Here is a 52,718-nt window from a genome sequence, read left to right as displayed (position 1 = left end):
ATGTTTGGTGAATGAGTGAATGAGGTGAATGAGTGAATGTTTGGTGAATGAGTGAATGAGGTGAATGAGTGAATGTTTGGTGAATGAGTGAAGTGAGTAAGATTCTCCCTTCTCCTTTCCCTCCTCCTGGCTCTCCTCCCTGACCTCCAGGCCTGCAGCAAGCCACGCTCCACTTGACTTCTTCAATAAGACCCGATTGCAGAGAGGTAAAGGCTGAGTTGCCTTCTAGGAAGCAGAAGCTTACTAAGAAGGCCCTGGCTGCCTCTAAGGGCAAGATTCAGAAAGAAGACAGCCCTTGCCCAGCCAGCACAGGGGAGCTATGGGAGTGGGGGATGTGGCTGGGGCAGGATTGAATTGTGACCCTCTAAATTCATAAGCCCTAACAACCAGTGTGTGATTGTATCTGGAGATAGTATTTTTAGGAATTAATTAAAGTCAACTGAGATCAGAAGGGTGGGGTCCTAATGCTAGAGGCTTGGGGCCTTGTTAAGAAGAAGAGGGATTTTCCTCTCTAGGAGCCCATACTGAAGAAAGGCCATGTGTGCAAACACGAGAAGGTGGGCATCTACAAGTCGAGAAGAGAGCTCTCACTAGAACCCAACCATGCTGTCACCTCAGGCTCTGGAACAGGGACAAAGTTTAGGTATCTGTTGTTTAAATGGCTTAGCATTGTGTTATGGTGCCTGAGGACACTAACACCAGGGGGGCTGGGAGGCCCCGGTCTTGCTTTTTCCCATGTTGCCCTTCAGGCCTGAAGAACCTAGGACCCAGGCCTAGATCAAGTAGGCTCCTGTCCCAGCCTATCTCCTTAGGCTTTTATTCTTTTCCTGGCCTGAAGTTCCAGGTTCTCACAGCTTTCTCTTCTGATCACACTTCTCCTCAACCCAGGCCTCAGGTCTTGTCTCCTGCCCCCATAGCCATATTTCTAAAGCACAAATCTGGTCACTTACTCCTTGACTGAAAAGCCTCTGATGTCTTCTCATTGCCTACAGAATGAAATCCAAGGAAGGTGCCATGTATGATTGTGCATTGCACAACCTGTGCAACGGTACATGAGGGGTCTTGAGTTCAACCTCATTCATTCATTCACTCACTCATCCATTCATTTAATAAGTGTTCATTCCCTAGACATTCTCAGCTTAGAACCCAAGGTTCTTGATAATCTGGCTCCAGACTCCCCTTTCCTTCCTCTGTTACTTATTTCCTTGGGTACCATATACTTTAGCCACACTGAACATGGTACTGTGTCATACCTGTGTGTTTCACACACAAATTCATCCATCAGCTTGTCTGAGACTGCTGAGGCAGCGCGGGCCCAGATCTGGAATCCCATTTCTCTGCCATTTCCCAGCTAGGAGGATATGGGCAAGTTAACCCTCCAAGCCGCAGTGAAATGGGATTAAACATATATAATGGGCCTCACATGGCACTTAGCACATAAGAGCCTCCCAATAAAAGCTGGTTTCCCCACTTCTTTGTGTGCTAAACTCCTTTTCATTCTTCTCTCTCTTTTTTTTTTAAAAGATTTTATTTATTTATTTGACAGAGAGATCACAAGTAGGCAGAGAGGCAGGCAGAAAGAGAGGAAGAAGCAGGCTCCCCGCTGAGCAGAGAGCCCGATGTGGGGCTCGATCCCAGGACCCTGGGATCATGACCTGAGCCGAAGGCAGCGGCTTTAACCCACTGAGCCACCCAGGCGCCCCACTCCTTTTCATTCTTGAAGACCCAGCTCGAATGTTACCTCCTTGGGAATATTGCCCTCTTTCCCTCCAAATGGATAAAGTTTACATTCCCTATTTCTACTTTTCCTGCCAGTCCCACATGGCACTCACATACCTCTGTTAGAAAGCTGTTGTACTGATCTGTTTTCCTGGCTCACATGAACAAAGCATCCAGCCAGAAAACCCTTGTTGCATGAAGCAAAGCACCAATCTCTAGGTTGGGGGCCCTTCACCTCCCAGGCCTGTCCTGGCTCTAAGCCCTGGGCCTGTTGGATAGCTTGAGAGTCCAGGACAGGAGGCAGAAGATGAAAGAGAAGAGATGGGCAGACAGAAGAGGGGGTGGGGTGAGGTTTGGTAGAGGGGTGAGGGTGTTTCAGCCTTCTGGGGAGGTCACTCTGTAGCCAGAAAGGAGGCAGGGCTCAGAGAGGGTGGCAATTGGAGGCTTGCAAAATGGTTGGCAGTGCAGGTAGCTGCCCCTGTTCCTTCCCATGGACTTGAGCTAGGCTTTGCTGTGGGTCCAGCCACCTGCGGAAATTACGGGGGACAAGAGGGAGAGGGAGGAAGGTTTTTCTGTAAAGAGGGAAAAGACAGGTTTGAGGCAGGAAGGTCAAGAAGGAATGAGTTGGAGAAAGATGAGGGAGAGGAGAAACTGGGCGGGGAGGACGAGGGAGGACTGGGCAGGTGGTGGATGTGTGTGTAGACAGCGGGTTGCGGAGAGCTAGAAAGTTGGGAGGGGTGACATTAGAAGGTACTGGGGAGGGAGGCTTTAGAACAAGGGCTCCAAGGCCTGGGACCTCCTGAACAGAAACATCTTGGGGTATGAAGACTCCTCTCCTCCTGGCTCCAGGCTTGGTGGCTGTCCTTCCTCCCCTCTGCTCACCGCCCCTCCCCCCCCCCCCCCCCCCATATCCTTGCTGGGCTGGCTGCTCTGTCCATCGGCAAAAGTCCAAGTCAAGTTCTTTGTTAAATCTTCCTGGAGGAAAGATGAACTGTTGTAAATGGAGCAGAGATATTACCTTCCATGGACTGGGTCCATGGCCAGGTCGAGGGGGCTGGGGTGGGAGGACGGAATTCAAGTTTGGTCGTGGGAGGGGAGGAAGTCTCCTCAACAGCCATTCAAGGCCATTGGGAGGGTCTCTTTGCAGGCCCTCCAGGGCAGCTCCTGCCACTGAGTCATAGAACCCGGCTTAAACAGAAGCAGCAGCTCTCCTTCCTAAGGCTCTTCGGAAAGTAGAAGCTGGTGGTAGAACCCCGAGGCCCAGGGCAGAATGAAGAAGCCATTGTCTATTTCTCTAGGGCTGAGCTGGTAGCTCAGGGCTCATTTGGGTTCCGAAACTCTTCCCAACTCCTGCCCGTATTTTACCTGCCTCTCCTTGGCCCTCAGGGAGCCCGAGTGAAAACTTGGAACCTGACAGGGGGGCCACACAGACTCACCTTCAGCTCTGGGACATGGGGGAGATCTCAACTTGTCTTCCTGGCAGAAAGGCGAGCAGGGAGTCATGAGGAAGAAAATCGCGTCTTTGGGCCATGCGGGGGCAACAGAATGGTTTGAAGAGATGGTTTATGAAGGGAAGCCAGTGCAGACTGTACAGCTGTGACCAGCGGTGTTGGAGGGAGTGTTCTCTATGACACAGCCTCCGCCTGCCATCTCGGGTCCCCTCTCTGTTCAGGTCTCCACCTCTGAGCAGGCCGCCCTGAATGTCTTAGAACCGATAGTTATGCCAAGACAGACTCTTTATTCTCCACGGGAACTACACAGGCACCCATGGGTAAAAGGGGGGCTCTCTGCCCACCTCCTGAATATGACTTTGAGAACCTGTCTAGTGCTTTCTACTCTCCAGGGATGGGACAGTTCCTGAGCACAGACTGAGTGGGCTTCTCTCAGCCAGTCGCGCCAGCCCAGGGCAGCCTCAGTCTGTTTTGGTTTCCTGGATTGAAATCACAATCCGTCAGACCCAACTTTGGCCAAAGATAATGATAACGATGGGTGGCAGGGCCTACAGCTGGGAGGGGGCGGGCACTTGCTCCTTGTAGAACAAAAGTGGGCTTCTTCTCTGAGCCTCCTCTTCCATCCTCATGGTATGGTTTACCTAGGACCCCAGACCTGTTGCACAAATGATTCCAGCTTCTTGGGAATCTTGATGGAAGTGGGGGTGGGGGAAAGACCGCCCAGCTTCTCCAACAAACTTCTTGAGTTGGCTGTCTGCACGCATTCATGACTCTCTGCTGCCCCCGTGTGGCTGTAAGGACAGTAGATGCCTTCCTGTTGGGCCTCTCTGTGTGTCTATGTGTGTGTTTTGGAGAGTAGGGGGCAATCAGCAGGTCTGGAACTGAGGCAGAACCAGAGAAAGCTTGTCTTTGTGTCTGCTCCGGAGAGTGTGTGTGGGGTCTCCCTGCCCCTACCTGCCTCCTGTGGGTTACATAGACAGCATGAGGGCCTTTGTGACGCGTGCGGGGGGACACTTGCCTACCAAAAAATTGAGAGAAAAGATGGGGCTGGTCCTCATTTGCAGTGGTGGGGGTTAGACCTCAAGAACTTGAGGGCAGCTGGGTGGTCTCTGATCTTGGGGACAAGTTCCCCCTTGCTAAACTGCCCTGACAACCATGGCCACATTGGCCTAAAGAGTCCAGGGCAGACAGATTCTGCTTTGTCCTGGGAAGAGCTGCCCAAGAAGCCATTATGGGAATGGGGAAAGGAACAGATCTGGAGGGGAATAGAGTCCATCTACCCATCCTTCGGTCGATCCTTGCATATCATTTCTCCCAGGTCAGCCTTGGGTGAGGGGCCCATGGGTCCTGACCCAGCAGCTGCTGTTCACCATGACAGAGAGTCGCAGGTCTCTAACTCTGTGCTGTGTTGGTAGTGTCCCAGCTGACGGAGGCAGGCGTCCTCAGAAGTTGTTTCCATGCGGGGTCCTCAGATGAGGGCATGCTTCCGAATCGCAGGGAGCTTGTTAAGGTCTCATCAAAGTCTGAGAAGCATAGCTGGTCCTGTCTATTGGCCTCTTTTTATGGTTGAGGAAACTGAGACAGCTGGGTCTGGATGAAGGTCACTGCTGATGGTCATAGGGTTTCCAGGATTTCACTTGGTACCGCTCTCCTCCAGTCCAATAGATTAGCTCCGGCTCAGGGGTTCCAGCCCCCTTGGGATGTCCGGGAAGGTGCGTGGGCAGCTCCCTTCATCTACATCCTTTCTGTGTCCTGCAGCAGGGTACGCACGAGGCTGATGACCTGGGAGGCTGGCTGGACCGGGTCGTACTCCGCAAACAGGTGGCACACATTCTCTTGTGACTCTGTCTGGCTCTTGGCCACAAACCCGAAGATCCTGATGGGAGAAAATAGCCTGAGTGAAGTGGTGGGTCTCAGAGAGGCTGGGAGGGGTGAGATCAGTATGGTGCTCTGCCCTGCCCCTTCCCCAGCCCTCTGAGAGTGGGATGGACCTCCTCGCCTCCTCTGTCAGACTGGGAGATCCCTGAGTTCAAGACCTGGGTTTCTCTCCTTTCAATGAGAGCTCCCTCAGGACAGGACCTATGTATTCCTCATCAGAGTAGAAGCTTCCTGAGGGCAAGGATGTGTTTTGACCATCAGACTGCAGCATCCCCATCAGTGAAGGCTCCTTGAGATTAGAGCCTGTGCCTCCTACCTAAGACCAAGGGCTCCCAGGCTCTTGTCTCCCCCTTCAGACTGGAGGATCTCTGAGGACCTGTGCCACCCCCATCAAAACCACAGACTCTCTTAAGGTCAGGATAGGGCCTCCCTCCTTCCCCGAGTTCCTCCTCTTGTTGGGTCCCTGTTTCTGGCCCAGGGAGACCTTTCAGGGTGACTGACAGGGCACAGGAAGGCCTTACCAGGAAGGCTTGCAGTACTTTTGCCACCTGTGGGAAAGGAAGATGGACAGGAATGAGTACTGAGGCTTCTCTGCATTCCACAGGACTCAGGCTGAGCAGCTGGAGATCATGGCCAGCTGTGGCCACGCCCCACGGGGTCCCCTCCCTTCATCCTGTTGTTCCTGGCCACTCCAGGTTCACAGGCTTTGTCTGTGACCCCAGTCCCAGAGTCAGCAAGAAACTTCAGTGGGCAGCTGGGCCCTGGATGGCTTTTTGAGTTTGGCCCAGCCTTGAACTTACTTCCGTTGCTCGGGGTCCATGCCACAGAAGCGGAGGGTAGTGAGGGGGTAATGGCGCCGGAAAAACACCCTGGAAGAGAAGGACAGCTGGTGAGAGTTTGTCCCAGTGCCATGTCCTACCTCCACCATCTCCAGCTCTCCCAAAGTTTAGATGCCCTGCTCTACAGCCTGGCATATACTTTCCCACTACTGGGCCCTGGGGCACATGTTTACACTTCTCTCTTTTCTTTCCTTTTTTCTTTAAAAAAAAAAAAAAAAAGATTTTATTTATTTATTTGACAGGCAGAGATCACAAGTAGGCAGAGAGGCAGGCAGAGAGGCAGAGAGAGAGAGGGGGAAGCAGGCTCGCCGCTGAGCAGAGAGCCTGATGTGGGGCTCGGTCCCAGGACCCGGAGATCACGACCTGAGCCAAAGACAGAGGCTTTAACCCACTGAGCCACCCAGGTGCCCTTCCTTTTTTTTTTTTTTAAATTTTTTTATTCATTTGAGAGAGAGAAAGAGAGAACTCAAGCGGAGGGGTAGAGGGAGAGGGAGAAGCAGACTCCCCGCTGAGCTGGATCCCAGGACCCCGAGATCATGATCCGAGCCCAAAGGCAGACTCTTAACGGACTGAGCCATCCAGGTGCCCTGAACTTCTGTCTTTTCATGGAATGACTCTGTCTTGTGTCTTAGGTATTTAGGTTTTTTGCCCTCTCTCTGCCCTCTCTCCGCCCTCTGCCCACGGTGTCATTTAACGGCTTGAGGATGGGAATGATGTCTTGCTCGTCTATTGTTCCTCCAGCCCAGGACCAGGCGCCTGCTAGACTGGGAAGCCCTGAGCCCTGGGAAGGAGGGATTCCACCCACTGTGTCCCAGTGGGCAGCCAGAGTCTGGCCTTCTGCGGTCGTTCCATCAGGGGATGCCGATTTAACCAGTGCCCAACGAATACTGGTAAATTCCATCTCCATCAGTTTCGGGGAAGGGGAAGCAGGTCATTGGCATGAGGCCCAGAGAGGGCAGAGAACTTTTCTGGAGTCACTCAGCAAGCCACCGACCATATGGAGTCCAGGATCCTGGATCGTACCTTCATTAGTGATCCACAGCCATCTCAGCTACCCCCTCCAGATCCCCCTGCCCCGCCCAGCAGCCCCAGGGCAAGGGAAGTCCCTTACTTCCTCTGGACATCGGTCAGGGTGATGCCTTGATCAGTGACTTTGAAGTGGACCACAGTGGGTGTGGGGAGGACATCCCTCTCAAAGGTGGTTGAGATGGCCTTCCGCACGGCCAGGGCTCCGCTCAGGGTCTCCACGCTCACAGAGGTCAGGTACAGGGCATGGCAGCCTGTAGGAGGTAAACGCTGTGCTCAGGCCTTGCCAGGATCCACCATGCAGGGGCAGGAAGTGTTCCCCCAGCCCTGGTCCTCCCTCTGCCCAGAGCCAGGTGTCTGGGCTCTTCCTTGTTCAGGAATTAGGGATTCCTCTGAGCCACCAGGCAGGCAGGCAGGAGTTGTGGAAGTGACTGAAATTCAAGGCCAAGTCCAGTGGACCTTGCTCTGCATTGCTCTGGCCTCTGGCCCTCTGGGGCCGAGTAAAGGAGGGGCTGTTGCCCTCTGTATAGGGATGTCCAGGCAAATCTTCCTTCTGTCCAGAAGCATGCTTGGCCCTGCCACCACCTCCTCTACCCACCCTGCGGCCCTGGTTCATTGTCAAGAGAAGGTGAAAGACAAGAATGGGGTGGAGGCACTCAGACAAGCGCTGATCTGTGCCTGGCGTCTGGCTGTGAAGAGGAGCAACCTTTTCCCTGTTGAAACCCCCAAGACTTGGACCCGACACTCCACAGAGGATCCCGGACCCAGAGATCTCCTCTAGGGCAGGTCCCTCAGAACCTGCCCTAGAGAGACCCCAGCACGTGACATATATGCCCATGTGTGTCCAGGATGGGGTTTAAACCCACCATCCCCCCCACGTGCCACCCCTGCATCCCTCACCCCCAGGCTTGCAGCCTCTCACCTCTAGGTTTATAGGGACGGGGAGGACCGCGGGGGCACCTCTTTAAGGACGAAGAAACAGAGCTGGCGTGGGAACATGTGTGGACCTGTGCGTGCACATGTGTGTGTGGGGAGCTGGGAGGCACCCTCCGGGGACACAGGCAAGCCTGGAGCCTCCCCCACACCGCTCACCTGCAGATTTCTTCAGGCAGGAGGCCCGGCTGTCTGTAGTGTCCGAGGAGACTCCACCTCCCAATTCTGAGCCAAAGCAAAGTAACAGGCCCGGGGTGGGGGTGGAGGGGGAGGTGGAGTGAATGAAGGAACATTAATCCCTTTGAACATCTCCCACCTCCGCCCCCAGGAAGCAAGCCGTTGAGAAACCTGGTGTGATTACCCTAATTAGACAAACAGGGCCACTTGAGGCTCCCCAGAGGCCTGACTTACAAGCCTTTTGATCCCTCCTTCCCCTCCATACTCCTCCAGCCCCAGGACTGGGCCGTCACCCGGTCCTCAGATGCCTCTGATCCTTCTTTCAGAACCCACCCCAAACCCACACCTTTCTTTGTGGAACATAGGGAGGCTTTCCCCATCCCCACACCGGGGGATCCCCCTGCTCTGTGTCCTCTCCCAGAACCCCTCAGCTGCTTCTCCTGGACACTCAGAGATCATCTACTCTGGCTGCTGGCATGGCGGGGCTGGGGACTCTGGATGGGACTTCCAGATCTTCGTTTGGGGTCTGATCTGTGTGTCTTTGGGCAAGTTACTCAGCTCCACGAGCTCTCCTTTTTTCATCCGTGAAATGGGGACAACACCTATTTGACACAGTTGTGGCGAATGACAAGGGACGTGTGAACGAGGGAGTGCCCAGTAAAGGCTGGACCTGGGAGGAAAAAACCTTGCCCTCTCCAAACTGGCTGCTTTATGCTTCTTTCATCCTCTCGAAGAAGGCTCCTGTTTATCAAATATATACTCTGTGATAAGAGCCTTGCCTGGACCAGCTCTTTTAACCCCCAGCCAATCCAGTCAGTAAGTATGATGACGGCTGTCTCCATTTCATAGAGGAGGAAACAGAGGTTCACAGAGGTCGACAGTCTCAAATTCTCAGGCCAGGAAGTGGAGATGCTAGCGGATGCTAGGCAATTCACTTTTAATTGTGACACTAATCTATAAATAAGGTGGGACGTGACCACTAGGAGTCTTTCTAGTGCCCCGGTGTTGCCTCTTTGGGGCCCAAACCCACCTTTCTGTGGGATGGTGAGTTTGCAGGGCAGGGCCAGGGCCATGATGGAATGCTGGCACACAAAGGCAGAGAGGCTCCCTGCAAGAAAACAGATAGCCCTGTGTGAGAAGGCTTTCCCCAGACCAGTCTTCACTGCAGAAGAGCGCCCCCCACCCCCAGAGGTCTGCAGGCTGGAGAGGCTCACCAAAGTAGGGTTCCTCGTCTGCTCCTTTGAGATGCACTCCTTTGGCAGAAGACTCGATGAGGAAGTGGCGGATGAGGTCGCTGTTGTCCTCACCTGGACGAGGAAAGAGTGCATGTGGATGGGAGTTCCAGAGCCCAGTGTTCGACGAACACTGACCCACTCATTCCCTGACCCGCCTCCTCCAGGTGTACCCAGAGGTTAACTGGTTCGTCACCTGCCTCGGGGTGGGGACTGCTAGCTGGGACCCTATCTTCAAGGCCTCCCACAAAGGAGGTCCCAATATGTTTGCTCCAAGGCTTCTGCATCCAGTAATTCTCCTTTTAGGAGAACTTTCTCTTGGTCTCAAGGGCTCCCAGGGATGGTCCCAACAACTACTGGGATGAAATCTTAATCCATCAGCCTGATCTCTCTCTCTGTCTACCTAGTCCTTCCCAGGGGCTGTTATTCTCCACCAGATGGTCCTTACTGGAGCTGGTTGGCCCTGGAGGGAAACCATACCCCTCTGCTCTTCTTCACCAGCCCATGGCTTCCTCCTCTCTGGGCTTGTTGGCAAGGCTTCCTTGAAAACCAGCCCTGCTCCAGATCTCACGTTCTGATTTAACCAGAGCGGCACAGTGTAGAGAGCACAAAGTTGGGGTTTTTGTCTTTGCTCTGGAGGGGGTGTGGCAGGCCGTCATTAACTAACTCTTGGAGCCCCGTTTACCTGACCCTTTTGTTACATGAGAGCTATACTCTGGGGGCTTGGGGAGGGGTTGTAACTTAGGTACCTTGTACTATAATGATCTTTCATTATAGTACATTTCATTATACCTCTTTCCCCAGCGAGGTATCCCAGGGCAGGAGGGACGCCCCAGAGATGTGTGTTGCATATGCGAGACCACGGGAAAACATGGGATAAGCTATCACAAGTGTGAAAAAACCAGCACATATGTGATAAGCTATCATGCACATGGAATAAGCCAGGGCATACCCTCGATAAGCTGTCACACGTGAGAAACCCTCGCATACATGTGACAAGCTGGGACACACACGTTATTACCACATCAGTTTCCCTCACAATAAGGCTGGTCTGGACAGTGGGGTGGGGTGCGGAGGAGAGCATCCTGAAGAGGGGCTGGGAACTCCCTCCTCTTGCCCCCATGAGAGCAGAGCAGGGAATCTGGGGACTCCGGGAGGCAGAGGAAGCTCAGGCTTGCCGTGGAAGGAGTTCCTTACGGAACCTTGGTGCAGGAAGGCAGCTGGAAGAGCACGGAGGTGAGCCCTCCTCCCAGGAGTCCTTGCGGGCCGGCTGCAAGGTAGCGGGGGAGCTAGGACTAGAACCTACCACTGCCCCTTGCCTCTGTGAGGCCTTGAATAAAGAGGCGGGTGCATACCTGACCGGTTCGCGGCAGGAGCAGCGGCCTCCTGGACCTTCAAGGCAAGGCCAAATGAGCCTCGGTAGGAAGAACTGTCCCTCACGACGAAAGCCCCGGGCTCCTCTTTCCTCAGCAGCTCGATTGCTAGAACAATCCTTGAGTCAGAGAGAGTTAGCCACCCTACCCCACCTGCAGGGGACACCCCCTGTCCCCCAGCCCCATAGAATCTTCATAGAACAGACATTACAGAATCACCTTGTGTTCCCAGGAAGTCCTTCCTGTTGTCTAATCTCCACCCTTCCTGCTGCGGCCCCTGTTTCCTCAGGACATGAGGTTTGCACGACATCCCCCTTCCCTGGATCTACCATTTGCCATTCCCTCCCCTACCATGACCCGGGGCCCCATCTACCTGATACAAGGTACAAGACCCAGACTTGACTCCTGGATCCCTCATCCCTTGAAACACAGCACTTCCTTTTACCTTGTTCCCGGGTGATGCTTGGCTTAAACCAGTATTTAGATGTGTCCATCACAAACTTCATGGTGGGCTGCATGTCCCTGGTGGGACCTGGAGACAGAGAGGGGGACAGAGGGGAGTTGAGACACCCTTCACCCACCTCTACCCAGTGGTCCCATTCAACCCATCCTACCCTATCCCAACCCCATTGTATCTCCATCTGCCTACAAGAGGCAAAATCCAACAGAAGAATTCAGGGCTTGGCACATCTAGGACCTAGGAGTCTCCCCTTGTATCCTTGGTAATGAATCACAAACAGATAAAATCTCAGTTTAATGAGAAACAGTTTCTCAAACCTTGTGTTGTCTGGTGCGGATGGAAAGAAGAGACAAGGGATTCTGAGAGGCATCGTGTTTGGTTTTACCCTCTCTTCCCCCTTAAGAATCCTACAAGGGTCTTTGGGGTGCATATTAAGTTTGGAGAAGAAAATGAAAGAAAAGTTTGAGGAAAGAAAGGCGGCAGATTTTGTTGAATGAGCCTGAGCGGAAGTCAGGAGACAGGATTCCTGACTCTGATTTGGGACAACAGTCTTGCTTCTAAAGCCCAGAGGGGACTGAGTGTACTAAGCAGTCTCTGAGGGTTTTTGACGTTCCAATAGCCTAGGCAATTAGGGTGGATTTTGTTTTGAGAACAGTTTGTGGAATTTGATAAGACCCCAGGGTATAATTAGTGATATCCCGGGGCATCACCAAACCAGGATGGGAATATCACCGGACTAAGTAAGTAAATGTGCTCTCTGCCATGACACAATGGTCATCTCCCCAGGTCCCTAAGGCAGAGATCAGTGTTTCTCAATTTTGGCACCTTGAAAAGATGTGTTGTGGCCAGCTGAGGGTAACTCATTATTAAAAAAAAAAAAAAAAAAAAAGTACTAAAATCTGCAAATGATTTGTCCTGGGAAAACGATCAGAGCAGATTCAAAGGCACACCTGTCTTGCCATTTTTGCTTACATTGACATGGATGGCTTCCTGCATGGCAGTGCGGGCCAGACTGAATCTCACACCCCTAGGAGTCACCCTGATGCTTGTGGCTGAGCGACGGAGGATGGGGGACAGTGTCCCTGGGGCTCTGCCAGTGGTGGGGGATGCTCTACTCTGGAGATGTGTACCCTGCGGGTGCTAAACCTGAGCCTCTGTGTTTACTGCTTTGGGTTCTGGCTGGTTTTGTTCTTTTTGGACGCCTGTAGTCACAGACTACGGGAAGGAGGGTGTTTTCTGCTTTGTGGTTTTTAGCTGTCTGAATTGGAATGCATTGTCTCCGTCGGCTCTCTGTGTACTCGTCATCCACGAACGTCAGAGGTAGAACTGACTCTCCTTCTCTTTCTCCCTCTCTTGGGTTAGTCATCAAGCCTGCTGTTTTCATATCCCGAGGGTCTCCTGGCTCTGTCTTCTCCCCTCCGCCCTGCCCTGCCCTGGTGCAGGCCCCCGTTACAGCTTGTCTGGACCACTTCATGATGAAAATCAAAACAAAGCTGCTCTCCCTGTCCAGGCCGGGCCCTGCAAGTCAACTGCCAGCTGCTGGGGTGATCTATTAAACGTATACCTCTGACCCCATCACTTTCCTGTTTGAGACTCCCTGCTAGACCCCTCCTCACCCCCCACCCCGCAGTCTAATAGGGAAAATCCATCCTTTAGCTTGGTGTTCAAGACCTTTCCCAATCTGGCTCCAGATTTCTCAACCAGTTCATCCCACACCCAACACTCCAGTCATTCCTTGAACATGCTTGTCCTTCTACACCTCCATGACCATGAACTTGTTCCCTCTGCTCGGAAGGCCCCTCCTATCTTGCTCTGGCTCTAGACATTTGATCTGCTTTTCCAGATCCAACACAGATGTCGCTTCCTCCAAGGAGTAAAAAACTCCAAGGAGTTGTTTAGACTAAAAAGATCACCCCTTCCTTTGTGGCCCCATAAGACTTAGGATACCTCTACTTCTGTGTTTATTCTACTCTATAGTGATCCTTGGTATTTGTCTCTCTTGAAGCTGTTTCCATCTCTGTCTCTACTCTTTGGCAAACTGCCTGGCACACAGTAGGTATTCAGCACATGGACCTGCTGTTGCAGAAACCCACTGATGCTTTGTCTTTGCCCCCAAGCCAAACCTCACAAGGGCTGAAGGACTGGTTTACAACATACCCTCCGAGGGTGTGGTGAGAGAGGCATCTGGCAGGGTCTGGCTGTGGCTCCTGGTGGCTGGACAAGAGTTGCTGGAAGAAGTGGCCCCAGGTCGGACAAAGTCCTGGTGTCCTGGGATCTGCTGGGTGGGGGGAGACCCCGGTTCTGGACAGCCATTGATCAGCACGATGGGTATGTCCACCATGGAGTTGGTGATGGATGGCGGACAGCTGCTGGCATGCTCCTTGGCCGCTGGCGGGGAATGAGTTGTTCTGGGTTGGCCCATGTTTGGGGTGGGATTGCCGGGGACCTGAGAGTCGCTGGCTCTTGTACACAGGGACACTTGGCCCAGGCTGTGGAGGCTGGAGGAAGAGCTGGCTGGGCTTTCCAAGGATCTAGAAGATGACTGATGGCTGGAAACGCTGGAGTGGATGAGGGACTGGCTGCTGCAAGGAAGACACCAGAAAGGCAGGGTATTAGGGTGTCAGTGCACACGCAGGAGCCAGAGCCAGGCTCCGGAATCTATTGATTTGGGTGCCCACAGCTCTGGTTAAATCGAATATTGCATACTCCATCCCCCACAGCCCAGAGCAAAGTACATGGCCACCTCATCCCCAAGGGATGCTGAAGGATACAGAAATGTCCCTGTACTGCAGAGTCTTTGGTCATTTAAAGTAGCTAATGAGCTGATCCTCTGCAGGTCATGTGGGCTTAGGCTGGACTGGATTCCCTCTGCCTTCCCAGCCGGGCAGGTCTGACTGAGCTATCACGCAAGTACCCGAAATTCGCAAGAGCCCTGCACGCTGGCTGGACCACGTCCATGGCGGATGCAGAGGGAACTCCCCAGCTGGAGGAAGAGGAGGAGGCCAGCTCTGCATCCAGCCAGACTTTCCTCTGAGCTTGGAGGCCCATGCCAACGGCCATGGCTGTGGAATCCTGGCCTCCTTGCCAAGGACTGCCTTGGCACATCGGCTTTGTAGTCAGTGTGGGGGACAGAGGTCCTGTGGTGTGGTCCTCATGCGCAGGTTGGGTGTATGTGTGTGTGTGCAGCTCTACTGTGAGGCCAGCAAACTGGGCAGTTTCCCCTCCTTCCTGCTAGGTTTTGCTAGCAACAAATAATGCCCAGGCAAGCTTGCCTCCCTCCTGCTAGGGAAGAAGGAAGGAGGCTTTTCTTTCCTTAATGGTTTACCCTAGGCCTCCAAATTTTACTTACATCCCTGTGTTTTGACCTTTAAAAAAAAGCCCTTCTTTCTCTGCCTGCCTTTCTGCCTACTTGTGATCTTTCTCTGTCAAATAAATAAATAAAATCTTTAAAAGAAAAAAAGAAGAGAAAAAAATCCCCTCTTTGAGATTGGTTGTATGAGTGCTGGAAAGGATACAGGTGAGCCTCATGAATGTAACCATTCTCCTACTGAAGAGGTCAGCATAAATCAACAATTTTGTATATTGAGTTATCGTCTTAAGTGCTTAAGGAAAGCTTGAGGTCCAAATGGCTCTGATGGCATAAAAGAGAATATTCACTCTTTTGTTCTGGGTGTGCACCCTGATTTTGCTCAGCTAGAACAGGGTGCCTGTCGGATTTTAGGGTGTGTGCCTGAGTGTGAGTGTGTATGTTGCAGAGACAATATCAGTAGCTATAGTGGGAGCGACCTACCTTCCGAACACATAGCTGCCATCGGACACTGGGCTGGCTGACAGCACAGAGATCCGGCTGCCTCGCTGTGGGGCCAGCCCCTTCTCCAAGCCTGGAGAAGCCGCCAGTGGGGATCCCAAGCCGTGGGAGCCCGAGGCCTTGCTCCTCATGCAGGGGATGGAGATGCTGGGAGAGGGTGAAGGATGGGAAGAGGGAGCCCCTGAAGGAGGAGGGGTGCGTTGGTGCCCCCTGCCCTGGCTCCCAGAGAAGATGAGGCTCTCACTGCTGCTTCGGGTCTCTCGAGGGATGTCTCTGGAAAGGAGGAGGCCACCACTGCGTGGGGAGCCAAAGGGCGGGGTGGCAGATGGGTTGGAGCAGCACTGGGGGCCATCAGGACCCCTTGATCTGGTGGAGCTCACCTCGATGTACTTTATGTCTGGGGAGAGAGCAGAGCACTGGTGAAACCCAGGAGCCTGGACTGCCAGAACAAGAATTCTGGAAGAGTCTTCCAGAACCTCTGGTCTCCCCTTCTTTAGGCAGAAGAGGAAACCAAGGCTCCAAGAGAGGACAAGTTTGCTGGGTTAGGATTAGCACCCGGCTCCCCCTTCTAGGCACAGTTCCAAAGTCACCCTCCTTGTGATTCCTCCTTCTGGTGGGGGGATGCAGTGGAATAAACACAGGCTTGGGATAGGTCTGGGTTTCAGATCTGGTTCTGCCACTTACTATTAGAGCACTTGGCCAAACGACTTCACCAACCAGAGCCTCAGCTTTCACACCCTTGAACGGGGCTGACTGTATCCAGTCTCTTGGTAAGTAAGGATGAAACGAGATGAATGCAGGTGGCATAGCACTGTTCTTGGCACACGGCAAATACTTTAAAAATAGCAAATCCTTTACTGTGTGAATGTCCCCCTCCCCAGGTTGAAAGAACTGTTTATAGAGGGTGCCAGTCACATCTTCTGATGGCTCCATTGTTCAGGGCTGGTGAAGGCTGTTTCTACATCTGTGCCTACAATCAAGGCACAGAGGGGTTTTCATGCTTGTTTGCACACTAGAATCACCCGATGAGCTTTTCAAAGTCTCGATACTCAGGCTATCCTCTGCGGCAAATAGACCAGAATCTCCAGTGTGGACCCGGACATCAGGCTGGTTTAGTTCCCCAGCCGATTCCACTGGGCACCAAGCCACAGGTCGGGGGCCCCCTGCCCAGCAGTGCCATGTCACCTGGGGGCTGGTCAGATGTGCAGAATCTGTTTCTACCCCAGACCCACCGAAGCAGAATCTGCATTTTAGCTCGACTCCCTGGCATCTGAGAGCACTTTAGAGTCTGAGAACTCTGCTCTAGAGCAGGGGCTCCCAGAGGCCAGGGTTTGCTATACTATCCAGCTGTGGACCTCCCAGGCCATGCTGTTCGCTGGTATGCAGTTGATGGTTATCAAACACGGCCCAGGGTGGTGACTCACTCCAATGCTGCTTCTATTCCCCAGTGTGGGCACCCAGGGCTCTTGTTCTGAGAACTTGCTCCTCCCTGGAGTGGGGTACCCTGTGGTTTTCCCCATGGTGAGCATGGACACCCCGCCTCTTGACCTGGGGGAGGGGAACTGTCCTTGGTGCTGTTCCAGCAAAAGTGGGAGAAGATGGGGGCAACCTAGCTTCCCTCCTAGAGACCTGTCGAGTCCTGTCTCTGGCTTCCCAGGATGGAAACTGGGGCAAAGTCAGCAGGAAACTGCACCTTCAGCCCCTGTCTGCCAGCCTCCCATCCCCCTTGGGCTTTGGCCATGAACCAACTCCCTCCTACTCTGTGGAATCCCTGCCTGCCCCAGCCCGCTCCTGGGTAGGACCTCAGAGCCTGCTGGCGGTTACTGCTTCTGTCTGAGCCTGCTTAGGCTGGGGTGGGGGTGGAGGATTACATCAGATGAGGGGGGGCTGGCAGCCTGACCCGGGCATGCTGTTCCAAGGGGTGTAGGAACAGGCCTGGCTTTGCCATCAGACAAACCTGGGTGTGAGTCCTCGTTTTGCACTTTCCCGCCAAGAGGCATCAGGTAACTTTCCTAGACACTCTGAGCCTCAGTTTTCTGATCTGCAAAGTGGGGATCTAAAGCTAACCTCCTGAGGTTGTGGTAAGGATAAAAGACACTGATGAATGGTGCCTGGATCCTGGCCCATGGTGAGCTTTGGAGAACTCCTCCTGCCTGCTTGCTTTTTGAGGCCAGTATTGGCCAGAGGTTGACACTGTCCAGCTAAGAGGGGAGTCCCTCTGCCAAGGGTAAGAAAAGACTATTTAGCACAATGTGTTGTGGGTTCTGAAAGAGTAGAGGTCTTGGAATGGGGTGGATTCTTCTGGAAGGTTGGCAAGCACAACTTCTATTTTTATAGAACTTCATCGTGTTTTTACCCATAATCCTCTCGGCCCTTATGCCCAATGCCAACATTCCTCAGGAGGAAACTGAGGCTCAGAGAAATGTGGCAATGGGGCTGGCATTTACTGCAGAATTTTTAAGGCTGGTATTTACTGAGTGCTGTGTGCCAGCACTGTTGCAAACATGTTACCTGTACTAGCTCATTTAACCCCCACAACAACTCTATTGAACTAGAAAATATTATGAATTCCATATAATAGATGAGAAATCAAGGCTCAGAAAGGTTAAGGGAGTGATCCGATGCCACACAGCCAGAGTGGAGGAATCTGACTCCTGCTCCTGTGCTGTGTTTGGAGGGCCTCTTCCAGGACAAGGGACTCCTCAGGATACTTTCCCAAGGCCTTGTGTTCTGAAAAGGTGCTTGGCTGCTTTGGGGGAGGGTATCTCCTCGTGGTGAAGCTCTGGGCCTCCTGCTTACCAGGTCCCAACACTGACCAAAGGCCTTGCTCGGGGGACTGAGCAAGCAGAGCAGGGTGGGAAGGGAGGAAGGAAGAAGCCCTGGAGCTGTGAGTCACCTCTCCCTGCTGCCCCGAGGTGCATGTGGCTAGGGGAGGTGGAGGCCCCCGCACACCCTCACCTGGGTGCAGCCTCTGTTTACAAGCCCGTGGGGCAAGTCCCAGCAGTGCTGGGTGGATGTAGGCGCCAGCACCAGGCTGGGCTGGTGGAAGGGGCACGTGGGCGGGGGGCAGAGAAACAGTTATTAAACACCCTTCCCTTGGAATTGGCAAACAGCCTTGCCTGGCAGAAATTGCTGGAAAATTGCTGGAAAATGAAATGTGGGTGCCTGTTCCAAAGATGGGGAGGGGAGGGAGTGGCGGAGACGGATATGGTGTTTGCTTGGAATAGCCATTCTCCCTGTGGGTTGGGAGCCCCCCAGGGTCAGTCTGAAGGAAGGTAAGCAAGAGGCAGGGGCAGGGAAACTGGGGGAGGTTTGTGAGCACTGGGGGAGGGGGAGCCCCAGAAGAGGAGCCTGAAGGCTGCCTCCAAACAGATCTGTTCTTCGAAGCTCCGGAGGGCAGGAAACTGGCTCCAAAAAAGAGAGAGAAAGGCAAGAACACAGACTTTGGAGGCCAAAATCCAAGGCTTTGGGGCCTGACCTACGACCCACTGGCTGTGTAACCCTGGATCATTACTTCTTCTCCCTGAGCCTCACTTTGGTTTCTGTAAAATGAGGCTACTGCTGTTTCCTTCTCAGGCAGAGGCTGAGATCACGCACTACAAAATCTATCTATATATATTTAAGGGAGGGAGAAACATAGGATCGCCAATGCTTAATTTTTAATTTTGCCAAGTGAGGACAAAGAGAAACAGAGAACATCTGCTAGCACCACAATTATAGAACACCTTCCCTTTGACACCCCAAGAGAAGGAAGGATGAGAGGCGAAGGGAGGGCGTCCCACACATTTGGATATGTTTGGCCCAGTGAAAGCTCATCACGGTGCCCAGAACGAGTTACGCTGCCATGGGCTGGCAAGCTCTCTGTCACCGGTAGTGGTGGTCTGAGGGGAGGGTTTTGGCAGGTTCAGATGCCTGGGACAGGCGCCACCCATCACAGTGACACGCTATTAGGTATCACAAGGAACGCAGTCAGGGGAGCTGACTGCACCAGCTGTCTCAGGATGTAGTGAATTCCCAGGTGTCACTGCCATTCAGGCAGAGGTTAGAGGAGAGGATTTTCTTATTGCATCAGAAGATGCTAGGGCAGAACTAGGGGGCTTCATCAGGGCTCTCTGACCACTGTTGGCTGCTCGCTCACCCCCCGAACCCCTCTGCCACTCAGAGTCAGGTGGACACCTCCCCACTATGGCAGGTTGTGTCCAGAGCATCAGGGGACACAGATTACTGACCACTGGCCCCTTGGAGGAGGGGGATGTTGTTCACATCTCCACCCCGTACATGTGGATGCTCCACAGAGGCTGGTCTTGCCCCTACAGGCCCTGAGTGTGTGGAACCCCTACATTGGGGCATGAACATTAAAGCCCTGAGCTTGCTCCTGCCAGTGATAATTAGACCCAAGCCACCTTCCCTGCAGAGACATGCCTGTGACTGGCCTCAAGAGGCAGGAAGATCTTGGGGGGTAGAGGTGGTTCTTTCAACAGCCCTGGCAGGCAATGCTCAGTGGGAGGGGCAGAAGGCAGGGCGGAGACTGGGAACGGGGGCACCAAAGGACCTGGGTGCTGGGCTCACCTCCACCCCAGTCCCTGAGCTTCCCCTGGGGCGGGTCCTAAATGCCACCCCAGTGTTTAATGAAAACAGTTACCATTTATAATGACTAACAGCATGTCAGGATTTCTGATAAACACCCAAGTGTTATTTCTTTTAAACCCTGCAAACCTCATGGAGGTAAGAACTCATCTCTGTATTACTGATGAAGAATATGAAACAGAGGAGTGAGGTCACTAGCTTGTATGAGGTTTGCCCACCTCAGGGGCGCTCGGGTGGCTCAGTGGGTTAAAGCCTCTGTCTTCGGCTCAGGTCATGATCCCAGGGTTCTGGGATCGAGCCCTGCATCGGGCTCTCTGCTCAGCAGGAAGCCTGCTTCCTCCTCTCTCTCTCTGCCTGCCTCTCTGCCTGCTTGTGATCTCCGTCAAATAAATAAATAAAATCTTTAAAAAAAAAAAAAGGTTTGCCCACCTCCAGTGATTAGGCTAGACTTACTCCTTACTGAAGTCTGTCAGCCTCAGTTTTTTCCGTCCCTAAAATGGTGATGAAATATTTCATGGGGATAGGTTGGGAGGATTAAATGTTCTCCTGTAGGGTGCTTAGCAGAGTCTGGATATTATAAGATCTCAGTAAGTGGAAATTCTCATGGACCCTATCACTGATCCTCATTGTACCCCTTAATCCATGCTGATCCTTTAAAATCCCGGAGACCTTAGTCTTCTAGCCTGTCTGTTGGGACTGCTGCTCCTTGACCCTCATCCTCAGAATATACCTGAAACCCTTTGTTTGAGAAACTGACACCAGATGTAGAGATTTCTAGACTCCCTTGGATGCAGTGGTGTATTGAAGTCGACTTGTACCAGCTCGTAAGAGCAGACTGTTAAATTTTTAGGATTTTGTCCAGCTGATTTCTAAACTCAGATGTTATTAAAAATTAAATTACATAAGTCTACAATGAAATAACTTACCATAAAAACAAAAGTAATAAATACAATTCATCATATACCAGTTATTTAACTAGATGCTGCTATTACCTGGGTTCTTTTTTTTTTTCAAGTTTTATTTCTTTTGGGGGGCACTGGCTGGCTCAGTTAGTTGAGTGTCCGACTCTTGGTTTCCGCTCAAGTCATGATCTCAGGGTCGTGAGACTGAGCTACGCTCAGCATGGAGTCTGCTTGAGATTCTCTCCCTCTGCCCCTCCCTTTCCTTGTATCCTCATGTGCTCACACTCTCCCTCAAATAAATAAATACATAAATAAATAAAATCTTTTAAAAAATAAAATTTTATTTATTTAAGTATTCTCTACCCTCAGCATGGGGCTTGAACTCGTGATCCACACGAGTCACACTCTCTTCCGACTGAGCCAGTCAGGCGCTCCAGTACGATCTATACGCCAGAGGTTATTTGGTAGAAATACTGTATATACCGTAAGGGCCGTCTACAGGTTATCTCTTTCCAGTGCTATGTTTGGTGACATCATGCTGGTAGCCTGAGACTGGCCACAGTGAGAGAGCCTATCCCATGAAATTTGGTAGATGTTTCCAGCTGGAGCCTTTAGCACCCCGGCATGGAGCTCGTTGTTAAACTTTTACCAGCACACCACTGCTTACCCACAGCAGGGTCCTGCCCTAAACAGACTGAATTCTGTGTCTTTCCAACACTACTGCTTCCAGCTCTCCAGAGAGATAACCCCTAAAAAGGGACAGGGGCCCAGAGAGCAATCCTATGAAAGTTTCAGGGGATCCAGGTTAGGACTTAAAGAGATCTACTATAGAACAGTGAGGTTCAGGGACTTCACATTTCTTGATCTCTTATTTACATGTATGGCATTGTATGACATTTATACACACACACACACGTATACATGCATATACACACATATATGTATATACACATATATGTATATATGTATATGTATATATACACACATGTATATGTATATGTATATATACACATATGTATATGTATATATATGTATATATATATGTTGTTATAATAATAACAACTTTAAGTTTACTTGTTACATTTTCTCAGTACGTATATGTATATATACGTATATACATATGTGTATATATACATATACATGTGTGTATATATACATATACATATAGCTTATTTAAAGTTCCTGAAAGATCCCATAAAACAGGTATTCATCACTTTTCCAAACTTAGGGACAAAAATAGCATTGGATAGTGAGGGAAGCCTGTATATATCTCTTTGATATAGGAAAGAAAAGAGTGATTAAGTAACTTGTTCAGGGCTGCACAGCACCTCCCAACAGGACATTGTCTCCTACTCCTCTGATCTGATAGAAAAGTCCTTCTTCCTCATGATGTCTGGTCCCCAAGCACCCCCTCCTGGCACTGTGTCCCAGATCCTTACCCAAGGCTTCAGCGTCATCTTTCTTTTTCCTTGAGGTAGTGCTCTGGGTGGGCTCAGTCCAGGGGCTACCAGTTCCTGGGGGGAGCAGCTGGAAGGTGGGGTCCAGTTCCAGAATCATCTGGTTGAGGCTCTCCAGTGAGAAGTCAATGTAGGAGTTGAGGTCCTCCAGGGTCCCCGAGGTCTGCTCAGCGGGCGACTGTAGGAGGCGGCTGGCTTTGGCTCCAGTTTCTGGGCCCTGCTGGAGCCTGCTGGGGGGCCCCTTGAAAGGCGTGGAGGCCATCAGGCCCTGGGCTCCCCAGCCTTCTGTGGTGTAGTAAGGACATTGGGGTGGCAGGCCAGGGCTGGGTGCTGGGTGCAGGGTCCTCCTGGGTTCTTCACAGGGAGTCAAGCCGACTGCATGGCCTCCTGCCAGCAGGGCGCTGGACATCACTTGTGACATGGTGGGGGCAGTGGCTGTCTGTTTGCCTCTAGCTTCAAACCAGCCTCACTTACACCCCAGATATGTTACTTGCCAACCAGGAGCTCCCAGAATCTGAAAGAGGTCAGGGTTGGGAACTGAGTAACTTTGGTAGTTGAAGTTTCTCCCACTCCTCCCCCCAAGCAAAGGCATGTTTATTCATTCATTAAAAACATGGGTCCTGGAGCCAGATTGCCTGGGTTTGCATTCTGGCTCTACCACTTACTAGCTGTGCCATGTTGGACAAGTTAATTAACTTCTCTGTGCTTCAGTTTTCCTTAACTATAAAATATGTTGAGATTTGTAACATGCTTAGGATGGTGCAGGGCACTTAATAAGCACTATGCCGGTGACTGTCAAATAAAATCGCTTCAACAAAGGTTACTGAATATCTGCTCTGTTACAGCCTTCTTTATTAAATAAATACCAGCTAATATTTATTGAGCGATTACTATGCACCTATATTACACATAAAGTCTTTTTTTTTTTTTTTTTTCCAGACCCACATAAAATCTTTTAAACTCCTCCTAACAACCCTCTGAGGTAGATACTATTATTTTACATTTTATGATGTGTGAATGGAGAGACAGAGAGGTTAGTAACTTGCCCAAGCGTCATGCTGTGTCATACTAGTGTCAGAGCAGGCCTGGACCTCAGGCTGCCTGATGTCAGGAACCCACATTTAATAGCTACTATTGTGTGTGGGCCAGTTAGTGAAACAGACAAGTAAGCAGGTGAGCAATTATAAACAGTGTTACCATGGAGGGGCAAAACAGAGGAGACTCTGTAGCACTGGTGCAGAGGTCAGGGAGGACTTCCTGGAGGAAGGGACCTGGATTCCTAACTCCATATACCTCATGGGGTTCAAATGCGGAGGGATATCTAAAGTCCAGAGAGGGCGTATGATTTGCCTGAGGTTGCATTTTAAGTTAATGGGAAAAGCCAGGCTCCCTTGTTCCCCATGGTTCCTGTAGGCTCTGTTGCCAGACCTCTCCTTGGCTGAGACCTGGAGCGGGCGGTGCGTCCCGGGCACTGGCCTGTCTATAAATGGCAGCGGAAGGGACTAGGCCTCCGAGCAACTTCCTGGGGGCAGCTGAGGACACGGAGCTGTGGCTCTTTCCGCACATCCTCCAAGGGGTCTGGGGCAGGATCTCAGTGCATCCTATAGGGTTTTTGGCTGGGCCCCACAGAGGAGGTTACTGACTTGGAGAGCACACTGGGGGCCTCGGTCATCACTCAGGACTAGAATCTAGAATGCCTGCTTACTGACTGGAAACTGCTATTGTGCTACCCTTTCCTCTATAGGCCTCAGTTGTCCCATCCGTATGACAGGGATATAATAATAACAACTTTAAGTTTACTGTTACATTATCTCAGTGGTTCTGTGCAGAGGGTACTCTTACTGTGGTGCTGGAGAGGTTCAGGAATTTGCTTAAGGTCACAGAACCTGAAGAATCCACTGGTGGAACGTGGGTTTGAACCCAGTGGCTTTGAACCTGGGCTTGTAGCTCCACAGTCCCAAACTCTTTTTTTTTTTTTAAAGATTTTATTTATTTATTTGACAGAGAGAGAGAGAGAGAGCGAGAGAGCACAAGCAGACAGAGCAGCAGGCAGAGAGGGAGGGGGAAGCAGGCTCCCCCCTGAGCAGAGAGCCCGATGCAGGGCTCGATCCCAGGACTCTGAGACCATGACCTGAGCTGAAAGCAGAGGCTTAATCCACTGAGCCACGCAGATGCCCCCACAGTCCCAAACTCTTAACCCTATATCGCTACTTCATAGATTTAAGACCCTTTTCACATCTGCTCCTTCTGGTGTTCTGGAACCCAGAGAGGGTTCCAGACAAACCTGGACAGGCCTGGGACTGAGCAAAAGGCAGGCACTCAGGCTTCTTGTTCAAGCTCTTCTCCCTTTGAATACTCTGAATCACACCACCAGTGGTGTGGGGCTGAGTCTGCGTCTCATTCCTTTTTTCCTGGGCACCCTCACCAGCCCACTTCTCTAGCTCTTTCTTTCCTGCTCTAAGGTGGAGGGGAGGGTCCCTGGGGCTCCAGACTTGGGGGGGGGGGGCGTGTGTGTATGCGTGTGTACTTGCCTGTGTACATGGGAGTGCTCCAGCCAGCTCTGCCTTATTCATAGGTCTCTCCCATGTATTCTCCCTTCAGATTGACTCAAATATCTTTCTTTGTTCCCAAGGGCTCTGGAGGCAGAGAGATCCTGAAACCTTGGCAAACTCCCGTTAACACTTCACTGACTTACTCTCTCCCTCCTCTCTTAAGCCCAGCTCAGGGAAGGGAGAGGGGACAGAAGGTGAAGCCTGAGCCTCCTCAAAAGCATTTTGCCTCAGTAGCCCACCCCACTGCCTCCCTCCCCCGATCCTTGACAAGTGCCTTCAGATTGTTTCATCTCCTCCACCCAGATCCAGTGAAATAGAACCCGGCCACAGCCCCCACCCCTGGATTCCTGGCAGCCTGGGAAGGGCCCAGCACGGGTGAAGAGGGGCCAGGGGGAGCACTCAGGGCCAGGCTCTGGGCTCTGTGCTGGGAGGCAGGAGGCCTAGGTTCTGTGTCCATTCCCTTCCCAAGACTCTGTGACCTCAGGCAAGCCTCTTCCAAATCCCTCTCCCTGCCCCCCCAGACCTTGGTTCTCTCATCTGTGCACTGAGGGGCACAGATTTCATTCTCTTAAAGCGCTGACCTCCAGGGTCTGTGGTCCTGAGACCACCTCTTTCATCTCCGGCCTCCTCCCCTTTCTCTCTGCTTTGACTTCTAGCCCCCGGGACAGGTGGAAAAGCTGAGGACAAAGGGTTAAATGAGTCAGGTTGGCCTCGGTGCTGAATCTCCCTCTCCTTTTGGAGAAGAAAGGCACATACCTGGAGTCCGGGCAGGCAGATCGCTGTGTTCACTCCTGGCGCCTGGGACCAAGGCTGCTCAAAGTCCAGGTATGGAGTACGGGGAGGTGTGGTTCACCTCCAGACCTGCCTTAAGAGCAGACGGCTCTCCTCCCTCCCTCTTCCCCTCCAGGCCCTACACGCGGCTGATAGCCTGCAGGCCCGCCCCTCCTGTGGCTGATGAGCTCAGGTGGGGCTGGCACAGGCACCGTCCCTGGCAGTTGCTGGGGCTGTGTGCGTGTGTGCGTGCGTGTGTGTGTGTGTGTGTGTGTGTGTATGTGTGTGTACATGATTCCCAAGCTTCTTGTTTGCCTGTCCCACTCACCCCTCCTAACTGCCTTGTGTTGTGGCAGGGAGAGGGGTCCATGCACCGCATGGTCAGCAGAGTCCTGCTTGTTAGAGACAAGCTCTGTCACGGGGACAGGGCCTTGTTAGGCCTAAGGGGCGATGTGGGCATTCTGTCCACCATGTGCCAGCCAGGGAAAGCACCACGGGGTGCAGAACAAGCAGACAGTGAAGGCGCTGGCCTAGGAAAGCAGGATGCCAGTGGGCAGGAGCCCCTTCCCACACCCCCCTCCTGTGTTGTCTGGGGTGGGTTGCCCTGCAGCAGGCGTAGGGTAGGGGCCCACTGGAACTAAGACTGGGCACAGATCTTACATTTTCTTTTCTTTTCTTTTTTTTTTTTCTTCTTCGCAGGGGAATGGGGCTTCTGACTTAAGGGAAGGAGGCTCTGAGTGTCCGGAGGACTTTGAGAAGGGGCGTGTAGCTTTGTTTCACTTCATTAATTCACACACGGCTAGCCTTTTGCATGGTCTGATCTGTGCCTCAGGGCAGAAGCTCCCTGTGAGGGCGTTGGCAGAGAGACAGGAAGTCTAAGCGTCCCTTCTCCCTAGTCCCAGAGTGTTGCAAGGGGAAGGCCCTGGTGCTAGAGCTGAGCCAGATCTGGGCAGGTTGGTCTGCAGTGACGGAGTTGGCCAAATCTCTAACTCAGGGACTCATGGTGATCCCAGCAGTGGCTGGTCTCGGGGATAGGCGGGTGGGCTGCTCAGTGCCCCCATTACGCTCAATGGCAAGGCTTTTGGCCTTCAAGTTTTCTTTTTTTAAGATTTTTAAAATTTATTTAAGAGAGAGACAGAGTGCATGAGCCCGAGCCCGTGAGCGGGATGGGGAGGGAGGGGTTGCAGAAGGGGTGGGACAGGAAGAGGGAGACAATCCCAAGCCAACCCCACGCTGAGCCGAACCCCGTTGTGGTGGGATCTTACTACAACCCTGAGATCCTGACCTGAGCCGAACCCAAGCATCAGATGCTTAGCTGACTGAGCCACCCAGGCACCCCAGCCTTAAAGTTTTTGACACCCCGTGGCTTTGGGGAGGCCTGATGAACCAGGGTCATGGGAGGAGGCCAGGGAGCCCAGCCGGCAAAGTTATAAAAAGGTGCTCCCTCCTGATGGCCGCATTGAAAGTCATCTCTGGACATCTGTGCAGCCCGGCGGGCACGTGACTTGGTGAGCAGTTGTGTCTTTGAACAAAGAAAGTGGGGAGGATGCAAGCTGCAAGCGACAAGCCAGGGTGCATGGCACACAGCGGCTTCCCTCACGGGGCTGCAGCTCAGGATGGGGGGCAGGGATGCGGAGTGGGTGGGAGAGGGGGGTTTGGCGGAGAGGAGAGGGAAAGGGCAGGTCACGGGGAGCTGATGGTGCTGGGCCAGGACTGTAGGGTTCTCCGTTAACCCTGGGGGCTGGCACAAAGGGCAGTCTTTCAGGGCCACGGGCCCCCTACCCTTATGACCCTGTGCCTGAGGTCATAGTCTTTCTTGGAAGGTGCGGCTTTTTTTGTTTACATTTGGCCGCTTCCTACACCTTAACCCAGTCCTAGGAACACCAATTCCAGTCTCAGCTGCTGTCCCCATGCCACCTTGCCTCTCTCCCAGGGGGTGGGGCAGAAATGCGGCCATGGATATGATTGTGTGATTTTTCTTCTTCAGCTTGTGGGTGGGATGGAGCATGTTGATTGATTTTCAAAAAGGCAGAGCACGCATTTTTCTGTATTTTTCACATTCCTTTGCCTCTGAAGTCCTGGTTAGACAACAGGTTGTGTCAGTCCTGTGGTCTTGGGAATATGGCTTGTTGCTGGCCAGTCCAGCATGGCTGGGGAGACACTGGGATGCTGGGGCTGCTGTCTTCTGGCATCCAGGGTTGGGCTTTATGGGTGTGGAGAGGTTGTTGCTGAAACAGCTTCCTGATCCTGAATCAGTGAGGTGATGGTTCTTGAGGTCAACAGACGTTGGGTAGCCCCTGATTCTTTACCTTCCTGAAGGGGGCAGAGGGAGCCGTTCCTAAGCGGGGGCCTCATGTTTTCCTGGGAACCATTCCCGCAGGTGCAGCCTGTTCCTCTAGGCTTTCTGATGATTTTGTAAGCACAGAACACATGAAATTCCTTGCTGCTTAAATTAGCTAGTGTGGTTTCTGCTTCCTGCCAGTGGGTGATGCTGGGCCGGGGGAGAAGGGTATGTGGGTTGGCCTAAGCCACCTGGCTGTTCTCTTGTGGGCAGTGGAGATACGAGGGGATGCTTTGAAGCAGAGTAGGACCAGGGGAGGAATAACATGAACATATTTGTGCCATAGAAAGGTATTTGCTTCAGGGAGGTGCTGAGGGCCCGGATAGCATGGCACAGGGGCAGGCCTCACTTTTCTCTGGAACTCTTTCTTCTTCGGGGTTAAGACAGATGCAGAAGATGCTGGGGAGGGATGTTGTTTGCTACAGTGGGGGCAGAGAACTGACCTGAGTGGTTAGCATCCTGAACATTCTAGGCTTTATTTGCAGCATGCAAGACCAAAATTAAGAGCAGGAAGGGCTTCCCAAATAGAGATGATCGTTAGAATTTTGGTACCTAAAAACCAGGTTCCGCATCAAGGTCCAGAGAGGCCAAATCAGGTAAAAGGCGGGACCTGGCCCTCTGGATCCCTGAATTCACACCTAGTCTCCATCGCCAATTTGCTGTGATGCTCCAGGAAAGACAGTTACCCTCTCAAGACCTCCTGATTCCCTCTGAGCAGGAGGAGAATAGTTTTGTTTTCCTTCCGCTGTTACAGTGGGAGGGATGAGGAGGAGAGAAGTGAGGTCCTTCTCAGGCAGGGGTAGGCGTTCTGATCCTTATGAAGGGACAGCCCTCAGAAGGTGGGGTGGGCTCAGGTCTTACTCTTCCATACCTCTGGCTCCTTAGCTACAAAATGTGTATGCCCGAAACTCCACCAGCAGACCAGGTGAGGCCCAGTCCAGGAACATCTTTGTTATGAATACCCCTACTCAGGACAGAGGGCGCCCCATGCTGTCTCTAATGCCAGAGCTAGAGGAGGGGGTCCCCAGCCCTGCAGACATCCTTGAACCCAAACTTTACTGTTCATACATCCCATCAGTAAGAAATATTAAGCACTCCTGGTAACTATGAATTTATAAATTATATACATAGAACTTTTTACATATGAACTGTATATATGAATATATGTTAGTAGGTATATTACATAAACCTATGGACATTACAAAATGCATCATGTACATTATTCATATATGTACAAGTCAGATATCATGTATATTATTATATCATGTATATTATAAAGCCATATACATAGAAATGAAAAATGTAATAAATAAAAACCATGTTTATGGCCTTTCATTTAATCATGGTGTAGAATCCCTTTTTTTGTTCTCACAGCAAGAGCAATGCCTTTGAAGATGCTTCTTTATTTTTGAAAAGCCTGGTTTAACACTTTGTAGAGCAGTGACTTGAATGGTACTAAATTCAGTTTATTTAATATTCAGGTTTCAAGGCTGTCACAGCTGAAAAGGGGGCCTCACAGAGATACCTGGATCCAGATGGGTGGGGTGCATTTTGGGCTCCGCTCATTAAGTCTTGACATTCATTTTTCAGTTTTCAGTGCCATCCACCAATTATGCAAAGGTTTTGTTCAAAATTGACTTTCAAATTTCCATCTTCTCTCATGTCAATCAGTTGTTCTTGCAAAGAAATTGGAATATGTTGCATTTTAATACTTCCAGCAAATGGATTTTAAACCCACTCAAACTCTTCATTTGGAAGATTTTTAAGCAAGTTAAAAAAACTCCTTTTTTTTTAAGGCGCCAATATGAAAGATCATGGCACACACAAGATTTTCAGCAACAAAATCTTGCAACAATGGGAACGCTTTCAAATTTTATTTCTAAATGCTCTCTATATTATTTTCCTTCCAAAAAAGTTACTTCCTCAACAACTGTTTAAAGTTCACCTTTATCCTGATGAAAGAGATTGCGTTTTTGGAAACCACAACCACAGCACTCAACAGAGAGCCTTTGTTTTCTCTTTATGAAATGTCACATGAAATCATGTCCTAGGATTAGGGGGAAGCACTGCTCTTTTCTTGCTGTTTCTTTGCAGAAATCTTTTTAGGTCACTTGTCCTTTTTTCCTGAAGGATGGCTAATTTAGTTTGAATCAGACATTACAATCTGCAAATTCCACTGAACTGGGCATATGTAAGAGTCAGTCTGTTACAATCTGTTGCAAAGTGAGCAACAGAGTGTGCCCCTCTCCAGTCATGGCTGGAGGGGGCATCTGCCCCTCCCTCCAGATACTGACTGATGCATGGGGATATGATTAGCCAAGAAGGGGTACATAACATCTGTGTGTTAACTATTACGATGGCCGAAGTCCTTTCTTACTTTTAGATGGGAATACTGCATATACCTTATATTCTTTTTTTTTTCCCCAAGATTTTACTTACTTATTTGACAGAGAGAGAGAGAGAGATCACAAGTAGGCAGAGAGGCAAGCAGAGAGAGAAGGAGAAGCAGTTTCCCTGCTGAGCAGAGAGCCCGATGTGGGGCTCAAACCCAGGATCTTGGGATCATGACCTGAGCTGAAGGCAGAGGCTTAACCCACTGAGCCACCCAGACACCCCTATACCTTGTATTCTAAAATTATTCTTCCCATATGTGAGCAGATCTTTCTGTGTTACCCTAGGGGTATGTTTTACTCTGTTTTTAAATTGAATTAAATTAAATTTATTTATTTGTCAAAGAGAGAGAACAAGAGAGGGAATACAAGAAGGGGGAGAGGTAGAGGGAAAGCAGGCTTCCCACCAAGCAGGGAGCCCAATGCGGGGCTCGATTCCAGGACCCTGGGATCGTGACCTGAGCTGAAGGCAGACAATAACTTCACCCAGGCACCCCCATACGTTTTACTTTGAAGGTTGGATCTTGCTGGAATGGTGTGCCACTGAGGCTCAGAGAGGGACGCCAGAGGGGAAAAGGGTGACTGGAGGGTCCCATGGCAGGTGGTGACAGAGTCAGACTGAAACTAAGGTTCTTGCGCACTAGGGCTCTCCCCTGATCCTAAGAGAGGCACGTGAAAGCCATGCAGGCTGGTCTGTGCAGTCCACATCCCCACTGCCCAAGGTCCTGTGGCTCTAGGAATTCCTACCCTTTTGGGGTCCAGGGTGGGCTTCTCATTCTCCCTGGGGGAGTGGAGGTGGAGGGACACTCCTAGGGACATTGGTGTCTGTGCCCCATCCCTGATCAGGAACAGCAGTGACCCAAGCCAGAAGGCTCCAGTTCCCTTTACCTCAAGACTTATCTCATGGGAACTCTGCTTAACCCAGAGCAACCACGGCCCACCTCCGTGCTCCAAATGCTAGCCTAGCTCCTCCAAGGACCTGCTGAAATGCCACCTCCTCCATGAAGTCTTCTGTCTGAGCCTCAGGCAGAATTAATCTCTCCCAGGGAGCACTTTGCTGGGATCCCTCCTCGGCGCAGTACAGTGTCAGATGCCTGGAGACACCTGCCATGGGTTGCTCCTGGCTAGTGGGTAAGGAGGACTCAGAGCTCTGAGCTCTAACCCCAGGCAGGTGGGGGCATGCCATAGAGGAGGAGGGGTACCAGCAAAGTGCTCCCTGGGAGAGATTAATTCTGCCTGAGGCTCAGACAGAAGACTTCATGGAGGAGGTGGCATTTCAGCAGGTCCTTGGAGGAGCAAGGCTAGCATTTGGAGCACGGAGGTGGGCCGTGGTTGCTCTGGGTTAAGCAGAGTTCCCATGAGATAAGTCCAGAGGTAGAGGGAACTGGACCCGCCTGGCTGAAGCAGTTGCCCCCTGACATTTTCAAGGCCCGGAGAAAGAAGCCTAATAGATGCAGTGGTAGGCAGATTTCTAAGATGGCCCTATCTCAAGATCCCTTTTTCTGCTTACTCAGTCTAATACTAATCTAGGTCCCTTAGGAAGGATTTTATATATATGAAGTCCTAGGTCAGTTGGTCTTAAAATACAGAGGTGAATTAGATGGGCCAGGCCTTAGGGGACCAGTCCTTTAGAAGAAGAGAGTTTTCTCCCATCCGATAGCAGAATGGGAAGTAATAGAGGATTTGACTCCAGTGGCCCTTAGTTGACAACCAGTAAAAAAACGGGGACCACCTCAGTCCTACACCCCATGGAACTGGATTCTGCCAACAATCTGAGTGAGCCTCCAAGTTTCTTCCCCAGAACCTCCAGAGGAGAGCCCAGCCAGGCTGACCCTTTGGTTTTGTCCTTGTGGGAGCTCAAGCAGGGAACCCAGTTAGGTCCATTGGACTCCTGACCTGTGGAGCTGTGAGCTAACAAATGGATGTTCTTTAAAGCGGCCATGTCTGTGCTCATTTGTTACACAGCAATAGAAGACAAATACAGGTACCCAAGTACGCTGAGTCTAAACATTCAAAAGCCGTAAGTCAAGCTTACACGCTGTTAATAAAATATGTTCTATCCGTCCATCTTGACATATATATGTTCATAATGACCTTGAAGGCCAGGGTCAAATTCATAGTTCTCTGATGACTTAAAATTCGGTGCCAGCAGGCAGCTGCCCAGAGAGGGGTGGCGCCTGGGTCCCAGTCCCTGGTTTGTGGTCTGATCCCTCTTCTCTTTCACTCCTGGCTCCATCCTACACCGGAAGGGCTGGACGGCCCAGCCAGATAAGCTAAATTCCAACTACTCCCCGGCAAACAGCTGTCCCTTGTCTGCCCCTTGGGCCCAGGGTGCAGTTTGCCTTCGGGAAAAGGAACTTGGAGAAATCTCAGGGTGTTTAGGCAGAAAATACATTAAGTACATCAACTGTGGTCTAGAAGGGAGGCCATGCTTTCTGGTAGATACATCCACTTAGATCTCTGGATCCATCCTTCCACGGGGGACAGCTAGAGCAGGATCCCTCTGCAGCAGGAGACCCAGGGAAAGGGCCTTTCTTTTCTCCTTTCAATGTGATAAAATAGATATAATACAAAACTTACCATTGGACACACTTAGTTCACTCACAACGTTGTGCAACCATTCTCTCTCCCTAGCTCCAAAACACTTTCATCATCCCCAAAAGGAAACACTATTCCCACGAAGCAGTCATTCCCCATTCCTTCTTCCCCCAGGCCCTGGCAGCCACCGACCTGAATTCCATCTTCATTCATTTACCTTTTCTGGATCTTTGGTATAAAGGGAGTCACACAATATGTGTCTTTGTGACTGGCTCCTTTCACGTAGCATTATGAGTTTAAGAACCATCCGTATTGAAGCACGTATCCGCACGTCACACCTTATTAGGGCCAAAGGATGTTCCCTTGTATGAATACATCACGGCTGCAGGGTTTGTGGGTTTTGTTTTTTTTTTTTTCTTTTTTTGCCAGGATCTAAGATGATATTGGACAGGGGATTGGGGAAATCAGCTGGTGGCTCTGCTTCTTTGTTCTCCTCTTCTCTGTGCCTCTTGGGATCTGTCACTCTAGAATACACTGCTGGGGCCTGGGGACCCAGGGAGACAGCCAGTCTCACCACGTCCCCTGTCTCTGCAACCTGATCCTGAAATCCCGCCCCGTGGTGGCGGCATCAGACGCAGCTGCAGCTGGTGTGGACCCATCCCAGGAGGATCCTCCTGTTTGGGGGATTCTCGGCTGTCTTGGATCACGGTGCCCCAGCTGAGTCCAGGGAAAGCTGGAGGCCTTCTCTGGTGACAGTGCTGAGGTCACGCAGGGTAGGGAGGCTGCTGGGGGGAAGGGGGTGTGTGGCCTCAGGAGCTAGGATTGCTCAACTGCTGGGCCTGGAAGGCAGTGGGAGTCCAGCCTGGCACCCGGCGAAGTCGGCCCCACGCCCAAAGGGATGCTTAGATCTTCACTCGCAGAGCCCATTTTCCAGAGAAATTTAATTCCACATTGTTTGTTCTCTGCTCCGCAGACGCCTCAGCTGAGGAAACCACGGGAATCTCATTTGAAGAAGAATTTGGCCCCTGGAGCCCCCTCCCCACTTGCTGGTGGGAGGGTGCCAAGCCTTTGGTCACCGGCCACCACCACTGCAAACCGCAAACCACAAGAATGCAGCGGGGTCACCTGGGGACAGAGGGAGGGTGGCTGGACCGTGAGTGGGCAGCAAGCCTGTGGGCCTGGGTCACACGGGGGTCTGCTGTCCCTGCATGGGAGCTCTGGGCTTGGGGGCCACAGAACTCAGGGTGAATCCAGGCTCTGCCACTCTGGTTTAGGATCTTGGTGGTCACATCCGGGCCTCACCAAGCTCACCTGGACGCTCTGGCCCTCAGCCGGATGGAGGCGAGGAGCTGAGCTTCAGGGTGAGGGAAGCCACATAAGGGGTCGGGGGAGAGGCAGACATGGGAGGAGGCGAACAAGGGAAGAATTTTCTAGGCTGGTGCTCTGGAGGCTGAGCTGGGACGCACCCAGCACTAACAGGTGATGTCTAGTATCAGGGGAAAGGACCCGCATAGACTGTGGCTTCACTTATGGGTTGAGCACTGCTCCAGGCACTTTACTGATTCATGGCGTCTCTCCTTACAGCCATCTTTCGATGTGGAGACCGTTATTCTCTTTTATAGACAAAGCACCTGAGGAAGGTGAAGGGATTCACCCAGAGGAGCAGGCTGCAAAGCCAGAGGCTGGACAGAGGCCGTCGTCCCCAGATACTGTTCTCTCCACACCCTGTCGTGGGTACCCGACTCGGTCCTCAGGCTTGTTTCTTGCTGGGATAACAGTCAAAGTCCCAATACTTTTGAACTAGAATAGAACCTGGTGCATGTTGCCATTCTACAGACAGGGAAATTGAGACCCACAGAGGGGGGAGGGACTTGCCCAGAGTCACCCACCAGGTAGCATGCTGATCCATTGTCCGATGCTCACTGACCACTTGGCCCGCATGGGTAGAGAAGTGTCCAAGGCTGTCTGTAATACCCAGCGGGACAGAAACTTTTTCCTCTGCCAGGTTCAAAGCCTGTCTGCTGGTCTGATCCTACTTCCGGTCCTGGAGAGTGTGGTCGGCTCTGTGCACCCTGGCCTCACAAGCATGGCAACAATTCCAGCTCTGGTGGACAGGATTCTGGAAGGCAATGCTGGTGGAGGAGGGCCCACTCTATGCTGTCTTGTCCTCAGAGGTGTATGTCACCTGTGCTGATGGCTTCAGCTCAGCCACTGTCTGAAAGTGTCACCTGAGCCTGGTCACCTGATGGGTTGGCCAGTGTTTAGGGAGGGCTTTCTGGGAACAGTCTACACTCCAGGTGCTGGGGAAACAAAGCTGAAATAACGTCCCTGGCCTCAAAGAGCTCACGGTCTGGTGTGGGGGAGGCAGATCTTCGGAGAAACCATGACAATTTCATGACATCCTTGCTTTACAGGAAGGCGTGTAGGCACAGTGCGGGGAGGCCAGAGGGGGCTCCCCAGAGGACGCAGGCCTGCGTTGAGACTAGAGAAATCACTGGCCAGGTGGACAAAGCAGAGGCTACTGGGTTGAGAGTGGGGGTACGAGTGCCGAAGAACGGGTATCCGAGGTGGAATTAGGGATTATCTGAGTAGTTGGAGTGAATGAGGTTGGACGATGGTAATAATAGCGTGGGGACATGAGGAGGGCTGGGGGTGATGTCCTACGTGGAAGCCCTTGTGTGTAAGCAGGTGTCCTCGGGGCAGTGAGGAGGCACAAGAGATTTTAATCAAGGGACTGGCACAACCGGATCTGTGTTTTGGAAGGCTGAGCTGGGATGGCCTGATGGGGGTGAGGAGGGCAGCCAGTGAGCTGATGTGACCTGGTTGAAAGGAGGGGAGGCGTCCTCAGGCTGGTCAGTGGTGGTGTGGACAAGGGAGTGGCAGGCCCAAGGGGCTGTTGTCTGTTGGTTGGGGAGAAGGGAGTATGTTTGTAGCTTGGGTGACAAGGTAATTGAGGTGCTGTTCCTCCCGACAGGGAAACTGGAGGGGTAGGTCTGATGGTGGGGATGGGGACTCATCTGAATTAAGTTTAGGGTTTGATGATTTCAGGTGCTTGTGGGACATCTAAAGAGGGAGGTCTGGGTGATAGTTGGTTGATATAAAGACTTGAAGATGAGGGGGAAAGTTAGGAGTAGAGTTAGAGATTTGGGGGTAATCCCTAAATCAAATGCAGATGCATTAAGGGACCACAGAATGCTCTGGAAGCAGTACAGGATGACTTTGGCAGAAATAGTCAGTGCCCTGTCCATATCCCTCTGGCACAGCAACCCTGCAACCTCCCCAGCTGGCTTTCTCTGCAGTGGGAGTGGCCCAGCCTGTGTATGGGACAGCTCCTGCCCCTTAGGAAGTTGCCCCTCACCATCTTCCAGAAGTTCTCACATTGGCCCCCCAGTCTGGGCTTCCTGCCCAGCTCTGGGCCACTTCCATTTTCCTGTCACTGCTTCCTGGGCTCATCTCCCAAGCAAATGACTTGCATGCTCATTCTTGTCTTAGAGTCGGCTTCCGAAGGAACCCAACCCAAGACTTGTGTTTACTGAAACAGGACAGGAGTCTGCCTGTTGGAGTCGAGGGATCGCTCAGCAAGCTGCTCAAGTTGTCCCACCCGCACTCCCACTCAGGGAAGACATCCCTGTCCCGCCTTCTCCAGCCCAGCCCAGCCCAGTAGGGTCCTACTGCTCTACTCCCCCACAGCACTCTGGGTACCTCTGCACACTCCCTAGCAGACACGTGAGTTCCAGGCTTCTGGAATTACTTAAATATGTTTAGACTGGATTTTTTGAACTTTTTTGGTTGTGACGCACAGTGGGAAATACATTTTATGCTGGGACCCAGTTCACATAATACATCAATAACTGAAACAGTGCTTTTCCCTACTCTGTGGGGTATGCTGATACTTTCCATCCTGTTCCATCCTGTCTCATTCCATTCCAGTCTGTATTTCATTTTTAAATATGCTGCCCGTGACCCACTAAATGGACTACAGGTTCGCAGTTTGAAACTCATCTGGACACTAAGCAGAATGCCTGTAAACTCAAGATGATAGTGGTTGGATCTACTTAAAAAAAAAAAAAAAGATTTATTTATTTGAGAGAGAGAGAGAGAGAGAGAGAATCTCGAAGTAGACTCCCAGCGGGAGCCCGATGCAGGGCTCCATCTCACGACCCTAAGACCAGGACCTAAGCGGAAACCAAGAGTCAGATGCCTAACTAACTGAGCCACCCAGGCAGCCCCAGGCCCATTTTCATTCCGCATTGTATTTGCAGGGCATAGTACAGTGCCTGGCATGGAGAAAGGTCCTCCATCAATATTTGTCGAATGACCGAATGGTAATGTACAAATACGTATGAATAAGTGAATGAATTGTCTACCCCACCCAGACAGGAAAGTGTGGCTTTGATCAGATTCTTCCGTTACTGAAAAAACCAGCCCACTTCCTGTGGCTTTGATCTGCAGCCTTCATTCTAAACTGCCCTGCCTCAGCCAACAGCTCCCCACAGCTCATTTCCTGCTTTTTGGCCACCTTATCTCTCTCTCTACATATTCTGCAGCTTTCCCTTTCGGGGTGAGTATGCATAGCAACCCCCACACCCCGCCCCCAAGTTCCTTCGCCCCACACCTTTGGCACAGGGTGGGGCTGACCTCTTGGTTCAGGTACTTCCCGAATTCCATCCCCCTGTGGTACAGGGCATTACTAGGTCAGTTGCTTCCCTGGGTTGGGCTGGGCATTGGACCACATGCTGCTGATGGTCTTTGGGGGTAGGAACGACACAATGATGGTGGATAGACATTGATGGAATAACCGTGCAAATGCATAATTACAAACTGTGAAAAATACTCTGAAGGAAAAGCTGAGGTTGCCTGGAGGATATGTAATGGGGAACTTTCCATCGGGGCATCAGGAAGGGCTTCGCCGTGAAAGAGATAATTCATCTGAGATCTGAAGATGACAGGATTTAGGCAGGTGAAGAGGAATAAAGGCGGAGGAAGAGCTGGTAGGGAGGAGACTGTGATTGCAAAGGTCCTGAGGTAGGAGCGCTAGCAGTTCACCTGACGTGCCAAAGGAAACTCAGTGTCCCAAAGAATGAGGGGCTTACAGTGACAAGGCTGGACAGGTAGCCAGGCATCAGTCCCTGCGGGCCAGGTTAGAGATTTTTGATTTCTCCCAAGAGCAGTGGCAAGCAACAGTGTTTGAAGAAGTAAAATGACACTGTGTTTTGCAAGATCCTTTGATTATATCATGGCTGAAGGATGGAGGTGGTGGTCAAAGTGAGGAAACCGGGGGACCAGTTCAGAGGCTGCGACATCTCTGAGATGAAGTGGAGAAATACGGCTTTAAGGAAAACTGCACCTGGTGAGTCACTGACTCATTCAGCACTTTTAAACACCTACCCGGAGTCTGCTCTGTACTAAGCACCTTGAGCCAGAGTCAGGCTGGTCTCTGCCTTTGGGTAACTCAGTCTTTCTCAAAGGACAAGCCAGAGGCATCTCAGCTAGGTTGAAAGTCCAAAGTGCTCTAGGAGGTTCAGACAGCACATGCCCCAAGGCACACGCCCAGAGGGAGTGGGTACCCGGAGTGGGTGCTCTCTGCAAATGCTGTCTGAGCTTCCGGCGGAGAGAGGGCAGGGTTCTGGCGAGGGATCTGTTAAGGTCCCCTCTCCAGCCTGCCAGCATCTGCAGGAGTCTTGACCCCAGGAATCTCCCTGGCACCCCTCCCTGAGGAGGCCCTGGGAATAGGGGAGCCTGGAGGTAGGGGAGGACACAGGGTCCCCCCAACTGCCTTGGGCAGCTGCACGCATCAGGCCAGGTGAGGGCCCAGCCCAGTTCTCACTCTCTTCCTGCTTCTGAGTCACTTTCCTTGGAAGTGCCATCCTTGGCAAACCTGCTTACTCACAGTCTCCACCCTCAGCCCTGCCCTTTCCTGGGGGAGGGAGCGGTGGAGGGGCCTGGGGTGTCTGGGCAGGGAAGCCTGGCCTCCTACTCCAAGTCAGGCCTGGGTCTTCCCCACGGAGTGGGAGCTCCCTGAGGGCAGGGATGTTTCTTTGCTTTGAAACGGGGATTCCTGCAAGGCCTTGAGGAGAGTTCCCTCCCAGAGGCCCATCTATCCTTTGGGTGCTGAGGATTGGACTGTCAGGGGGTTCCAGCAGCACTCGGGGCCTGGGCTGTAGGGTGCATTTGCAGCCTTCGGGGTGTTTCCCCACTCTGCCCTTTTCATCCATAAAGCCCCAGGACCCACTCCCTGCTGTGACTGGAAAGGGAGCAGGATTTATGGGACTGCTAGGGATGCATGGCATGGTATTCAGGCTTCCGATCTCAGGGTGGCTTCTATATCTGCTTGGGGGTGCTGAAGCATGCACTCCCTCATTCACCTCCTGCTCAGCCTCATGGGCCTCCTTCTTAGACCAGGAAACAGACCTGCAAGGGAGAAGAAGAGCTACCTTCTGGAAGGTCAGAGGGAGAAGAAACTCTGCTGACCAGCACCAGGGCCTTGGGGCAGCCCCACCATTGTCCCCCAGGGCTAAGAGTTCAAGGTTATTCTACCTAGCTCTCTGTCTTCCTGCCAGGGACGGAGTCTTTGCAATGCAAGCTGTGGACTGACGTGCCCTCCAATTCTTGCTCTGGTCTTATTGCCTTTAGCTGTCTCTTCAACCTCCTCAGATCACAGGGAGAGGGGGACTTGGGAGAATAAGATATCTGGCCCCCCACCCTTTTTCCCCAGTATTTGCATCTTTGGGTGGAGTATCATGGGGCTGTGGGACTTTCAAGAAGGCAACGGGTTTAACGGCTGTGCAGAGGTGATGAAGGGAAAAGGGAATTAATTGCCAACAAGCATTCTACTGGAATCTTCTACAAGTAGTGGGTCTGGAAGATAGCTCCACAGACGTCAATGTGCAGGTGAGTCCAGAAGACCCTGTGGGATGGGGGAGGCATAAAGGGCTGTGAGAACATCTGAGGGCCCAAGCAGAGCCTATGTCTTTGAGTATCAGCAGTATCCCCCACAAACTCCCTTCTTGAAAGACAGAGGAAAAAATTTGGGAATAGTACCGAAATTTGGCAGAGAGGAACCACAGGGAGTTAAAAAAAAAGAGACATTCAGAGGTGCCTGCATGGTTCCGTTGGTTGAGCATCTGATTCTTGGTTTCTCAGGGTTGTGGGATGGAGCCCTGCCTTGGGCTCTGTGCCCAGTGGGGAGTCTACTTGAGATTCTCCCTTCTCCCGCCCCTCCTCCTGCTCTCTCTCTCTCAAGTAAATAAATCTTTAAAAAGAGAGAGATGTTCAGAAGTTTCAGATACTGAGGGGGGAGGTGTTTGGCAGAGATGACCTCAAGGAGAAGCCACATTTTCAAGACTCCTGAGATCGACAGTGGGGGAACCCAGGAGCAGCGAAGGTGAGAAAACTGCCCTGGCCCATTCCAGCCCCCCACCTGGGAACCTCCTCCTACATAGACAGGGGACTCCTGGTTTCAACACATGCAACAGAAAAGGATGGCCACCAAACCCTATACAAAGTTTTTCCTAGGCAAGAAGATAGGACGCCAGACCCTTTCTTCAAACAGAGGCCTGCCAGTAAGTGTGGATGAGTAAACCAGTTAAGTCAAAGCTAATATAGTTGAAGGGGGGTGGGCACTGAAGAAAAGCATAGGCACCCCAACTGTTTGGCCTGCACCATCCTCCTGCCCATCCTCCCCCCTCTCAGGGGTTCTGTGCAGCGTAACGTTCTCCTGCCTCCTCCCAGGCAGTGACGGAAGGCTGTCCTGGGTGTTGGGTTGGGGCAGAGCTGGAAGAGGTCCCTATGGGCTCCTGTTCAGCACCCGTCTCCCTACACCATCCGTCGTCACTCCCTGCACCCCTCCATTCACTGAGTTCCTTCTCTTTCCAAATCCTGCAAGAAACCATGAAACCACCCAATGAACCCACGTCCAGAGTCACTTGATGGCCCCTGAAAGAAAAGACGGACGTGTCAAAGCCCTGTCTGACCTACAGGGTTTTCGGGTGGGTTTGGGGACGTGGGAGTGAGCTGTAGAACCTTCTGCTCCTCCTACGCGGCCTGGGCTGGCTGTAGGGTGTGGTGGGATCAGAAGGTCTGGGTAGAAGCTGGGCCCCAAGTCCTCTGCAGCAATGAAACTTCGATAGGCCCCAGGTTCCTCGCTTGTAAAAACCCTCCCTGCCTCACCAGCATCTAAAGACAGAGTCTCCACATTCTGTGACAAGATGCCCTGAGTGAATTCTACTCTCAGGAGTCCGCCCTGGCCCACTCTGACCCCTCAGTGAGCATCCCTGCGTATCTTCCTCAGTGTGGGAGGTGTCCTCACAGTCCTCTCTGCATTTCCCGGGGATGAGTGGCTCTGCATGAAATGTCCTCCCACCCCGTGAGCTGTAAGAAATGGACCGTGGCTGCGGGGAACTCCCTTTGGTCATCTCACCTGCCTCCCAGACACATACAGACACAAACGCATACATTGCCTGAGGTCTTGAAGAATTTGCCGCACCCTAGAGAAGGCTCTTCCCTAAACATTCCCTCAAAGTCCTGATTCACCCAACTCCTGCACTCTGGGCACCCTGCTGACTGGTATTTGTGCTTTGAGTGACCACGTGTTCCTGGGCAAGGGAGCCCCGCAGTCGCAGTGGGGGCACGTCCTCATTCTGCCACTTTGCAATGGCACGCCGCTGGCCACAGGTTATTCGCTAACCTCAGGTTTTTCCATCTATGGAACAGAGATGCTAGCTCCGACCTTACAAAGTGGTTGTGAGACTTAGATGCGATAATATGTGTGTGACAGGGTGGAAATTATTAGGGCATGAGTGTTCCTTCCCAGGCGTTCCCTCCTCCCTGCGCGTTGGAGCAGATCCCGCTTGGCTTACTCCGTGGCTTTGCCTCCCTCAGCCTCTCAGGATGGTGCCGACTAGTCAGAATAACCCTGAGGCATATGTGATGTGGAATGGAGAGGAAAGAGGGTCGGGGCAGGGCTCGGAGGGGAGGGACGTCTGCAGGAGGAGAGGCTGGGAGAGCAAGGGACAATGCTGTGGCCTGGGAACCCCTTCTGTGGGGCTTAAGGCATTTGAATCGACAAGCTGAGTTATTTTGAAATTATTGTTTTTTAGGGTTGCCTTTGTGGACGATGATACAGCTGGAGGTCGGACCCCTTCGGTGAGGACCTTGAAAGTGATACATATGTCAAATGCTTGGCACAGGGCAGGGACACAGGAAGTACCGAGACCTGTGCGGTGTCCACTCGGTTTCGGACGACTCTTGTGCGCATGCGCACTGTCTCCCACTCTGCCCTGGGTGTTTCCTGAACGTGGGTGTGACCACATCAGCCTGGGAGCTATGTTTTGTCTCCTCACCACATTAGACTGGGGCTTTTTTTTTTTTTTTTTTTTTTTTAAGAGAGGGAGAAGGAGAGAGATAATTTTGTTTTAAAAGATTTTATTCACTTACTTGAGATAGAGAGCAAATGAGAGAGCAGGAGTGGGGGAGGGGAGGCAGAAACAGACTCCCTGCTGAGCAGAGAGCCCGCCCATCTGGGGACGCTAGGATCATGAACTGAGCCTAAGGCGAACACTTAATGGACTGAGCCACCCAGGCGCCCTGAAGAGACAGAATCTTAAGCAGGCTCCACACCCAGTGCTGAGCTTGATGTGGGGCTCCATCTCACAACCCTGAAATCATGACCTGAGCCAAAATCAACAGTGGGACACTTAATTGAATGGGCCACCCAGGCGCCCCTAGACTGGGGGCTTCTTGAAAGTAGGGACTTTGCGTTCTTCATTAGGCCAGCGACTCCCAGTGTGGGCCGTGTTCTTCCACCCCCAGGCTCTGTGTGAGGCCCTGGAACAGGGTCCTGCTTACAGATTGTGTCACATTTCTGTTTTGCCTGACTAATGGCCTGACCCTGCCTGGGTAGGAGGGGAAGGTAGAGGGAAGAAGAAGGGAGAGGTCGAGGTTTGAGATGTTTTCTTCCGCCATATGCTGCCCGGGGAAGGTAAAGAGAATGACAGAGAAAGTGTCCTGCCTCAGCCCAGCCCCAGAGCAAAACATGTCATTCTTGAGAATGAAAAATCCTATCCCCACCCAGTGGGTTCTCATAAATCCAGGTGAGCTCTGTCTAGTCTTCCTGACTCTGTCTCATGGGGCAGGGCAAGGGCCAAGCCAAACCAAGATTCTGTCTCGTGGAGTTGAACGTGTTTACTTGTGTTTGGCCTAGTGGCAGGGTTGAAAGCCCAGGTCATTATGACAACAGCTCAGAAACTCCTGCAAGAAAGGAACGGGATGTTTGCAACGTGGACAAGTTCGAATCTGTCTGTCTGGGTCACGGCTTGGTTTTTGAGTCTCCGCCTGGCAGTTGTTTAAGGTTGTCCATAATCCAGCGGAGTTTGTTGCAATTCAACTAGTTATTTATTTAAACATTTATTGAGTGCCTATTATGTCCCAGCTACCAAATTGGGTGCTAGGGAGGAATCTTAAGAACCAGATCAAGATGCTGTCTTTCAGGAATGCTTCACCAGAGGGACAGGTGTGTGCACAGCAATTTCTGTAGCAGAGAGATGGGAGCTACAACAGAGGTGCAAACAATGAATCTTCTGGCTGGTCAGAGAAGACTCTTGTCAATGTGGGAATATTTCAGCTGAACCTTGAAGACTGAGCAGGCACTCATGAGGTGGAGAAGTGGAATAGTGCAAACAAAGGGAGGCATGGGGAATAGCTCAGCATGAGGTGGGAAGGAGGAAGAGTAATTAACATTTGCTGGGCACCTATCAATCTTCACGTTCTGTACTAGGTGCTTTGCTCATGTATTATCTCATCAAATCCTCCCAGGAATGAAGGAGGTAGGTATTGATGAGGAAACTAACATTTGGAGAGAACAGATGATTGAGCCACGTTCTGAATCAAGTTGGTCTGAATCCAAATAATCATGTTCTTTTTAATAGACCAGTGGTTTCTTGAGCATATTCTACAAAAGTTAGGATTCTGAGGAGGAAGTGCTTTAGGGATGTGTCTGATTTGAGTTTCTTATTTAAAATGTATTTTAATCAACACACACTCAAATGTTGTGTAATACAAAAAAGTTTTCCTTCCATGTGTGTGCATATTTTGGAATTTCTTGTAAATGTGTCATTGATTAGGAAGACTGCACAGTCTGCTGAGGTCCATCCATGTAAAATTGTGAAAGAGAACACACGCCCACGCCCACCACCCTTCATTACAAGGCAGATGGGACTTCTAGTCCATGATAGTCAGCTAAACGCACATGGTCTCCTCTTTCTTCAGAAATGTCTTAGAAGAATAATAAACATATGCACCTTTCCAAAGAAAAGGGTTAGGGGAAGGGTACCTGTGGACAAGAGAAACCTCAGCATATTTCTGGAGGAGTGGTTTGATGGAGGAGTGGGGACCGAGGAAGCAGGATAGAGGGAGCTGCAGTCTGAAATGCACTTGGCAGGGTCTGCAGCCAAGATGGGGGCTGAGCTTCCCATAGAAGCCTGAAGAAGCTTGGGACTTGGAATTGCTGGTTGCAATGGAGGGTGGCAAGGGGATATGTGGTTGAAGATGGGGGCTTAATTGAAAATCTAGAAATGGGGCAATCAGCTTCCTTGACTCTTGTATGCAAAGTGCTCAGCCAAGCATGCAGAGTACTTGGCCCTACTCCATACCCCTATAATAATTACTCCTTCCCCCTAAAATGGAGAGTCTTCTTTAAAGAAATTGAATGGTTTGAGGAAGACTAGGAAAGCTGGATTCGAAAGTGGTATCCTCCAGTAAAGCACATTGTAGGCTGACATTTGGACGTCCCAAAGCATAAAGACCAGCTCACTCTGAAACAAAGCCTGCCATTCATCTCTTTTTACCCATGTGCACAAAGCTTCCAGGAAAATTTTCTACTGCTTGATTCTTAAATATGAATGGACAATCACAAGCCAGAAGCTATTTAAGGAAAGCTGAAATAAGAAAAAGAAAGACAAAGATAAACAAACTGAAAATAAGACCTCTGAGGCAATCAAAAACAATTTATAGGTAGAAGCTAAAAAGAGAATTGAAGAGGGCACTGAATTTATAAAACATTAGTGTTAAGAAAAGAGAACAATTAGGAAACATAATGGCCCCAGAACATGAAAAACACAACTACTGTTCAGTAGAAATGTTGAAAGTTAAAGTCCGGGTAATTCAGAAAATAAAGCATAATGGAAAATAACCAAAATTTTATTAGAGAATAGATAAGAGAAAAAAAAATGCAGGAAGTCCACATTTGATGAGTATTTTAGGGAGAAGGGAGCAATCAGGAGAAAGAATTTTCAAATAAATAAATGAACAGAATTTCCCAGACCAAGAAGTCTCAAGTCTTCAGAATAACACAGCTCATCAAGCCCCGGGCATAATGAACACACAAGATTTGGAAATTTCTGAATACTCGGGAAAAAGAGAAGGCCATCTCCTAAAATTTTCCAGAGAGAGAAAAAAATAATCTGTGAAGGAATGAAAATCAGAAAGGCACCAGATTCTCACTAGCAGTGCTGGGTGACGGAAGACAGTGGAACAGGATCTTCAGAATTCTGAAAGAAAGTGACTTTCACTTTTGAATTCATTACCCAGCTAAACTGTCTATTAAGCACCAGAGCAAATCAAAGACATATGGTGACAGATAAGGAAGTTTATTTACTGAGGAAGTTTACTTGCCATATACTCTTTCTTAGGAAATTATTTGAGGATGAGGTGAAGTAAAACATGGGAAATCAAGTAAGGGGAAAACATAGGATTTTTGTCAGCCTGCAGGTTAGCTTGGTATGTGGTATTAATTAATTAATTAGTTATGTTTTCTTTTTGTTAGGTTTAGGCAACAAGGTTATGCAATTGTAAAATGAACTAAATTTCCAATCTTTTTATTGCACAGGGGATAATCTCTTTCTTGAATGTTTGCCCCCTCCTCAATAAACCCAACCCATCATCCATCATCCATCCATCCATCCATCCATTCAAGCAATCTCTCCATCCAATGTGGGACTCAGACTCATGACCTCAGGATCAAGAGTCTCGTGCTCCACCAACTCAGCCAGCCACCACCTTCAGGTTTCTGTTCTATTTTTTAAAGAAGCAATTCTTTGACAATATTTTTCATGTTTTCTTTCATCATTGCTTGGTGACCTTTGTGGTAGGTCATTCTGCTATCCAATATTGGACCTCAGTCTTCCTTTATTTGAAAGAACTCAATTTTGCCCAGTTAGAAATTAAATTTCATACGTCCTCTTGCAGGAAGGTAGGGCAAATGACACAGTTCAGGCCAATGAGAAAACACACATGTACCGAAGGGGCTTCTCGGGAAAGTGATCATTTTTCTGATAAAAGGGACAGGTGAGACTGTCACCAGTCTATTCCTGACTCACCTGTCCCTTTGCCCTCTCCCTTCTGCCTGGAATGTAGATGGCATGCCTAGACATGGAGTAGAAATCCTGTGAGCACGAGGACAAAGGTCATTCAAGAATGACCTTTCACTTGCTAAGAAAGTGCAGCCGCAAGGCAGAATGAGCACTGCTCTGGGGTGCATTGTGGATCTGTACACCAACCCAGGGCTTCCCACCTCTGCATTTCCAGTTGCACAGGGAAAATGTATCCCTTGTTATTTAAGTTCAATTTTCTGTGCCTTTTTTTTTTTTTAACCCCCCAGCAAATTCATCTTTCAATTGACCCCATCTTTAACCTCAGAACTGCTTTCTGGAACACAGAGGTGTTTGGGTTCTATGAAAAGGTATTGGGGTGAATTGAAGGCTGTCATTAAAGAGGACAATTTTCTCTTCTCCCCATCCTCTCATCTACCCATAGAACAGGAATTTACCTCCCTTTGGAAGTATTGGGAAGAAACCTTCCGACTTTCTCACCACCCCCTTCCTGGTTCCTCCGGTGTGAGAGGGGGAGTGACCTCTTGGGTTGGCGTGGCAGGGAAAAAGGATCCAGGGTGCATTGCTTAACCTGTTCCTGGCTCTCGCTCCGGGACTGACCTAAGTGCAAGCGGCATGTGGCTCTCTCTGGTCCTGCCTCCTCTAGGCGATGTGCACCAGGGCAGGCCCTGGATCGAGAGGACTTCAATAGTCCAGCTGCTCTGCTGTGAGTGGGTGGGTAAGGTCAAATCAGGGGAGAAGGAAAAGGAAGCGCATTTGGGTCTTGGGTCCAAGCCACATCCTCCAATCCATCTGGACCAGCAATAAAGCTGACATTTTAATCCCTACTTGTCTCCTGTGACTATTTCTCAATTGGACCAGAACTTGGAAAATTGAGGGGTGTGATTAACTAGCACCCGCAATACCCCACATCTGTTGACTACTAAGCCCCAGTGGGAAAAGCCACAGTTAGATGAAAACAGTGGTTTAAAATTTTGATAATTATTAGACAGTGCTTCCCTATACTTAATTGGTTATGTCTTGATCGCACTATAAAATGCGTTCATTTTGTTTTTCAGGGACAGAGGCTGGATTCAGAGCGGTGAGTCTCTTCTAAGTGTTGCTACCACTCACTTGCTCTGTAGCTTGACTTTTCGGGGCTTCAGTTTTGCCAGTTATAGAGTAAGTGGGTTAGACTAGGTGAAGGATAGGAGCCAACCCAAGCTTTGATATTATTTCATTCATTCAACACAGTTTTATTGAGCTAATTAATATGTGTTGAACATTGAGATGGAGGCTGGTTATACAATATTGTACCAAAAAAAAAAAAAAAGTGGTGACCCCACCATCTTGGGGTTTAGAATCTAGTAGGAGAGACAGACATAAAATAAGCACATAAATAAATGTATACAGTTCCAAGGATCTCGCTTTTCATCAATACAATTTGAATAAATGAGTGACCGGATTGTATAGAGACTTCCTCCCGGGTGTCACTTATCTACTACACCCAGGGAAAGCCTTGATGGCTGGTCCGACAGCCCCACAAGTCGATGCCACAAGGTTTGTGACTGTGCTAGAACCACTGGGCTCAAGAAGACAGCAGCTTCCAAAGGGATGACCTTTCGGATTAAAACATGGCTAAGCACTTTTTTTTGAAAGTTACAAATTAATAACATGCTTGTTATAAAAATTCAAGCAGTACAGAAAAAATAAATTGAAGAGAAAACATCTTTCCTTCTCCATCTCCAAGCTCACTTGGAAATAAAAACAATGGGTAGATGTGTTTCCTTCCATCAAGCTGCACACCCAGTTGGAGGCTCCCAGAACGCAGGGGTGGGATGTGCCTTATTCACTGCAATATTCCTGGTGGGTGCCCAGTGACTGTCATTGAGTGAGTTAACACGTAAGTAATAATCACACATAAAGGCTAAAATATAGGTTTTGTAGAAGATCATGAAGGGGATCACGTGATGTATGCTTTTTCCCTTGGCCTTGTTTTTTTTTTTTTTTTTAACACTCAAAAGTCCATAATGAATTTCCTTCCATGTTCTGATTCCTAATTTATCTGTTCTCTTTGTTATGGGTGGAATTGTGACCCCTCACTCCCCAAAACCTATGTTGAAGTTCTAATCCCTGGTACTTGGGAATGGGAACTTATTTAGAAATAGGATCTTTGCAGGTGGGATTGAGTTCTGATGAAGCCCCATTGGATTAGGATGGGCTCTCTTCCAGTATGACCGATATCTTTATAAGAAAACAAGAGAGGGAGGGGCACCTGGGTGGCTTAGTGGGTTAAGCCTCTGCCTTAGGCTCAGGTCATGATCTCAGGGTCCTGGGATGGAGCCCCACATTGGGGGGGGGTGTCTCTGCTCAGCAGGGAGCCTGCTTCCCCCCTCTCTCTCTGCCTGCCTCTCTGCCTACTTGTGATCTCTTTCTCTGTCAAATAAATAAATAAAATCTTTAAAAAATATATTTTTTAAAAAAGGAGGAAGACAAGAAAGAGAGATGCAGGGAGAACATCATGTGATGACAGAGAGAGAGACTGGTGAGACGCAGCCACAAGCCAGGAAGCACCAAGGATTGACGGCCATCCCTGGAAGCTAGCAAGAGGCAAGGAAGGATTCTGCCCAGATTCCCAGAGGAAGCATGACCCTGTTAACACCTTGATTTCTAGCTTTCAGAGCTGTTAGGCAATGAATCTCTCTTATTTTAAGACACCCGGGTTGTGGTATTTGTTACAGCAGCCCTAGGAAACGAATACTCTTCTTTTTCTTTTTTTTTTTTTAACGATTTTATTTATTTGATAGACAGAGATCACAAGTAGGCAGAGAGGCAGACAGAGATTGGGGGCGGGGAGCAGGCTCCCTGCTGAGCAGAAAGCCGGGTGCGGGGCTCGATCCCAGGACCCTGAGATCATGACCTGAGCCGAAGGCAGAGGCTTAACCACTGAGCTACCCAGGCTCCCCATGAATACCCTTCTTGAAGGATATTTGGCTTGCTTCTAATGTTGTGTGGTAATCATGGTGACTGCTTCCATTTTCTAAGCAGTATGGCTGGGGTCTGACCCTATTTGGAGAGGGGAGCCCTAGAATTAGTTCTTTTCTCCAGAAACCCCTTGGAGCAATCAGGTCGCAGCCTCAGTGCCTCAGACTCCGTTCATACCTTGGCAGGGGTGCCAGATAAAATACAAGATGTTTGTGTCTTATTCGAGATAGAACTACTCAAAAAGTTATCTGTTGCTTGCCTGAAATTCTAATTTAATGGGGCGTCTGTATTTTTATTTGCTGAATCTGGCCACCCTAAGTCTCAGGGCTGTGGGCAACCCACACTGTACCCTAAAGAACCCAAAGATCCTGATTTTCTGCAGGAATTCTGGAAGATCTCTCTGTCTTAGATCCCTGACTCTCCCCTAGCACCCTGCAAGTTCTCAGTGGAACCCGGATGTCCTGCAAGGCCCGCCTCTTCCAGGACCAAGCTGAGCCTCCTTCCCTCCCACCTGCCCTGGAGAGATCAGTGCTCCTTTGCTTCCCTCCTCCCCTGGCCTTTCTCCCCCTGGCCTGCCCCTTCTGTTCCCCATTCACCCCCACTGGGCTTGGACAAGACACACGTGGACCTGGCCCTCCGGCAACTACTTAATCAGTCTCCCATGTGCCCACTGAGATGGAGAAGGAAGTGCTGTGGGAGCCTGTGACAGCCATGGGCAGGGTCTCCCAAACCTGTACTCCTTAATAAATCCCCCAGGGCTTGGAGAAAATGTTCTACTGAGTCAGCCTCAGAAATCTCCAGGGAGGGACCCCTGGGTGGCTCAGTTCGTTAAGCAGCTGCCTTCAGCTCAGGTCATGATCCCAGCGTCCTGGGATCGAGTCCTGCATCGGGCTCCTTGCTCGGCGGGGAGCCTGCTTCTCCCTCTGCTTCTGCTTGCCATTCTGTCTGCCTGTGCTTGCTCTCTCGCCCTCTCTCTCTGATAAATAAATGAAATCTTAAAAAAAAAAAAAAAAAAAAAAAGAAAAGAAATCTCCAGGGAGGGGTCCTAGCCTAGGATGGAGGCTCAGGGGAGGCCTCCACAAGGAGATGACGTCCAGGCGGAGGCTGAAGGTTCAGTGGGGGTTAGGCCGGCGAGGCTTTGGGGCAGGTCAGGGTCCAGGAGAGGCAAGAGCACAAGCTCTCGCAGGGAGGACGAAGGGTCTGGCCTGTCTGAGACCAGGGAAGAAGCCAGTGTGGCTGGAGTGCAGAGGGCTGAAAAGGAAGGAGGAGTTGAACCCAAGAGAGATGCGGCCACTTCTGACCAGGCCTTGCTGGCTTCTGCAAGTATCTGGTTGTCCCCTCCCCACACGGCTGCCCTGGCCCTCCCCGAAGGTTGGGCCTTTCTGCTAGGTGAGGTGGGAATCAGATGCCACGACAGCATGGACGTTAGCTCGGTGGGGGCAGGGGAGGTTGGACAGCAGTCTGTGGGGAAAAGGGTGTGGGAGTTTGCCGACAGATTTAGAAAATCTCCATATTAGACAAGTAATGTTGAAAATACTGTTTTTGTTATTGAGAAGATGCTAAAAGTGTTCAAGTATGTGGTAGGCCTACCGCACATCCCTGTGTAGTCCCCTCCCTCTGAGTGTGGGCTGGACCCGGTGACTTGCTTCTAATGAATAAAACATGGCGAAAGTGAAAGAATGTCACTTTTGAGATTAGGCGAGCAAGGACTGTGACTTCCATCTTGCTTGAACCCACTCTCTGTGACTCTCCTCTCTCCCGTGCGCGCTGCTGAAGCCAGCTGCGGGTTTAGGAGGGGCCCATGGGCCGAGGAGCCCTCCCACCAACAGGCAGTGAGGAAATCAAGGCCTTGGGTCCAGCAGCCCACGAAGAACGGAATCCAGCCAACAACCACGTGAGTGAGCTTGGTGCTTTCCCAGTGGAGCTTTGAGCTGACTACAGCCCACCCAGGACACCACCTTGGTGGCCCAGAGAGAGACCCTGAACAGAGGACTCAGCTAAGCTGCACTGGTATTCATGACCTTTAGAAGCTTCGAGATACAGAAGTTGGTTAAAGACACTTAAGCTTTAGGGTGATTTGCAGTAATGGGTTACTAATACCAACCATGATTTGGAAAAGGCCGGCCACACTTGTCGCCATCCTAACCTATGTGTTCATGGAATTTGAACTCATGGTGGGGACGCTAATTCTGAAATCTTTTTTTCTCCCTCCACTTACTAATAAGGGAAAGATGTCGTTACATCAGGGTCCATGGTGTATGTATGTGTCCACCGGGGTCCAGCCAGAAAACAGAACCCGCGCCAATAACCTTTGCAGAATTAATTTAAATTAAACTACGTTAAAATTTTTTCACTTTCACAGAATTTAATATGAAGAATCCCATCACTTAATTCTATCACAACAGAGTGCGAAAGGTGAAAATCGCCAATAACCAATTGTCCAAATCACCCTGTGCAATTCCCTTATGTCAATCAGGATCTGGGGCCTCGGAAACTCAAAAGCGGCGAATCATTTAGCTTGAGATCGTTACCGCATTTCAGCTTCTCTGCCATTTCCTCGGGGGCGGTGGAGGCTAAGAATCTATTTTGAACACGAGCAGAGATTTCTCTCCCTCTCTGTGTCTCTGATCAACGTGATTAGTTGAATTCGCTAGTGGGGGGCGGTATGCTGGTGGCACAGCGTGCAGCGAGAGCTTTCCCCATTCCCATCACAGCCACCCAGCTGCGGATCTCTAGGCCTGATTGCCCATTGTGTTCATGTCCCAGTTTACTAAACCACTTTCCTACCCTGGTTCCCAGTTTTTGACCTTTAAAGAAAAGACTCCAGTGTACACATTTATGCAGATAACACTGGGCTTCCGTTGGAATTATTTCCTTGGAATAAAGTCCTAGGGATGAGATTATTGGGTCAAAGGGAGAAAAACAGCTTTACGGGTATTGCTATGTGATGCTTTATTGCTTTCAAAGGAACCATGCCAACCAACATCAACAGCTTAGAGCACAGGAGCGGGGAGCTTCAAGGCAACAAGCTTTTCTCTCTGGGGCAATCAGCTTCCGGGACCTTCCCAAACTACCTCACAACCGAGGTCTGTGGGCTGTAGTGTGGGGTCCCACGCTGAGAAGTAGGCGGTCTGAAGGTCTGATGCCAACAAGGGCTGAGCTGTTAACAGTGCCAACCGTGGGCAACAGGTCCTGAGTTCAAATTCTGACTTTGCCCTTCAATCTTTCTGAGACATTTTTGTCTCTTATCACACGGGAATTATAGCAACACTGAACCTCGCAGAGGTGAAACGAAGATTAAATGAGTTCTTACATGGTAGGTGATCAGGTCAGTGTGTGGGACGATGCATGGGAAACACTGAGTACATGTTACTGTTCATCCCTCATATTGATCATTGTTACTATTTCTGTTATCTAGGGACTGGGGCACCGTCTTCATCCTTTGGTCCTGTTTCTCTAGCGGCTGGCCATCTCTTTCTCTGGGCTTCAGCAGGAAACCCCACCAGGCTTTTGAGTTGTTCCCACAGATCTCTCTCTGTCTCACTTGGCTTTGAGTCCTTGAGTCGAATGGTCTCTGGATGCCCCCTTGTGGACAGCTGGCTTTCTCTTGTTCTCCCTGCCCTCACCCTGCAAGGGGGAAAACCAGGTGAGGGACCAGATGCCTGTGTGTGTGTGTGTGTGTGTGTGTGTGTGTGTGTGTGTGTGTCTCGAGGTGGGGGAGGCCTCCATTTCTGCAGATAAACCAGGAAATCGCACATCGTGACATCCTCCTCAGTGGCTAGAAAGGGATTGGTCTCTACCTACTTATACATACACATGAATGGGGACGGCTTGTGCTGGTTTGCACGTGTTGTGTGTGCATATGTGCGTATGCTCACTACTGCTCTCCTTGTCACAAGGCTGTTAGGGGTTCCACTGAGATGATCTGGTTTGTG

General features: G+C 50.7%; 1 protein-coding gene across 1 annotated transcript; it reads right to left on the bottom strand.

Annotated features, from left to right (window-relative positions):
* Positions 1–3,437: 3,437 nt before the first annotated feature.
* On the bottom strand, positions 3,438–25,233 carry TNS4 (tensin 4). Its single transcript, XM_059379458.1, has 13 exons — positions 25,151–25,233; positions 21,825–22,356; positions 14,879–15,293; positions 13,246–13,670; positions 11,074–11,160; positions 10,611–10,736; positions 9,238–9,330; positions 9,054–9,131; positions 8,006–8,071; positions 6,999–7,167; positions 5,849–5,917; positions 5,570–5,596; positions 3,438–5,046 (listed from the first exon to the last, which is right to left on the bottom strand). The coding sequence occupies exons 2-13, from the start codon at positions 22,261–22,263 to the stop codon at positions 4,905–4,907; spliced, it is 2,136 nt and encodes a 711-aa protein (XP_059235441.1). The 5' UTR covers positions 22,264–22,356; positions 25,151–25,233; the 3' UTR covers positions 3,438–4,904.
* Between the last annotated feature and the right edge of the window lie 27,485 nt (positions 25,234–52,718).

The sequence above is a fragment of the Mustela nigripes genome, chromosome 16, assembly GCF_022355385.1.
Source record: "Mustela nigripes isolate SB6536 chromosome 16, MUSNIG.SB6536, whole genome shotgun sequence".
Classification (NCBI taxonomy): Eukaryota; Metazoa; Chordata; class Mammalia; order Carnivora; family Mustelidae; genus Mustela; species Mustela nigripes.
The sequence above is the reverse complement of the archived record's forward strand: the minus strand, read 5'-3'. Positions and strand labels throughout refer to the sequence as shown.

What these genes read in the sequence shown, in the direction of transcription:
- TNS4 (XM_059379458.1), bottom strand. Translation starts at nt 22,263, where the DNA reads ATGTCACAAGTGATGTCCAGCGCCCTGCTGGCAGGAGGCCATGCAGTC. An exon ending in TCTCACCACACCCTCGGAGG is followed by an intron (nt 11,161 to 13,245) that starts GTATGTTGTAAA and finishes CTCTGTCTCCAG; the next exon opens with GTCCCACCAGGGACATGCAG. An exon ending in AAGTACTGCAAGCCTTCCTG is followed by an intron (nt 5,047 to 5,569) that starts GTAAGGCCTTCC and finishes TTCTCCCATCAG; the next exon opens with GATCTTCGGGTTTGTGGCCA.